At 51.4% G+C, this 59,169-nt stretch overlaps 6 protein-coding genes, 1 long non-coding RNA gene and 1 other non-coding gene across 10 annotated transcripts; 6 read left to right on the plus strand and 2 right to left on the minus strand.

Annotated features, from left to right (window-relative positions):
* The first annotated feature begins 19,253 nt into the window (after positions 1 to 19,253).
* LOC112896417 (chlorophyllase-1-like) lies at positions 19,254 to 20,503 on the plus strand. Its single transcript, XM_025964376.1, has one exon. It carries the CDS (start codon positions 19,349 to 19,351, stop codon positions 20,321 to 20,323), a length of 975 nt encoding a protein of 324 aa, XP_025820161.1. The 5' UTR covers positions 19,254 to 19,348; the 3' UTR covers positions 20,324 to 20,503.
* A 297-nt stretch (positions 20,504 to 20,800) lies between these two features.
* On the minus strand, positions 20,801 to 21,989 carry LOC112896418. The gene is made up of 3 exons (XR_003229447.1): positions 21,771 to 21,989; positions 20,903 to 21,064; positions 20,801 to 20,815 (listed from the first exon to the last, which is right to left on the minus strand). It is a non-coding gene; the product is annotated as an uncharacterized LOC112896418 (long non-coding RNA).
* Positions 21,990 to 22,067: 78 nt separating this feature from the next.
* On the plus strand, positions 22,068 to 22,141 carry TRNAV-CAC. Its single transcript has one exon. It is a non-coding gene; the product is annotated as a tRNA-Val (tRNA).
* Positions 22,142 to 22,466: 325 nt separating this feature from the next.
* On the plus strand, positions 22,467 to 24,270 carry LOC112897273. The gene is made up of 2 exons (XM_025965542.1): positions 22,467 to 23,587; positions 23,723 to 24,270. The coding sequence occupies exons 1-2, from the start codon at positions 22,495 to 22,497 to the stop codon at positions 23,767 to 23,769; spliced, it is 1,140 nt and encodes a 379-aa protein (XP_025821327.1). The 5' UTR covers positions 22,467 to 22,494; the 3' UTR covers positions 23,770 to 24,270.
* Positions 24,271 to 24,955: 685 nt separating this feature from the next.
* Positions 24,956 to 27,689, minus strand: LOC112897272 (signal peptide peptidase-like 1). 2 transcript variants are annotated; one of them, XM_025965539.1, is made up of 4 exons: positions 27,529 to 27,689; positions 26,480 to 27,345; positions 25,448 to 25,648; positions 24,956 to 25,366 (listed from the first exon to the last, which is right to left on the minus strand). In XM_025965539.1, the coding sequence occupies exons 2-4, from the start codon at positions 27,275 to 27,277 to the stop codon at positions 25,154 to 25,156; spliced, it is 1,212 nt and encodes a 403-aa protein (XP_025821324.1). In that variant the 5' UTR covers positions 27,278 to 27,345; positions 27,529 to 27,689; the 3' UTR covers positions 24,956 to 25,153. The 2 variants fall into 2 exon arrangements, with proteins under 2 accessions (XP_025821324.1, XP_025821325.1); XM_025965540.1 differs by having other exon boundaries at positions 24,956 to 25,270; positions 27,529 to 27,688.
* A 1,197-nt stretch (positions 27,690 to 28,886) lies between these two features.
* On the plus strand, positions 28,887 to 33,495 carry LOC112896182 (dihydroxy-acid dehydratase, chloroplastic). The gene is made up of 14 exons (XM_025964102.1): positions 28,887 to 29,483; positions 29,925 to 29,996; positions 30,328 to 30,375; positions 30,462 to 30,616; positions 30,749 to 30,943; positions 31,019 to 31,130; positions 31,377 to 31,446; positions 31,531 to 31,589; positions 31,679 to 31,802; positions 31,884 to 31,954; positions 32,091 to 32,192; positions 32,604 to 32,684; positions 32,855 to 33,013; positions 33,105 to 33,495. The coding sequence occupies exons 1-14, from the start codon at positions 29,004 to 29,006 to the stop codon at positions 33,153 to 33,155; spliced, it is 1,779 nt and encodes a 592-aa protein (XP_025819887.1). The 5' UTR covers positions 28,887 to 29,003; the 3' UTR covers positions 33,156 to 33,495.
* Positions 33,496 to 33,863: 368 nt separating this feature from the next.
* LOC112897424 lies at positions 33,864 to 35,147 on the plus strand. Its single transcript, XM_025965714.1, has 3 exons — positions 33,864 to 34,046; positions 34,514 to 34,593; positions 34,665 to 35,147. Exons 1-3 carry the CDS (start codon positions 33,966 to 33,968, stop codon positions 34,915 to 34,917), a joined length of 414 nt encoding a protein of 137 aa, XP_025821499.1. The 5' UTR covers positions 33,864 to 33,965; the 3' UTR covers positions 34,918 to 35,147.
* A 17,163-nt stretch (positions 35,148 to 52,310) lies between these two features.
* LOC112897644 (protein HESO1-like) lies at positions 52,311 to 57,937 on the plus strand. 2 transcript variants are annotated; one of them, XM_025965996.1, is made up of 10 exons: positions 52,311 to 52,451; positions 52,749 to 52,780; positions 53,442 to 53,627; positions 54,191 to 54,370; positions 55,117 to 55,301; positions 55,408 to 55,503; positions 55,705 to 55,750; positions 55,864 to 55,970; positions 56,475 to 56,576; positions 56,662 to 57,937. In XM_025965996.1, the coding sequence occupies exons 1-10, from the start codon at positions 52,381 to 52,383 to the stop codon at positions 57,748 to 57,750; spliced, it is 2,094 nt and encodes a 697-aa protein (XP_025821781.1). In that variant the 5' UTR covers positions 52,311 to 52,380; the 3' UTR covers positions 57,751 to 57,937. The 2 variants fall into 2 exon arrangements, with proteins under 2 accessions (XP_025821781.1, XP_025821782.1); XM_025965997.1 differs by lacking the exon at positions 52,749 to 52,780 and having other exon boundaries at positions 52,314 to 52,451.
* The last annotated feature ends 1,232 nt before the right edge of the window (positions 57,938 to 59,169 follow it).

Consider the following 59,169-nt stretch of genomic DNA (forward strand, 5'->3'; position numbering starts at 1 on the left):
GCTTACACCGTGCGGGACCCCGACAGGTGGGCCCGGCCAATAGGAGCTGTTCTACGAGAGATATAGAGGTCATCCCCTCGAGCTCCTCTCCGTAGTCCTCTCGATCGAGAAGTTGATGTGCGTATCTACAGCCAGGATATGGCCGTGTACGGCCTTGTCTTGTACAGTGTTCGGCGTCAGCGTTACCCAACAGTGAAGCCGTGCTGTCACTGTTGGGATGGGACCTTCGGTCAGAGGGCGAGAAGGAGCTGTCCCGTGGCGCGCGCACTGTTACAGCGCACGCCTTGGCTCGCCTATTACAGGCCATCATCACGCGCGCAGCACCGTGACGGGACTGCACACAGTCCGCGTACTGTGCGCGGTGATACGACGCGCCGCCTTGGAAACAGACGGTCTTACCGTGGTGTCAGCTTACCTGCCCGTGTGTCAGTGGCTGGCCGCACTTTTTGACTTTGGCGCGCCCGACTCAGCTACCGCATTGAATGCGGGTAGGTGAGGAGGCGACCCGTAAGGGGCCTCAGGCCGCAGGCACGCGGCGGGGCCAGCCCCGCTCCTCCCGCTGGGCAACACGTGGTGGCGCCGGACCCCTAATCAGGGAAAGGGGGGCCCGGGGCCGCCGAGACCGGTTGGAACGGGCTGGTCTGTGATGGTCCGGCCATCACACGTGGCGGCCCCGGACCTCCCAGGGGAGGCCGGGTCCGCAGGGGCTACCCGTGAGCTCTCCCCCTCACCTGGGTGTGCAGAGGCCCCGGGCCTCATGGAGCTCGGGGGAGGGTCCGGAGGCCGCGGCCCCAGCTGTCAGGCCCGGAGGCCGTATGCCACGTGGCCCAGAGGCGAGAGGGAGTATGGATTATGGGAATCCAAAGGCCTGGACACCCTAGCGGGAGGTACCCCTATCTGTATGTACCAACAGAGGCCCCCGGGCCCACCTTGGGAGAGGGATGAACCCGCAGGTGGGGCCAAATCCCAGCATCGCGCCGGGTGGACAGCTCGATCCCGCCGGGCAAGGGCATAGGTGTCCTTTCGCCCGTAGCGGGATCCCCGAGGGGCCCGCCCTCCGCGCGCACCGCGCGCATCAGACGGTTCAGATTCTTGTCTTATTCGAGCCCGTCGCGCGGCTCGGGCGGTTCAGATTCTGCCCTTCCCACGATCCTCCAGCACCCACGCCAATGACTGGTGGGCCCGAGCCCACTGGTCATAGAGTGTGAGGGAAGGGGAAGGCGGCGCTGGCGACCATTCGACTTCTCCTCGGTCGCCGCGGGACGCTAAGGGGGGAGCAGCCTTTTGCTTAAAAGGTAAGCACCGAAGGGAACGGCTACCTTTTCGCTCTTGCCAACAACAGACGCCGTAGCGCCCCTTCGTCTTCGCATCCCTTCTCGCGATCGGCTTCCTTGTGCTCAGCCCCCTTTCTTCCTTGTTCCTTTGCAATCCTTGCCCAACAATCTCCATGGCTTCACTTCCTTTCCCGCGCCGCTTCCAGACCCGGGAACAGATGGACGCGGTGCGGCGCCTTCTGGGGTGGACCGCGCCGGCAAACGCCGGGAAGGTTAGGGCCGGCGAGATTCCCCTCCGTGACCTTGCCGCGGGGGAATTCGTCCTTTTCAATTCGTACATTATGTGCGGGTTGGTTCCTCCGATCTCCTCCTTCTTCCTCCTACTCCTGGAGGAGTTCGGCCTCCAACTTCATCATCTCACCCCCCACTCCGTCCTCCTTGCGGCGGTCTTCGCCCACTTCATGGAGATGTTCGTGGGGGTGCGTCCCTGCACCACCATCTTCAAACATTTCTACTCCCTGGTTGGGACCGGGAAGAAACGCGGCGAGATTGGCGCTTACTACTTCCAGCTCCAGCACGGGATGGCGGGCTCCTACATCACCGCTTTCTCCAGCTCCAAGTGGGAGGAGTGGCGTGAAGGCTGGGTCATCGTGGCTGACGAGCCTCATGACCGCCTGGAGCTGCCAACGGAGGGCCCCCAGAGCGACCGGAGCACCTGGAAGGCCAGGCCGACAATATCAGCGGAACTCGACCCGGTACTGTACTGGATCAAGAAGCTGGCGAGGAGCGGCCTGACTTCCATGATGGTGCTGGGCGACTTCCTGAAGCGGCGCATCGCCCCCCTGCAGCAGCGGTCCCGGATGGCCTATGTGTACACGGGGCTAAACGACTGCTGCAGGATCGCGCGCGGGCCCGGCGGCGACTTCACCAGGGCAGAGCTGGAGGCGGCGGTCCGGGCGATGACCGGCGAGGCGTTCATCCCGGAGTCCCTGGTCCTCCCGAGCGGGGTCAAGGCCCTGTGCGAGGACCAGGCATTACGTTCGTCTGTCCTGGCGTCGATGCCGACCCTGGACGAGGGTGGCCTGGCGGTCCGGCAGCTGGGAGGAGACCCCAACCGCGGGCTCCGGATCCCAGGCGCCTCTCCGGACCGCCAGCAACGCCCCAGCGAAGGTGCCGGGGAGCCGGGACCCAGAGGCCCGGCCCCCGGCGGAAAGGGAAAGGAGAAAGCGCCGGCACCAGAGCACCGGCAGAAAGACAGTGCGGGTGCTGCCCCGGCCCAAAGGAGCGACGAGGCTCAGGGGGCGGCACCTGAGCGGCGCAGTCAAGCCGAAGGGAGCAAGTCCCGGAGGCTCCAGCGCGGCGACGGTTCCTTGGTCGGGGAACCGGCGCCGAAACGCCAGAGGACGGCGGGGGCAGAGGAGCAGAGCAGAGCTCCACCACCCGCGCCACAACGTCAGCAGCCGGAGAGGGGTCCGGAGGAGTCACGTCAGCCTCCTCCGCCACCGCCACCAGAACGGCGTCCAGCGATGCCACCACCACCGCCCGAGGCCAATCCACTGCCCCCATCACCGCCACCAGAAACTCCGATGGCCAGGGACACCCACCAAGGGTCCGGGGGGTCCTCAGCTGGGAGGAAGGTCCCCCCCGCAGCCCGGGGCAGATGGGAGTGGTACGACTTCCCGTAAGTGGTTTTGTCAAGGTTTTTCATTTTCTCTCCTGGCCTCTGGTCCTCAACTATTCAGGTGATACGACAGGCCGCAGCCTTCGGATGCTCCCACTGGGGGGTCCGGCCCCCAGCCAGCGCCGGGAGGCCCGACGCCGACCCCAGCAGGCCCTCCACCAGAGACAGCTCTAGGAAGCTCCGGACCTGTGGCCCCAGAGCCAGAAGTCGCCTCAGCGCCACAACCTGAGGCCGCCCCCCGGGAGGAGGACACCAGGTCCACCGCAACGACCGAGGCGCCGGCAACAGCGTCGGGTGTCGAAGTCGGGCCCTCTCCTGCTGAGGCAGCAGCAGAGGGGGCTGCTGCCACGGTGGAGGCTGCAGCGCCAGAGGCAGCGGAGGCGGTGGAGGCCGCGGCACCGGAGGTGGCCGCACCGGAGGCGACAGAGGCGACGGCACCGGAGGCAACAGAGGCGGCGGCACCGGAGGTGGCCGAAGTTGCCAGCAGCGCCGCCGCACCGGCAGAGGAGGAGGAACCGGAGTTAGTGCTGGGTAGGTGCCTCCTCCCGAGCACAGCAGAGGTCCCTCTTCCCCGGCTCATAGCCAGATGCTAGCAAGCTCAACAGGAGCTAGAGGCTGGCATGCGCCGGGAGTGGGAGAAGCTGGAGGCGGAGCGCCAGCGGCTCTTCGACTGGGAGGTCCGCCTGGGGGGCCGCATCAACTCTGTCTCCGCCCGCTACGCCGAGGAGCGCGCCAAACTCGTGGCGGGGCGCGAGCTCCTGCGGGAGGAGCTGGAGCAGGCGCGCGACCGGGAGGAAGCAGCGCGCCAGCGGGAGTTGGCGGCCACACGGCGGGAAGCAGAGGCTCTCCAGGGGCTGATTGCCGTGGAGAGGCAGAAAGAGGCGGCGGCGGAGACGGAGCGGGCCGCCCGGGAGCTGATAGCCGCGGCGAGGGAGGTGTTTGCCACGGCCGAGGCGCATCAGGCCGCCCTCGCGGATCGGGCGGCGGCGGCAGCGAAGAAAGAAGAAGAGCTGGCCGCCCGAGAAGCAGAGGAGGTGGTCCGGCTGCAGGAGCTCCAGAAGCGGGAAGAGGCCGTGGGGGAGGAGCTGGCAGCCGGGAACCGGAGGCTCCAGGAGCGCGAGGCAGCGCTCCAGGAGAGGGAGGCCAAGGTGGAGGAGCTCTTGGCAGAGCGGGGCGCCAGCGCGGACCGGTTAACAAGATGGGTCGGCGCGGTGAATCCTCTGCTGGAAGCACTCGGAGCCAACCCCGTCTGGGTACCGGAGGCTCCTTCACCACTCGGCGCCGCACTCCAGCTGTTGGACTCCGCCGCCAGACGGCTACAGGACGTGGAGGCCGGCATACAGGACCTCCTGGAGACAGAGGGACGGGCAGTTGCTCGGGGGGTGGCGGAGTACATCCTCACCAGCTTCCGGAGCCATGATCCTGCCGTCCAGCTGACTCCCGTCCTGGTCGGACCCCTCCGGGCGACAGCGGCCGCCGCGCGAGAAGGGGTCCAGGAGGCGGTGGACATGGTCGCGGCCCGCCTCCGGCGACGTCCCGAACCTACAGAGAGTGGAAGTGCCTCCGGACCACCAGAGCAGTAGTGCTAGTATCTTTTTGTTATTTCTTTTGTAATATAACTTTTGTTATTGTAAGATAACCTTATGATATTGCGCAAAAATTTAGCTGTTTTCCTGTTGTCGGTTTGTAAGGTGTTCTTGTGCATACCGAGGTCCCGTGTGGCCCCCTGGGAGGTAGTCGCGATAGGACGGGACTAGCTGCCATATAACCGAGGTCCTGCACATGACTTAGATCAACGCTTAGTAGACGTCCCCACGAGGTACCGGTCCGGCCAGCAAAAGCCTACTGCGTTGCGTAACGAGTCAGAGCACCGGAGCCATAGTTCGGGAATCTAAGGGGTCCCGGCCCCCGGGTCCATTGTTCAAGGTACAACGATACCCGTCCTAGGGGGCAGGGCGTGTAGGCTTAGGGTACGGAACCAGGCTAAGCGGCTACACAGCCCTGGACCCCAGCAAAGAACGAGCACGCCTCCCTGAAGCCAGTTCCCGGGTGCCCAGTTCCTTTTCTTCCGCGAGACAGGGGTCCCGGGCAGAGACATAGTGTAGCAACCTAAGTAGGACCTTCGACACGACACAGACGCGAAAAACCACGTGGGGGGTTAGCGTAATAAGAAGCGAAAAACCCTTAGAATCGCATAGAGTTCAAGGACGCGTTTGAGAACAAATTTCCCCTTAAATGAATTGGTACAGAAGAGTTGTGCGATGTACGCCAGGGGCCGGGTTTACGAGGGCGGACCTCTACCGCCCTGGTCCGCACGGCAATGCTACCAATTACAAAGGAAAAATTTCCTCCCAACCAGGTCCTAGGGATAGAACTTACGGAGGTGCTCAATGTTCCATGGATTGGGTAGTTGCATTCCATCCTCCGCAGCCAGGCGAACAGATCCGGGTCGGCACACCTTGGTCACCTTGAAGGGCCCCTCCCAGCTGGGGGAGAGCTTATGCATACCCTCCCGGTTCAAGATTCGCCTTAGGACTAGGTCCCCGACCCGGAGCTCCCTACTTCGCACGAACCGTTGGTGGTAGCGCCGGAGCGCTTGGTTGTACCGTGCGTTGCGGACTGCTGCTCGCCATCTACGCTCGTCTACGAGGTCCACGTCTTGGCGACGCTCCTGCTCCTGCATCTCCTCATCAAAAGATCGGACTCGCAGAGAGCCCATGGTGATCTCCGGGGGAAGGCACGCTTCGGCCCCGTAGACCAGAAAGAAAGGGGTTTCCCCTGTTGCGCGGCTGGGTGTGGTCCGATTCCCCCATAACACACTCGGAAGTTCTTCAATCCACTTTGCGCCATGCTTCTCAAGGTCACAGTAGGTTCGGATCTTGAGCCCTCTGAGGATTTCGGCATTGGCCCGCTCAACTTGGCCATTGCTCCTGGGATGTGCCACTGAGGCGAAACAGAGCTGGATGCCCATATCCTCACAGTACTCCTGGAAGTACTGGCTCGTGAACTGGGTTCCATTGTCGGTGATGACACGATTCGGGACCCCGAACCGGCACACAATTGACCTGAGGAAAGCAGTTGCTGATGCCTTGGTAATGTTGACCACTGGGGTTGCCTCTGGCCACTTGGTAAACTTGTCAATGGCGACATAGAGGTACCGGTACCCGCCGACGGCCCTAGGGAAAGGTCCCAAGATATCCAACCCCCATACCGCAAAGGGCCAAGAGGGAGGAATCATCTGCAGTGCCTGAGCTGGAGTGTGTATCTGCTTTGCGTGGAACTGGCACGCTTTACGGGTCCTTACCAACTCAGCTGCATCCTGGAGTGTTGTAGGCCAGTAAAAACCATGCCGAAAGGCTTTACCAACCAGCGTGCGGGATGAAGAGTGACTTCCGCACTCGCCTCCATGGATCTCCGCAAGCAAGTCGCGGCCCTCTTCCTGGGTGATGCACCGCATGAGGACACCGCTGGCGCCACGGCGATAAAGATCCCCTTCTACCACCGTGTATCGCTTAGCCATCCGGACAATGCGCTCAGCAGATGCTTGATCTTCAGGAAGGTAGTTATCCTTCAGGTAGTCCCGGACCTTAGAGATCCATGCATCGGGACCTTCCTGAGAAACTGGGCGTGGCTCCCTGAGGTCTTCGGGACCCTCAAGGGTGCACACGGCCCTTGGCGGGTACCACGGATGGAGCACCGCCGGGATCGCTAGCTTCGAGGTGCTAGTCCGACCCCCCTCGCCCAGATCGGCAGGCTGGGCGGAAGGCTTCAGCAGACGCCTCTGGAAGACGCCCTCAGGCACGGGCGCCTGAGTCGATGCGCTCGCGGAGAGGGCATCAGCTGCTGAATTGCCTTCGCGTGGAACGTGTTGCAGTTCCAGCACATCGAAGTCCTTCTCCAGCCTCTTCACATGGATGAGGTAGGCTGCGAGCTGGGGGTTATTGCAGCAACACTCCCCCCGGACTTGCCTGATGATGAGTTGGGAGTCCCCTTTGACCAGGAGCTCCCGGACCCCCAGGGACAGAGCCGCCGTGAGCCCAAAGATTAAGGCTTCATACTCCGCCATGTTGTTGGTGGCCTCAAAATCGAGGTGCACCATGTACTTCAATTGCTCGCCTCGTGGGTCGATGAGGACCACACCAGCCCCGGCCCTCTTGCTGCGGGCGGACCCGTCAAAGAAGAGGGTCCAGTGTGGTCCGGTGAACACCGGGGCGCTGGGCTCCGGACGTGGGGGGTCCGTCCCACGGTCCGGACCCCCGGAGGCGCCTGGTGATGGTGTCCATTCCGCCACGAAGTCAGCTAGGACCTGACCCTTGACGGCGTGGCGCAGCTGGAAGTCAAGTTGGAATCCTGCAAGCTCAGCCGCCCACTTGGCGATATTGCCTGTGGCGTTGGAGTTGTGGAGGATGGCCCTGAAAGGGTAGGAGGTTACCACCACAATCTTGTGGGCTTGAAAATAATGACGGAGTTTCCTGGACGCAACGAGTATGGCATAAAGAAGCTTATGCGTCTCGGGATATCTGGCCTTTGCCTCGTGAAGGACTTCGCTGACGTAGTAGACCGGCTTTTGGATGGTCCTGACTCTGCCAGGTGGATTAGACCCCTCGGCTTCAGCTGGGTTCCTGCCGGCCCCCAGGCTGTTTAGTGCTTGTCCGGGTGGGGACCCGGCCGGACCCTCCGAAGCAGGGCCGGTTTCCGGAGCGGTGGAGGCCAGACCTCCTTCTCCTGCAGGGGGGTCCGTGGGGGCCCCCTGCGGAAGAGGCTCGGACCTCTCGGCGACCAGCACCATGCTGATCACTTCGGTCGTAGCTGCAAGATAAAGAAACAGTGTCTCACCTGGGTCCGGTGCGACCAGGACCGGCAAGGAGGTAAGGTACTGCTTCATCTCTTGGAAGGCACACTCTGCCTCTTCGGTCCATGAGAATGGGCCGGACCCCCTCATCAACTTGAAGAAGGGAAGTGCCCTCTCCGCCAGCCTCGAAATGAAGCGGCTGAGAGCTGCCAGAGACCCCGTCAACCTTTGTACGTCCTTGAGGCGCGCAGGGGGTCTCATTGCCTCGATTGCCCGGACCTTATCCGGGTTGGCCTCGATCCCCCGGTGGGAGACCAGGAATCCAAGGAGCTTCCCCGCCGATACGCCGAAGACGCACTTCTCGGGATTAAGCTTGGTGGAGGTCGCCCGTAACTTGTCAAAGACTCGAGCTAAATTTTCTAATAGAGAACACGACTCTCTAGTCTTGACGACGATGTCATCGACATACACCTCTACAATATCTCTAACCAAATCACCTAGAGTGATGTTCATTGCACGAGCAAAGGTGGGTAGAGCATTGAGCAATCCATAAGGCATCACTATATAACAATAAAGACCATCCACTGTTACAAAAGTTGTATGCTTCCTATCATCTCTAGCCATTTTGATTTGATGAAAACCAGAATAGGCATCTATGAAGGACAGCAAATCACACCCGGAGGTGGAATCTACAATCTGATCTATACGCGGGAGTGGATAAGGGTCTTTTGGACATGCCTTATTAAGATTGGTGTAGTCGATGCACATCCGAAGCTTCCCGTTGGCCTTTGGGACCACCACCGGGTTGGCCAACCATACAGGATGGTAGACCTCCTCGATGAAGCCAGCCCGCAGCAGCTTGCGGACCTCTTCACGGATGAAGTTCTGCCGCTCAATGGACTGCTTGCGTGGCTTCTGCCGGACCGGCCTGGCGTCTGGGTGGATCTTCAGATGATGCTCAATCACCTCCCTGGGGATCCCGGGCATTTGTGATGGCTCCCAGGCGAACACATCAACATTTGTCCGGAGGAAGGCGATGAGCGCGCTTTCCTATTTCTCTCCCAGGTTGCCACCGATACGGGTGGTCTGGGAGGCCTCCGCTCCGACCTGGATGGTCTTCACGGGAACGTTGTCCGTGTCGGACGGACAGACCCTCGGCGCCTTGGTCGGAACCTTGGCACGCGAGGTTGAGGGGTCGGACCCCTAGGCGCCTGCTACAGGGGCGAGTCCTGTGGCCAGCGCATGGAGCTTTTCGACCGCCACAACGGCAGCGGCCCGATCACTCTGGATGGTGAGGACGCCTGACGGAGAAGGCATCTTCAGGACCAGGTACCCGTAGTGGGCAACGGCCATGAACCGGTACAGAGCCGGTCTGCCGATGATGGCGTTGAAGGGGAGGTTAACTTCCGCAACTTCGAACTGCACGTTCTCGGTGCGGAAGTTGTCCTCTGTCCCGAATGTAACCGGTAGGGTGATGGTCCCTACCGGGTATACGGGATCCGGGCCCACTCCTGAGAATGGACGCGATGGAGCCAACTTGGACTCCGGGATCTGCAGGTGCTTGAACGCTGCATAGCTGATGACGCTGAGGCCGGCGCCTCCGTCGATCAGCACATGGTGAAGGCGAACATTGGCGATGGTGGGTGCCGTGATGAGCGGCAGCACCCCCGCGCCCGCCATGTTCTCTGGGCAATCGGATGGCCCGAAGGAGACGGTGGTGCCTTTCCACCGCTGATGGGGCGCCGCCTTCGGCACCCCTGGCTTCACCGAGAGGACCTCCCGGCGAAGGGCCTTGACGTCCCACCGGGAGACGAGCTCCGAACTGCCGCCGTACATAACGTACAGCTTCTTGCAGCGCTCGTCCCCGCCGGACTCAGAATCGGACTGCTGGAAAAGTCCCTTGAGGTCTTTGTTGGGGGCTTGATACCCCAACTCTCTCTCCGTCGCGGCTGCGTCGGCATCGGAGGCTTTCTCCTTACCGGACCGGCGCGGCGGGGAGGAGCCTTCCTTGGAGGCTTGATCTCGCCTCTTGCTGAGGCGCTCCGCGAGCTTCTGGATTTCGCGGCACTCGGTGGCGCTGTGACGAGCCCCCGGATGAACAGGGCACGACCCGGGGTCGGTGCGCTGTTGTCGCGGGCGCTTGCCTCGGGAGTTCTGGCCCCCGGTCGTTGCAGCTGCAACGGCCGGACCCCCAATCCATGACTTGTCGAAGCCACGGACCTTCTTGTTCTTTTTCTTGCCGCTGCCGGGGGCGGCGACGCTGGGTCCACTCGTCTGAGCGGGACCTGCCTGGGTTGCAGAGTGCCATGCACGACCTTCTGCAGCCCGGGCACATTTGTCCGCCAGAGCGAACAAGGTGGTGACGGCTTCCACCTGGTGGGTCGCCAGCTTCTCTAGCATCTTCTCGTCTCGGACCCCCTGTCGGAAGGCCGTGATAATAGACGCATCGGAGATACGTGGGATAGTTCCGCGTACCTTGGTGAAGCGGGAGATGAAGGTCCGGAGGGTTTCCCCGGGTTGCTGCCTCACGGCGTGGAGGTGGGCCTCCACGCCATGCTGCTGGTACGCGCTGGCGAAGTTCGCAGTGAACTGCGCGCAGAGCTCACCCCAGGACTGGATGGTTCCTGGGGTAAGATTCATGAGCCAGGTCCGGGCTGACGGGTTGGAGGACCCGTCATATTTTTCCGGCAGGTGAGGTCGGAACTTGGATGGCCAGGCGACTGCGCGGAGGTGGTCTGCGAGCGCGGCGCAGCCCACACCCGACACCGGCGCCTGGGGGAGTCCCTGCGACCTGGCCGCAGCCGCATCGAGCTCGGGCCCAAGGTTCCGACCCTCAATATTGAGTCGTCGGTTGCGCGCCCGCTCGATGGAGACCCTGGCGTCCTCTCCCGCATGCCTACGGTTGAGCTCCGCCCGGAGGTCTTCGGTCCGTGCACTCCTCACGGATGGTGAGTGCACAGAACCGGATGCACCGCCCTGGCGACGGCGCTGCCTGGAAACAGACCCCCCCGCAGAGCCTGGGGAAGCCTGTGCCAGGTTGAGGAGACGGTCGACATCGTCACGCCACTGTCTATGCGCGTCTGGCGACGCTGCCTCGCCCGGGGGGTTGCGGAGCAACTCCCTGGCTGCCATGAGGGGCCCGCTCGGTGGGAGCACCGATTGGGCCGCAGAGGCCCGCTCCGCTGCACACGGCGGAGCAGCACGCGGGGCCACTCTGGAGGCGGGATGGCGCGAGGCGTGTGGCGCCGTTGACGCCACTTCTTCACCGACCAGGAGGTCATGGTGGCCATTTTCCTGCGCCATTGAGGTGGCGAAGGTCGACCGAGCGCAAACCAAACCTAACCCCCTACCTGGCGCGCCAAATGTCGGAGGAATTCTCCAGCCGGGTGGCGGAAAGCACCCGCCTAATCCTAGTTAAGGATGGGTTTGGAGGAGGCTTAGGAGCGCTCGATCGGTGGACAGATGAACGCAGGAAGGACACGAAGATTTAGAGTGGTTCGGGCTGCCGGAGCGTAATACCCTACGTCCACTTTGGTGTTGTATTGGCTGCGTGAGCCTGTATGGAAAGCAGCATAAGCTTGTGTGTGTGCCACCTTGGATGTTCGATATGTTCTAACGAGTACACTCTCCCTTTTATAGTGCAAGGGGAGTGCTTACACCGTGCGGGACCCCGACAGGTGGGCCCGGCCAATAGGAGCTGTTCTACGAGAGATATAGAGGTCATCCCCTCGAGCTCCTCTCCGTAGTCCTCTCGATCGAGAAGTTGATGTGCGTATCTACAGCCAGGATATGGCCGTGTACGGCCTTGTCTTGTACAGTGTTCGGCGTCAGCGTTACCCAACAGTGAAGCCGTGCTGTCACTGTTGGGATGGGACCTTCGGTCAGAGGGAGAGAAGGAGCTGTCCCGTGGCACGCGCACTGTTACAGCGCACGCCTTGGCTCGCCTATTACAGGCCATCATCACGCGCGCAGCGCCGTGACGGGACTGCACACAGTCCGCGTACTGTGCGCGGTGATACGACGCGCCGCCTTGGAAACAGACGGTCTTACCGTGGTGTCAGCTTACCTGCCCCGTGTGTCAGTGGCTGGCCGCACTTTTTGACTTTGGCGCGCCCGACTCAGCTACCGCATTGAATGCGGGTAGGTGAGGAGGCGACCCGTAAGGGGCCTCAGGCCGCAGGCACGCGGCGGGGCCAGCCCCACTCCTCCTGCTGGGCAACACGTGGTGGCGCCGGACCCCTAATCAGGGAAAGGGGGGCCCGGGGCCGCCGAGACCGGTTGGAACGGGCTGGTCTGTGATGGTCCGGCCATCACACGTGGCGGCCCCGGACCTCCCAGGGGAGGCCGGGTCCGCAGGGGCTACCCGTGAGCTCTCCCCCTCACCTGGGTGTGCAGAGGCCCCGGGCCTCATGGAGCTCGGGGGAGGGTCCGGAGGCCGCGGCCCCAGCTGTCAGGCCCGGAGGCCGTATGCCACGTGGCCCAGAGGCGAGGGGGAGTATGGATTATGGGAATCCAAAGGCCTGGACACCCTAGCAGGAGGTACCGCTATCTGTATGTACCGACACTTATAAAAATAGTTTGGACTCAATATGTTGATTAACTGTATAGAACTATATTTCATGCGACCAAGTGATGTAAAGTATATAATATTATAATTTTGCATGCCCAAAATATTATATATTTGCATTTTTGTGCCTTTAGTTAATTTATCACAAATTAAAAACATCTAAAACACCTATAAAAGAAAATATGATTGATGGGGGCAAATATCACGAGTACCCCAAAGTAAGGCCCTTAGGGAGCTAAGCGCAGATTATCTTCTCCCAACTGTGCAGCTCGGCCTAACTAGGCCATTGCGCGGCCACGAAGTGCCCGCTGGCATAAGGCATATCGACGGCCCAACATCAAGCCAAGATGTAGGGGACGAGCCACTTTGTCCGACCCCCGCGGGGGAACTCTACCTCGCCTGACCCCCAAGGGCACGGGGTCGGGACCGCCCGACCCCCGCGGGGAAAACTACGCCTTGCCCGACCCCGAGGGCACGGGGTCGGGATCATCTGACCCTTGTGGGGGAGCTCCGCTTCGCCCGACCCTAAGGGTCGGACCTGGCCGTTCCTAGGGACTTGGGCCCCCCGAAGCCCTGTGGGAGTGAGGCGACGTGACAGAGGTCAAACCTCTAATGTGTGAGCAGGCGTGGGCACGCCCCGTGTCACGACCTCCGGAGGTGACAGGCCATGATGGTAGGCGCCCGTCGTACACCACGCCGGGGGTCAAACCGGGTAACACGCCGGTTAGTCACGCCGTCCGTCACATCAGAGCGCGCGTATCACCCGCCATTCCATGAGCCCATGCCATTCGGCGCTCCGGGGAGCTCCCGTCGCTTGACTCGTCGGGGCGCACGTCGCCCTCCATAACAGGGGATGCGTAGGGATGCCCCCATCATCATCTATAGGGCCGGTGGGGCCCACGTGGAAGGAAGAAGAAGTAGCGGGATCCGGGGATTTCCCTCTACCTGCTCCCCTCTCTACCTGCTCCTTTGACTCCTTTGACTCTCTCTCTCCCCCCTCTCCCTTTCTCGTGTATCCGACCCATTCCTCGTGACTTAGAAAACGAAAAGGGGGACCGATCTCATGCACATGCACATACTCACACGCATTTCACCAGAGACTTGGGAGCCCGGTCCCTCTCTCGCCCGTTTGTAACCTCTACTGCAAACTTAGTGCAGGAGCACGAGCTGCTCGAACTGGACATAGGGACATTCTGCCCGAACCAGTATAAACCCTTGTGTCTTTCTTGCGCATCATCCGGGCCGGACACGCAAACATTGATTTACTAGCTGGTGATCCGAAACACCGACAATGATAGAAATAGGAATTTTGCTGTTTAGTACCAGGCCTAGGCTTTGCCTGGTACTAAACTACCTCCACCAAAATTTTATGCCAGTGGAGGCAGTTTAGTACTGGGCCAAGTCTTTGCCCCGTAATAAACTACGCAGTTTAGTACCGGGTCGTAGCTGTGCCCGATACTAAACTGCGTAGGAGCCAGTTTAGTACCGAGCGGACATACGGCCCGTTACTAACCGTGCCAGCCAATATAAGGGCCAACACTTAGCGTCGCTCGGCATTTCGATCTCCCGCTCGTCCCTGTCGCTGGCCGCCATCTCTCCTCCTCCCCGACCCTCCGCCTCCCGCTGGCCACACTGCAACAGCGTCACCGCCTCCCACCCACCACGCCGCCACACGCTGTCGCTCCACCTTAGCGCCGACAAGCCGCGGCCCGCACGCCGCTTGTTGTCGTTGTAGTCCCCGGCGGCACTTCGGCCCAGCGCCACCGCGCCCCGACCACAACCTACCCGGCCGGCCCCGCGTTGTTGTCCACCGGTGCCGCGCCCTCGCCGGCCGCCACGCCGTGTTGACCTTGCCTCCCGGCCTGTTGGCCGCCGCTCCGCTCGGACCCGGCCACAGCACTCATCCCTGACCGCCGCGCCGCGACCTCCTCCCCGGCCACTGTGCCAGCCCCTCCTCGCCCACCGCCGCCTCCCCTCGCTGGGTTCCAGCGTAGCCGGCACGCACCCACCTCGGCCTTCCTCGGCCCCCGCACGCCTGCCCCGCCGCGTCTGACATAAGCCCCAGCGCTAACGTCAGCACTACTACGTGCTGACATCAGCTTTTTTATTTTTTTAATTTTTGTAAATATGGTAGAAAAATTGTAGATAATTTAGAAAAATGTAGGGAAATTTGTAGATTTGTAGACAACTTTAAAAAATGTAGAAACTTTGTTGAAATTGTAGGGAATAGTAGAAAATTGTATAAATATATGTGATGTACAAATTCATGTATTTATTGTAGAAATTGAAGCAAATTGTATATGGTTTGATTAATTTCAGTATTGTTATTATATTCCTAGAAAATATATTTTGTTCTCACAGGAATCGAAATGAAACCTAGTGATGATGACGAGGAGTTCCTTCACAATATAATTCGTGAAGGTACCAATCACCCACCCTCCCTAGAAGATGATGCACACGAGGATGAGGGCAGCCAATATGTCAACGATACTGGCGATGGTGATGAGGAGCAGCTAGAAATTGCTCAGGAAGAGGTTCAAGCCGGGGTGTATGGAATTCATGCAGATATAAACTAACATGATATGCGTGTATTAATAGATATTTTTCCAGGCATCTGGATCGAGGAAGCCAAAACGGAAATGAGGCTCGAAGAAAAAGATGGAGGAGCGTACAAACATCACCTTATTAAAAAGAGAATGGTGAACCAATGGCTCCCAAGGGTGTTGACAGGACATTGGTCAATCAATATGGATATTTTATCCGGGAAAATATCCCCATTAGCTTCAAACTATGGAAAAAAATAAAGTCACCGATAATGATGCAGATATCGTCCCTGACATGGAGAAGAAAATGTTATGGAGAGAGATGAAACTGCACTTTAATTTTCTAGAGGACAAAGAGGAAGTCTTGAAGGATTAGGTCATGAAGAAATGGCTATTGCTTTCCGGACGTTTAAGAAAAGCTTGAACAAAGACTGCATCAAAAAGGGCCTCATGCCAGACTTTGAGAATAACTACAAGAAGCTACGCCCTTTTTGGGATGAATTTGTGCAGTACAAGTTGTCCGAGAAGGAGCGAACAAGACGGAACAAAGACAATACAAGCAAGAAGAAGCCTTCCATCATTTTGGCCAAGGAGGTAATTCTTCGGTGATTCTGAAATGGTAGAAGATGAAATAAGACCTAATGGCAAGAGGAATCATACCGGCAACTTTCAATTGGCCATTGCGAGCAAAGTATTTCTTCTATGTTTATGGAGGCACACTAAAACATGGAAGATGGATCGTTCATGACTACCGATCGAATAAGAGAAGCGGTCGACAGGCTCGATACGGCACTAAAGGCCATTGCCGAAGGCACTTTGAAGCCTGACAGAGAGAAAGACGAGTTTACATACTCTCTTGGGACACCAGAACACACAGGACGTGTCTGAGGCATGGGCGTAGTTCCATGGAAGCATGGTTTTAGTGCAGCTATCGACACTTATCGAAGCTGATGCAAAAGGAAGGCTGAACAGGAAGAGAACATGCAAGCCCTAGAAGAATGAGTAGCTTTGATTGAAGGTGCAATGGCAGAAAGCCGATGACTACAAGAAGCTCCTTCAGCTCCTAATATGGAGAGCAGCCCCGGCTCTCAACGCCATAGCAGCGTCACTTCCACGGAGCTACCGGTCGGTGGAGACTGAACTGAAATGGTTGCGGACAACCAACAATGTTACCCCATGGATGACATCACCATGAGGAGCCCCTACGAGCTTCTTTATCAGCAGAGGAAAAAGGTCAAATTAGTGGCTCATGGTATTGCTGAAGTACCTGTCCAAGGCGGGACAATTCATGGCGTGCCGATTCCTGAAGGATATGCTAGAGTCATGGTTGACCGGGTCAAGAAAGGACAGGAAAACCTCGACCTCGAGGATCCCTAGAGGTGATGGAGAAGAGGAACTACAACACGCACTCCACACTTGGATCTGTTGGAACAAGCGCTACAAAAGATTTCCGCAAGGAGCCACAGATCCTGCAGCATCGACTCAAAGCCCAAGATCAAGATCGCCAACACCTAGCATGGGTCCGCCGTCACCACACGCACAAAGGGATCCCAGCATGGGTCCGCTGTCACCACCCGCACAAAGGGACCCTAGCATGGATCCGTAGTAACCACCCACTCCAAGGGACCCCAGCATGAGTCTGCGGCCACCTCCTAAGGCGAAGAAGAACGCAGAGGCTTGGGTCCCGCCACCGCCACCTCCTAAGGTGAAGAAGAACCCAGTTAAGAAGAAAGAGAAGCCTCCATCTTCAAAGTTAGCACACGAAATGACTAACGAGGAATTGAATGCACATGTGAGAAAGCATGTTGCCGATCACTTTGCGCTAAAGAAGCCTAAGCCGAAGGAACCAGTGGAAGTTGCCGATCACTTCTACTAACCAGTAGAAGTTCTTTGTAACCATGCGCCAACCAAGGGAGAAAGAAACATTGTTGGACTATGACCGCTCAATCACAAAGTCTTATTATTAGAAGAAAAGTAATCGTCGAGGCAAAAATACTCCCCAGCTCGGAGAACAATCCCAATAATCGATACCTCCATTCCAAGTGCTTTCAAAAGAGGATGAAGCTACAGCTGAATTTGTGGTGGAAACAAAACTCACAAAAGCTCAACTTCGAGGGGAGGATCCAATCCCGATTCACCCAGGGGCAGGAAGAAAACCATTTGTATGCGTGAGTTGCATGAATGGTACATAAGGACCTCTGCAGATGGTGGTGTAATGTTCACAGCTCGGGTTAAAGATAGCGATTTACATCGGGGGCTAGCTGACGTATGGATCAAGTTTGAGTCTTTGGTTTCTATGCTATCAAGATGCCCTAGACAAGTCTCTCGTCAGTGTATTTCTTATGTAAGTGTTTCCACTCATTTCTATTCTAGCTCAACTATTTCTGTGCTTTCTCACAACCTCTTTTATTTTGTATCACATGTAGGATGAAGGTGAAAGAATGCCGAAGAAGGAGGTACTATTACATCGGCTTCATGGACCCGGATATTATAAACGAGAATAGTGTAATCAAATGGCCAAATCGAACCGAGAACAATGTATTCAGGGCCTTGCATGGATAGAATACTTGTACATTCATTCTGTTACCGTATAACTTCGAGTGAGTACTTCGACTCTTTTTTCATCCCTTCAATTTGATAATAAGTATATCCAACATTTAATCTTTATACGTGTATCAACAGTTTTCACTGGATCTTGCTCTGTGTCGAGATTGATCGAGCCTAAGTTGTGGTGTTCGACTCTAAGAGGACGCCACAAACAAAATATCAAAACTTCGTAAACATCCTCCAGAAGGCATGGACTCATTTCATCTAAAAGCACGTAGGAGTCGTAAACAAGGATTGTGATCTTTATATCAAGACAGACTTTCCGGTATGAATACAATTCGCACACCTAGTATCATTTCTTTAAATACCATGAATATTTCATGACCCATCTATATATAGTGTATGAGACAGGCGGAAGGAAACAACTTATGTAGCTATTATGTATGTGAGTTCATCCACGACTTTACCGGTTCAAAGAAAATGTGTACCTATCAAATTAATAACAATTTTTTGCATTTAATTACAGACATGTATGATTTTAAAATAATTGTGTCTGTACGTGACAGCTTTGGAAAATGAAAGAAGACCTCATCAAATCGAAAAGACTAAGGGCAATTCAAGAATTACTCTGTGGATTCCTGCTGGATGAGGTGATAAATCCTGCCGGTAAATTTTATGCCGATTATAGGATAAGCGTGGGTCAATTGGATGAAAACAAGGAATACGATGAACAAGAGTAATATTTAAAATACTTGTAATGAAAACTTATGTGGCTACTTGTAATATTTGATCCCAAGTGTAATATTTGAAGTGTATATAAACTGTATATATATATACAATTAATATATATAGAGAGCAAAATACGAATACGAATATGAATGCTAACTATACGCAGACTGAAAAGGAAAAGGAAAGGAAAATAAGCAAACCATAAAAGATGAATACTGCCGCCCCAACTATCCTGCGTGGCGAGCAATTTAGTACCGGGCATTAGATCCGGTACTAAATGCATGCCACTTTAGTACCGTCCAGGTGTACCGGACGTTGAACCAGTACTAATTCCTGCCCGGTACTAATGCTCGGATCCGTAGCAGTGATCGGTGCAAGCATCTCCTGTTCATGTTATTCGGTGCTGCCAACCTGGATATATTGAAGATCGTGTATAATAGAGTGCATGCTTCCAAGGCTGAACCATCAATAGTGAAAGAATGTGTTAAAGTTGAGTGCTAAACTTTACCACCTATTAGCACCTATATTTTTGCTAAAGTTTTTAAATCTTGGCTAAAGTTTAGCCCACCCCATTAGCACTCATGTTTGGATACACTGATACTAAAGATTGGCACTTTAGAGCATTAGCACTTAAATTCGAACATATGCTCTAATAAACCTACATATATCATAGATATCGACGTTGTTTGTAACAGATCTAGTGCATGCATGCAGCATGCTTCCAAGTAAGGCCGAACCATCAATTGTGAAAGACGTGCGTGTCGTCTCTTCCTAGGTGTGCTTCACGCGGTTGCTAGTGCTAGCTAGCAGAGTTGAGGTCCCACTCCCATCTGCACACAGAGACAATGCTCCTTGGATCGTCCTAGGAATACAGATAATATAATTACCAGCCACTGGCATTTTGCTACAGTACCAACAACAATGCAGACAGCTTATTACATTTCATCCTCCCGTGTCACTTGTCATGCATTGCCACCACTCATCATCGATCTAGTACTAGTGCTGGTTGGCTAGTGTGTGTGTGATTCACGTTGTAGTTTGTCGTTTCTGCTACTGTACCTACCTAGCTAGTGCCGTTCAATTCTTGTACGTGTATAAATTGATCTATACTATATGGCTAGATAGGTAGTAGCTACGTACTCCTCGGTTGTCCCTCATCGTCCTCCTATCCTAGCATCCTGTGAGCAAGCAAGAAGAAGAAGAGAAGAAGAAGCCATGGCGGCGGTGTTCGAGGATGGGCCTCTCCAGGTGGTGGTACAATGCGTCCGCAAGTGTGAGGCCAAGGATCTGCCCAAGCCCCTGGTGGTTGCCACCCCCACGAACGCCAGCACCTACCCCGTCGTCGTCTTCCTGCACGGCTGGAACATGTGTACCTGGTGGTACAGGTGCCTCCTCAAGCACGTCGCCTCCCATGGCTTCATAGTCGTCGCGCCGCAGCTCCACGAGTTCCTCAACTTCAGCATCAGCGACGCCGACGACATCGAGGCCACCAAGGCAGTAACCAACTGGCTCGCTACTAACAAGGAGGAGGAGCAGCACGCGGGGGCGGGGCTCCTCCACGTCCTCAGAGACATCCTCAAGGTGGAGGGCGTGAAGCCCGACCTCTCCAGGGTGGCCCTGGCCGGCCACAGCCGCGGCGGCGACACCGCCTTCGCGGTGGCCCTGGGGCTCAAGGGCAGGCACGTCCGCCACCCCATCTCGCTGGACGTCAACTTCTCCGCCCTCGTCGGCGTCGACCCTGTGGGCGGGGTAGCGGTAGAATTAGGCTGGCTTCCTCCGTTACAATGGACGGTGGAGCCCAGTGTCCTGACCGGTCCTTTCGACCCGCGGATGCCGGTGCTGGTCGTCGGCACCGGCCTTGGACCCGAGGGCTTGGTTCCCTGCGCGCCGGCCGGCATGAACCACGTCGAGTTCTACAAGCTGTGCCAGCACTCGCCGCGCTACCACTTCGCCGTCAAGGATTACGGGCACGTGGACATGCTGGACGACGACGAACCCCCATTCCCGCTCCGCTGGTGCCCGGGGAACGATGACCACACCGGCAGGGAGCTTTGCAGGAAGACCATGGGGGGACTCATGGTGGCCTTCTTGTGGGACAAGCTGGAGGAGGGCAAGGGCCAGGATCTCCAGGCCGTGCTCCAGAACCCCGGCATCGCGCCGGCTCTTCTCGACCAAGTCGAGCAAGCATGATCGATCGATTTGCCTTCCTTATTGGCACTATTGCAGCGTATATGTATATATATATATATATAAACTGGCAGGTATATATAATGTAATGAATAATGCATGCAATGCTGTATGCCTACTACTACATGTACCTCAGTACTACCATGCATCTTTTAAATAAATTAATAATGCGTGCCAACACAACACGAGCAAGTTGAGATGTTTATTCAGTTGCTAGCTACCCGAAGCAAAAGGAAATATAAAGCTTTTCTTTTTCCTTGCTTCCGAGTTCCCTTGCAACCATTAATTCATCAGCACGTGCGCACTTTATCACGATCGCGATCAATAATTAGCACTCAAGTAAGTTTCTAAATTGATGTTGATATCGAATGCACTGTGCACGCCTGCTGCCCTGCTCACTTTGATTATCTTCAGTATCTCCTGGCAGAGCAGAGCAAACAAAAAAGAACCCAGCCTGCCTCACGTTTCGATTCTTGCATTGGGTTCCTCTCCTAGCTAGAAACAACACATCAACAGAATGAATTGAATGTAGCAGGCAAAGGTTATTACTGAAACTGTTCACGATAGCACATGGATACATACATGAATATGCATGGACATGGAAACAAGGAAACAAGGGGAAACTGATATGCACCGATACTACTTTCCATCTGGCTTCGAATTAGTATCAGCTTGTTGAGCCTGGTGGACACCACTCCTGTCTGGTTCGGAGAAGAGCGCCAACGATTCCATGCGCTTCCTTATCTGCAAATGAATTTGCAACTCAGATCATGGCTAGCATCGAATATGCTAGCAAATTGATGCGCATCGATCTACCAGCTAGCTGTAACATCATTATATAAACACATTCAAGATGGTAATAAAGTGAAGCAGTGTACAAACATCTAAAATTGGGAACCCCTCTTGCATTGTACGCACGCACTCGCCTAAACTGAAGCACTCTGTTCGTTCTCCCTTTCAGGTGCCGCACCGTTTCGGATGATGCAGGCCAAAGGAACTCCATCAGCATGAAGAATGCAATAGTAAAGCAAAAAGAATGAACTCACCTGCAGTCTGCACGACTAACATCTAGCTGGTCTATTCGGGAGACATTCGCGGGAACTGTAGTTACTGAACTTTTGTGCAATTATCATCTAGCACTAGCTCAACGAATAAGCCCGGCCCAGCTCCGGCGTCCAATTCAGTGCAAAGCAATCACATATGCATACTGCTGAACTTGATTACTACATGATGGTCGTCCATGGATCATTGCAAGACTACAAATCCCCAGAAAGTTAACTTGTTCAGCCCAATAATACTATAATAATTATTAATTGTTGTATCACAAGCAAAGAGTTTGTCTTGCCAAGGTAATCTAAGCTAGTAATCGCATTAGACCAACAAAGGCATATATACAATACACCACCTAAGAATACGCGCACGGAAGCTAAGGCAGGATGGTAGAACATACGGGGTTGGGGTAGTTGGGGCCGTAGTCGGCGGTGAGGAGCAAGTAGGCGGCGGTGGCGGCGCCGACCATCGCCGTCCGGCGAACTATCCTGTCGGATCTCGAGACCACCGGCGGCATCGCTGCCTGCAAATCAATCTGTGGGTTGTCTGGGTCGGTGTGGGCGGTCGGCGAGTCTGTCACTGAATCTGTCTGGGGGGTGGAATGGAAACCGGCGGAAGCGAGGAGATGACACTAGAAGCAGCCCACGTTGCGTCGGAATGGGTCTGCCCCCTAGTTGCATGATCTATCGGCAAGCTCGTCTGGGTGGTGTAGTTGGTCATCACGTTAGTCTCACACACTAAAGGTCCCCAGTTCGAACCTGGGCTCAGACAGTTGTTTTTCTTTTTTGTTTCTTTTCCGTACGTACCCATGAGGCAATGACAGAGTTTCTCCATAGTTATCCCATTTTGCATTGCTGAGATCTGCATGGTTGTCGTATAGAATCAGAATCAAATGCTGTAGCTGGAAGATCCCCGCAGTTTCAGCTCTGACTCGAGTGTCTGCTTGTTTCCAAGCTGGGAAGAGTGTTGGGTGGACATGGTCATGGGTGTTGGTGTCTCATGTCATTTGGATCTGGCTGCGTCATGCGTGACGTCACTCGGCAGCCGTTCTTGATTCTACCACGATGACGATCAAGTCAACCTGGAGAAGCTCGCACTTGGCTTCTCTGCAACTCTGACTGACCATGGAGCCGCCGCCGCCGCCGATGACACGCGCTCCGCCGGCGCTAGCGGACGAGCTCGTGGAGGAGATCCTCCTCCGCTCCCCGCAGGACGACCCCGCGCGCCTCGTCCGCGCCGCGCTCGTCTGCAAGCGCTGGTGCCGCCTCGTCACGGGCCCCGCCTTCCGCCGCCGCTTCCGCGGCCTCCACCGCCGCCCCGCCCCGATGCTGGGCTTCCTCTGCAACGAAGTGCCACGCGCCGGCGCTGATGACGCCTGCTCCGCCCGCTTCGTCCGCACCGCGGCCTCGTGCCCGCCCATCGCCGCCCGCTGCGGCTGGCACGCGCTCGACGCCCGCGCCGGCCGCGTCCTCCTCCACCGAGCCGCCGCCGCGGCTCCCGCGCAGGCGGCGGTCCGACTCGCCGTCTGGGACCCGCTCGCCGCCGGCGACCGCGGCCACATCGAGCTGCCCGCCCCCGCGCTGCCGCGGCGCCTGCGGAGCTGGAACGCCGCGCTGCTCTGCGAGGACGACCCGGACGGGCCCTTCCGCGTCGTCCTCGTGGGCACGGACGCCCAGGGGACCTTCGCCTGCGTCTACTCGTCGCTCGAGCCCGCTGCGTGGAGCGAGCCGGCGGCCTACGCGCGTGGAGCGAGCCGGCTTACGAGCGGGGTTGGCGGCGACCACGTCGACGCGGTGCGCGGCGCCCTCGTCGGGGACGCGCTCTACTTCGTCTGCCAGAGGAGGACCAGGGTCCTCAGGTACGACCTCGGCACGCGCGCCATGTCCGTGGTGCACCTGCCTCCGGCGCCCCATAACCAGCGCATCGCCCTCACCACGACGGAGGACGGCGGCCTGGGGTTCGCGAGGATGGAGGGCTACAGGCTCTGCCTCTGGTCCGTGGAGGCTAACCTGGAATGGACACGAGGCAGAGTGATTGACCTCAGGACGCTGCTCCCCGTCATCGATTTGCTTGGATTCGCCCATGGGCTGGGCATCATCTTGGTGGGGACGGTGGATGGCTTCTTCTCCGTGGATCGGAAGTCTGGCCGGATCAACAAGGTGGGAGACGGCCCTGGCTTCTACAATGTTGTTCCCTACGTGAGCTTCTACACTCCAGGTACATACAGATTGCTTAGTTAATGCTTCCTTCACTTGGCAACACGATCTCCGGCCTAGTGTTGACTGTAGTATGTATGCTTCAATTGCCAACAACAAATGATGCTGATGCTGTTTTCTTTTGTTGTTTCTGCAGCACTGCGAACGGCATCTAGAGATGAGGGATCAAGTGCGAATGCATGAAAAGGAAGGGAATGGTCTCTCGCTCCTAGATCAACAAGGAGCGGAGCGCTCTCTACTTGGTCTTCTTCCAGAGGACTGGTCCGGGCCTCCGGCACCTCCATTAACCATTAGGCACAGGCTACCGTCATCGACAGTGGAGGCGTCCTACAATTACAATGGACACAGAGCACACCCTGCCATTGACCCCAAGACGCTGCTCCTCTCCTCTGCAATGTAATGCATGCAGCCGTCTTGGTCTGCTGGCTACTCCATCGTAGATGCTTCATTGATCATAAGTTACAAGTACTAGCTTGCCTTGCCTGTAAGATTAAGATTGTAATCCAAGCAGGTCCGAGAAGCGTATCCTATCCTACTCTCCGTTTGGTTGGGAATGGACACAGCTCCCTTCTGTCTTATTAAGCAGTGTAGGAAAATGAGCATGTCAAAGCAAAAGGCACTGCAATTTCCTTCCTACACCCTATATATAATATATGGCGGTACTCCAACAGCTCGTTGGTTCAACTTCTTGTGGTTTTCGAGTAGCAATTCAAACTTATTTCCGAGGAAATCTGCTCCATCATATTCTGAGGTATCACTTGTCCCAGGTCACAGACCCTAGTTCTACAACTGGACCAAGATTATTCGTTGGTGGCCATCCTCTCCAGGCCACCTAACGGCCAATGTTCTTCAGTTTCATCAAGGCTCAGAAAATTCAGATATAGAATCAATCTGCTTCTGTTCCAGTTATACCCGAACTACTGTCTGTCTTGCTTGCAGGTGACCAAGTTACAATTTTGCCGCTGGTTGTCAGTCCGCTGGCCATGGCTGTACCTGAATCTACTGAGACGTTGCAGTGTGAATCGATGAGCATGTGATGGCCTCGTAATCCTGTAAAGGCAAACGCTTGCTGAGTCATGCTCCACATTTCTCCAGTGGAGCAAGCAAATAATTATCTGCGAATGCTTACCATCTACTACTCTTCTGCTAATGCTGTGGAAACCCCACTATTGCATTTTTTTTCTAATCAATTCGACCAAACACCAGTTCTGACTGGTGGCTGGTTTATTTATAGCTAGCGTACCAACAGAGTAACACAGCTCTGTACAGCATCATATCAAAACCATCTTGCAAAATACGAGTGGCACTTGATCACTGATGGCAACAGCCACGGCACTACCTCACACCATTCAAGCAGTCGCTCAAGAGCAAATCCAAGGGTAAAAGCTGAAATGCATTGAACCTTTCTATTACAAGCAGTTAGGTGATACATATGTGCTTCCTCTTGCGAGGAAAGCAGCAGCGACCATTCTAGCTTATAAATACTCTCCTCGGTATGAGGAGCTGAAGTAATGTTAAATTAGATTACATCTTGGCGGGAGCCGATTTTTTATGGTCCCCTTGGATCTTAGACCTCCAACAAACGAGCTTTCTCGTTTAGAATCGGCCCAGATCCTTCCCACAGCTCCCACAGCTCGTTCCTTAACCATGACAAGTACATGACAGGCCCCAGTGTCGATGGCACCTGAAAGCCACAACCTCTGTCAGAAACTACATCAAGTGTGCTATAAGAGTGTGGCACTGTAGCTTGTAAGGCCATGACTGCTGTGATGGGCGCGACCTAAGTCAGAGAAGCAGAATTCAACAGAACAAAAATGGTAATGATTTCTCAAACCTGACTGTTTAACCAGGCAACACTTACCAGGTAGAGTAAGGCAGGCTGGGGAGATTGAGACAATACCCCAGCAGCTAATGCAGCTACCAAGCCTACACCATACCCTGTTAGGGCATACCAAACATAGTTTCGCCGCTTCGAGGGAGACATGTCTGATGGAATATTCGCATCTTTGTGCTTCCGGTTGTCGAAGAAGTGTACAAGGGCTAGAAGCATCCCTGGAATAGCCTACAGATGTCACAGCAAACACGCACACAACTGATTAAATCTAGGTCATCACGAATATGGATAGGAGATAATTCGAGGCATGAGAAAGACTAGTAATCATGATGCTTTATCTGAAGAATTCTTCAACATGAATACACAAATAATTGGTAAACAGTGCCAGAGCAGTCAAACTGTCTCACCGACTAAACAATCATGAAACTACATGAAAGTAGCTATAAGAGCCATTCCAAATTTTTAGGCCCAAAACTAGAACAGACATGTTTTAGCTAATTACAACATGGCACCTGTTACCCAGCCTGCTTCTATCTCTTAAGTCTGAAGTGAAAACTTTAGAGCAGAACAAGCAAATATGTAGGGTGGAAACGCTTTGCTCAATTAGCTACAGAATTTGTACGGCAGTACACTACATCCTTGTACACCAAAATTCATTTTTTTTTTAAATCAAGGAGCGTGTGTAGCTTGGTGCCACAATAACCTAATTGCCAAAGAGGACAATGAACAAATTCTAGCATTTCTATAGCCTTAAGTGTTAACACTCACAAGTTTCTTCCCATCTCTTCTTTACATGTGATGTGATTTTCATCCAGCATAAACATTTTTTACTAGCATAAACATTTTTTACTAAGTTACGAATGGCCATATATTTTGGTGATTAACTTATTCTGGAATGTAACATACACATACGCAAGACAGATACTGTGTAGGTCAGCATAAGTTTTGATGTAGTGAATACTGATAGCATAATCATCAAGGCAACTTATCCTATGATGGGCTTGAAGATGAAAGTTGAATCACAGAACTAACTGGAAAATCGAGATATAAATAACTTACCATGTCTCCAAGGCCAAGCATCATGTAATCACCAGGACTGCTTCCTGGAACAATCCCACCCAACAAATTTCTGGGAAAAACAAGCTTGACTGGAAGCTCCAGCTTCTTTGTAATTAACTGCAACCCAGGCAGACTAAGCTTGTTTGCTACTGTGTGAACAGGATTAGATGCCTTCTGCGTGGCAACAGAGACCATAACATTTGCTCCAAAGAACCTCTCTGAGAAGAAGACCCAGAAAATATCGTACACAAACAAGCATACCAGAAGCAATGCACAAATCTTTATGTTGGGAAGCCTCACATGGCTGACAAATGCTATACATATGGAAATCCCCAGAACGTTGTTTAGCAACCAATGCCCTGAAACCAGCCAGGCTAACACTGTGGCTATGCAGAAGAGCATGAGCAAACCTTGCAACCGGGTAAACGACTTTGAACAACACCTGGACACGAACGGATCCATTAGATTGAGTTGCGTCTTGAGGTAGGTAACGTATGGAGACAGGCAAAAGAAGAGTGCCATCGCTGAGGCCACAGTGGTAAAAGCAGTCACGAGATGTGAGACAGATGAGAACAGGTAGAACATGAGCAACAGACTGCATGAGCTTGCAAGGGGAATCATTAGAGCCTGCGACCGGTCCAATGTAATGGAAGCCTCTGAAAAATCCAAGTTCCTCTCCATCTCCTTGCCATAGTCCAGAGCACGTGATGCTGATGCATAGGCCACCGAAATGGCTGTGGCAATGAGAGCAAGTGATGCAGGCTCGAGCAAGTAGGTCAGCTTCCACAAGGATTCCATCCTATGGAAAATCAACTTCAAAATCCACCCCCTTGGTCTATGCTCTGACTAACCCAAGTATCTTCCACCTGCCAATATCAGGGGCGGACCCAGAATAGGACATGGGTGTATACCCGATAATTTTTGCAAACGAAATCGAAGTTAGTAGGTAATATACTGTAACTGGATTCAGATCCGAATACAAATAGTTTTGCTAGGGTTTGGGGTGCTCCGTCTCGCACAGCACAAGGAAAGAGAAGGGGCGGGCATACCTGGAGGATGCGCTCGTCGCCGGCAAAGCGCTCGCCCAGTCGTCGCCGCCAGGGAAGGGAGAGCAAAGGTGGGGGAGGGCTGTCAATGAGCCGAGCTCCACCGAGCCTGCCAGCCACCTCGGTCTCATGGAGTTCGGTGGCATCCCGAGGCCGAGCCGAGGTCGATCTGAGCCTCACATTCACCGTGCGGCCCAAAGCCCAGCTACATCGGCAGGCCCATCATGTCTCTCCAACTAGGAGGGCGGCCGCTTTCGAATAAAAAGAAAAGAAAACTAGGGCCGTTTCTTTCTGGAAGGTCAGCAAGAGAGGAGTGACGACGCTCATTCGATCTGTCTTTGTCGAGTTGAATTGAGATTTGCAATTATACGCATGGTTCGGTATCGTCATCAGTAGATTCTGATGAGCAGAAGGCCGATGCCGGTGACGATGATCATGGCCGGGAAGCTGAACTGGAGGTGGCTGAAGAAGGGCAGCGTGTAGCCATAGTGCTGTTTGGTAGGATTAGGGGTGGCAACAGGTAGGAAATACCCGCGTACCCGCGGATACCATACCCAGTGGGCGCGGATACGGGTCTGGTTCTGTGACCGCGGGTACGGACGCGGGTACAACTCTAAATCTATGGGTATGAAAAAATGATACCCGAACCCGCAAGACCTGCTGACATGTAGGTCCGAGTACCCTTTTATATATATACAAATTTAGCGTTTCGCTTCCCAGCGCCCAGCCGCCCAAGCCCCAAGCCGCCAGCCGCCAGCCCCCGGCCCCTGTCACCAAGCTATCCGCCGGCCGCCCCCATCCTCCGCCCGCCCCTCCGCCGGCCATCCGCCCGCCCCTCTCCTCCTCCTCCAGCCTATGCGCCGCCGCCCCTCTCCCTTCCCCTCCTCCTTGTGCCGTCGCCGCCCCTCTCCCTTCCCCCTTCCCCCCTCCTCCCTGTGCCATCCGCCGCCTGCCGCCCCTCTCCTCCGTGGATAAATGGATATATCCGCGGATATCCGTTACCCGCGGGTAACGGATGTGATGTGGGTACGTTTTGCTATCCATTGCGGATAATAGGTATGGATTCGGGTATGGTTTCTAGGTCGTGGGTATGGATATCCGGAATCGATATCCGCGGATTGTTTATCCGTTGCCATCCTAGGTAGGATGATTAGACGACATGCTGCCATAGCCACGGAGAAGAAGAAGCCGGATTTTGATTTTCTCCGCAATTTGGACAAAAAGGACCTCGGTTTTCTAAAAATCGACGAGTAATTATATGCGATCGAGGCAAAAAACATGGGCGCCACCCTGCCCCGGCTGCGCGCTGCTCGTCGCCTTCCTCCCCTCCTCCCGCCGCCAACCGCCGCACGCCCGCCCGCCCGCCCGCCTCTCCACTTGTCCCTATCCATCCACCCATCCCCCGTCACCTACCTCACTCATCACCACCCAAAACCCTAAACCCCATTCCGTACCTCGCCGCCGCCGCCGCCGCCGCGATGCAGTCCCTGGCGCTCACCTCCCCCTCCCTCCCGGCGGCCGGCCCGGTCCCCGGCCGCCGCCGCCTCCAGCGCGTCCGCGCCACCGCCGTCTCCGACGAGCCCAAGCTCAACAAGTACAGCGCGCGCATCACCGAGCCCAAGTCGCAGGGCGCCTCGCAGGCCGTGCTCTACGGCGTCGGCCTCACCGACGCCGACCTCCGCAAGCCGCAGGTCGGGGTCTCCTCCGTGTGGTACGAGGGGAACACCTGCAACATGCACCTGCTCCGCCTCGCCGAGGCCGTCCGCGACGGCGTCCGCGAGGCCGGCATGGTCGGGTTCCGATTCAACACCGTCGGGGTCAGCGACGCCATCTCCATGGGCACCCGGGGCATGTGCTACAGCCTCCAGTCGCGCGACCTCATCGCAGACAGCATCGAGACCGTCATGGGCGCGCAGCACTACGACGCCAACATCTCCATCCCCGGATGCGACAAGAACGTGAGCTCCTCTGTTCTTCTAGGATTGCACACTATCGCATCTGAATTCAGCGATATGTGTTCTGATGACTGAAATGTGCTCATACTTTAGATAGTTTAGTAGTAGGAGTGTAGAAGTAGAGATAAAAAATGGCAGTTTTTATCATCCCTCTACTGAAGCTTTGAAGTGTTTAGAGTACATGATGCCGGATCTTCATCAGCTTTACATTTTTGATTTTGGTGTGTGTTAGCTTTTGTGCTGGAGATAAGGCTGGCGACAGGTTGGTGATGCATGTTTAGGTTACTGCTAGAAAGAGGGAGAAAAATTTGCAATAACAAACTGGACCTTTCTTCTTTGCACAGTCCCCTTAGTAGAAAAATTTGCATGTTTAGGAAAGTTTTAAGCTTTCTACCAAACGAGTAATGGTTATTTAGCTGGATTTAATGGTTATTGGCATTGCAGATGCCAGGTACGATAATGGCGATGGGACGGCTTAATCGGCCTAGTATCATGATATATGGCGGAACTATTAAGGTAACACTCTCTAGTTGTATTTGTGTACTTATTCAGAAATGCTTTGTTGTTCTATGGAATCTTTGGTTGGTTTGAATATCTGAATGACTGAATGGCAATTTTCATGGACCGAACCACTTTCCGGAACCTAGAATCGTGCTATGCACCATTATAACTTATTAACTGATAGTTGCGTGTGGGGTTATTTATACTAGAAATCTAGGTTAATGTGGCTGGCACCATCTTTGTTTTGGATCCTTAACCAGTGACACAATAATCTGTTAGATATATTTGAGTCTTTGAATTGTTCTTATACTGTCAATTTTCTGACGAAATTTATTTTTCAATGCAGCCTGGTCACTTTCAGGGCAATTCTTATGACATAGTATCTGCTTTCCAGGTATGTTTATCACCTTTTATCTGTTCAGCAACTCAGGTTCTTATATACATGTACTTAATCTATCTTTTAGTTTAATTTTTATGCAGTGCTACGGAGAATATGTCAGTGGATCAATCAATGATGAGCAAAGAAAGAATGTGCTTCGCAATTCATGTCCAGGTGCAGGTGCATGTGGTGGTATGTACACAGCTAACACAATGGCATCGGCTATCGAGACCATGGGCATGAGCCTTCCATACAGGTGCAATTAATCTCTTAATCTTTAACCTGTTTGTTTGGAAGCAATGAATAATATTTTATTGCATCAGTTTGTGTCATTTACATAGATTAACTGTTCTTAATCAATATTTCTTTGTGCTTTATGTACCAAAAGTTCTTCGACTCCTGCTGAAGACCCTCTAAAGCTGGAGGAATGCCGCCTTGCTGGGAAGTATCTTTTAGAATTGCTAAAGATGGACTTGAAGCCTAGGGACATTATCACCGAGAAGTCATTGCGGAATGCAATGGTTATTGTCATGGCTCTTGGTGGGTCAACTAATGCTGTACTGCATTTGATTGCCATTGCTCGGTGGGTTATTGCCTTATTATATCACATGTGCTTATTTTCTTAGTAGACCAAAGCTCATTAGTTGTGTTCTTTCAGGTCTGTTGGTCTGCATTTGACTCTTGATGATTTTCAGAAGGTCAGTGACCAAGTTCCTTTCCTTGCGGACCTCAAGCCCAGTGGCAAATATGTCATGGAGGATTTGCATAAGGTAAATGCTTAATGCTACTAAGGTTTTGGTTTTGAGCATATGTTACCATCCACCTAAAGTTTCTGGTTTCTAGCTTATCTTTTCATTACTGTTACATTATGTTATATTTTCTATGTGCTGTGCATTTAAGCGATTTTCTTCACATAAGTTCTAAGTAAATGTAAGGGCTTAAACCAAAAATGCGAGAAAACCCCAGAACCAAAACTAATCAATGCAACGAGTTTAAAAATAAGCCACATGTTACAGATTGGTGGGACACCGGCAGTAATTCATTATCTTCTGGAGCAAGGTCTTCTTGACGGGGATTGCATGACTGGTGAGTACAGTAAATAATCATATGTCATGGAAAATAGGAGCAATTTTTTTGGTAGTGACATTGTATTTCTTTTTTCCCTGTCAGTCACTGGGAAAACTCTAGCTGAAAATGCTAAAATCTTCCCTCCTCTGTCTGAAGGGCAGGTAAAGCTCAATTCTACCCAATTTTGATATTTCAGATTTATTGTTTAACACCTTTCGTGATAATGTTTACATTTTCCGTTGACGCACAGCAAATTATTCGGCCGCTGGACAATCCTATCAAATCAACTGGCCATATACAAATACTTTATGGCAATCTTGCACCAGAAGGCTCTGTAGCAAAAATCACTGGCAAAGAGGGACTGTTTTTCTCAGGTGACTTATTCCTTCCAATATCGACCCTTAGAAGCCTCCATATTATGTGTGGAATTTAACTGTTGCTTGGTGAAATGTCAGGCCCAGCTTTAGTTTTTGAGGGTGAAGAAGCCATGATAACAGCTATCTCAGAAAACCCTGCAAACTTTAAGGTACCACTGTTTTATTCTTCTATTGAGGCGCTCCAAATTGCCCTTCTTCTCATTGCTCGTGGAATATTCTTAGTTCCTTGGAGCAACTCCGGTGTTCTTGTGACGAATTATTTTATTGCCATGATACTAACAACAGGGAAAAGTAGTAGTGATCCGTGGAGAAGGACCAAAAGGTGGGCCAGGGATGCCTGAAATGTTGACCCCAACAAGTGCAATAATGGGTGCTGGTCTTGGAAAGGTACAACATAGCTCAACCTGGCATTTGTGAGCCATTGTACTTGTGTTTTTATCTCTCACCTGGTTCAGCTCTACGCCTTTATGAATTGTGTATAATACTTGGTAATGTGGTGCATACAATAAGACAAATACTGCATCTTCCTGTCATATGCTGCATAATTCTGAAGTTCTTCTGTACAGCTGCCAAATTGTGTAAATTTCAAAGCAACAAAAATCCTTCATTGTTAATAAACACAATACTGGGGATCAAATTTCCTTACTCATAACAAATATGAGCTTTGACCTGTTCTTTGCATCTTTGATGCCTAGCCGCATGTGTGCCATGCGGATATTTTGCTTTCTTCAGATCAGTCATTCCTCGTGGCACTTTAATGTTGATCACATTTTATTTTTCTGTTCAACCTTCATTTAGGAGTGCGCCCTGCTGACGGATGGTAGATTTTCTGGAGGGTCACATGGATTTGTTGTTGGCCACATATGCCCCGAAGCACAGGTACTGTGTTGCAGTAGTAAACCAATGGCAGTAGTCCAATTGGTTCTGTGTAATTCACTACTAATTTCTCTTTAATAGCAGTTTGAGTTAATTTTCCTAGCAACAGTGAAAGATAGGGAAGAAATTAGCAGCAGAATGTTTTTGTTGTTTACGGAGGTGCTATTTTTCAGGAAGGTGGCCCGATTGGTCTTGTCCAGAACGGTGATGTGATAACCATTGATGTTGTTAAGAGGGTAATTGATGTCGACCTGGCCGAAGCCCAGCTGGAAGAAAGACGGAGAAAATGGAGCCCACCATCATACAAGGCCACCCGTGGAGCCCTTTGGAAGGTACTGTCTTGAGCATTGTCTGTCCTGTGTGGCATATAGAGTAATCTTTGGATCTATACTGATTATATGTTTCCTCTATCTCTTGTTTCAGTACATAAAGCTCGTGGCCCCGGCATCGAGAGGATGCGTCACCGATGAGTAGGGTGTGTTCCATGGTGGTTTTAGGTTGTGCACATCATGTGTTGCCAGGCAAAGACTGATTATGCCAGGAACAATATTCCTGTGAGTGATTCATGGTGGCTAGTGTGGTAGTCTTAACAATAAAACGTCAGTTTCCAAGAGGCTGGCAATGCTGCGGAAGCTGCTGAATAATGTGAGTGTTCTTGGTTTGTTGGAGGCAGCTAGTGGGTAATTTAGCTTCATATCCTTTCTGTACACTGTACTACCTTGTACACAGACACAGATACAACCATGTGGATTGTTCTTGTGTCAGCTACTTGAGCATCTGATGCACTGAAATACTGGCTGAGGCTCTCAAATCATCATGTATCTCATGTCACCCGGAAGCGGCTAAAATGTTCTTGGAATTTTGTACAGGTAGATGGCTTGCTAGTGCCGCCACAAATCTCGTAATCTTATAGTAGAGCCTAGTAAGATGAGCATCGTACATAATGGCTTGTGCTTGTCAGTTGGGTGATCTCTACTCTACCACATGCATGCGATACTTGAGAGAGAGAAATATTGTTCAAACCTCTCTTCTCTGTTCAAATCTATAAACAAGTTTGCACAAACAGTGAATTTATAAAAATATGATTTTGTATGGGCTGCACTGTTTACAGTTACACTTTCACGGCCAGACCGGCCCACAATTAGACGTAGCCCACAGCCCACTATACTTCTCCCCCTCCTACCTCCGGCTAGAGTCCACAGCGCAGCGCGTTCATCTCCTCACCGCCGCCGCCGCCGCCCTTCCCTCCTCCCCGACCGCTGCGTCAACCGTCAGCCTCTAGCGATGGCGACAGAGACTCCGCAGCCGGAGAAGAAGAAAGCGCCGCTCCCCAAGGTGGTCACGCTCAACAAGGCCCTCAAGCTGGTGAGCTCCGCCTTTTCCTTCCTTCTGGGGCGTGGTTTCCTCCTTCAGTGGTGTTCCATGGCTCGATGCAATGTTTGCCTTGTTCACTTTGCCGGCGTTAGGTTTTGTAGACGCTGCCACTAGCCTGTTGGACGCAATTGTAATAGGGGAAAAAAATTGAAATTACACCTCCACGATTGTTACTCACTGCCTCTTCCCATGTGCATCCTGTTTGTGCTTAGATAGTTAGATGCTTCATGCTGCATCAGGTTAGTGTTCAAGCTGCAGCCTCGCAGTTTCAATGTACAGAAGCAGGTATTGAAGCGTTTATACTGCATCAAGAGGTCTGCAAGGTCAATAATACTCAATTGGTTCCCATTTAGTCATAGTTGTGGGTGTAAAGCCAACTCTCTGATTGTCGCATGCCATTTGCACTCCCCATCGTGTTATTTCCCTCCCTACTAACCCATGCCATAAATCATTCTCAGGCTCAGACATGGGTGGACAAAATGACTGCATCGGAGCCAGATGAACCCAATGACAAGGATTTTGAGGGCAGGCCATCCAGGTATATAGATATTTTTTTCTTTCTTTTTTGCATTGCTGGATAACTTGTATGTAACTGCAAACGTTTTACAGGCTTGGTCTTGGTGCTAAACTGGCACCTGGTGTGAAGCGTGCGGCTCCCACTAACCCAGTTGAGAGGAAGTTGCTCGGGAAGGTGAATGCTCAGAAGAGAAAAGCCTTGGAGGATGAGAATAGAACTGCTAAGGAGGCAAATGAGTCCAGTGATGGTGATAGTGATGAGCCTGAAAGCAGAACCAGTGCCTTTAACAAGAAGAGGACATTGCCTTCAGTTACTTCTACATCTTTAGGGAAGAAGGCAAAGTGACAGGTTGTATTCATAGGCTATTGGGAGTGATATGCTTGTTCTGGTTGGAGGTTCTTACTAACTCCCAGATTGATGCTATTGCCATGGTCTTAGTATACCCTCTCATAGTGTAGTATGTGATTTCTGAACTGTAAAGGGATAGCTGTGCTGTTATTGTTAATTGCCAGTTCAGAAATTGACATATTGTCTGTTCGAAGCTAAATACACTGTGGTACTCTTTTGATTATTTTTCCCATCGATTCAAACGTCATGCCTGCTCAAAGCTTTTAGCTTTTCGTCTACCAAGCTGGTTCATACGTTGCGTTCTGTAATAAATGATGGATGGATCTGCACCATCTTGATGCACAAGAGCCACAGCGGGTGATGAAAGAGAATCAACAGGAGTATATGCGGAAAATGGCATTTCTATGACTACCAATGCAAGGTTCCTTATGCTTGTGTTGTAATCAGTGAGCAGATGGGTGAATGAGGAAGTGAGAAACCCATGCTGTGCTAATTGCACCGGCCAAACCCAGTCATCATCACTCGAGTATTTTTCTTGTCACCGGGCAAATTACACGGTATGTAAACATGTCCATTTTCTTTTCGCTGCATTTTTCTCTATAGTTGATGTGAGAGAGGTGGAGGTTGGATGATTGTCATGATGCTATAGCTAGAAAAGCTATAGACCTGATGTCAAGATCACTTGGACTTGGTACAGAATACCTTAGACATATGCAATTGCGTTTACACAAAAACCATTATTGCAAAATGAGTGGGGGAGAAAGTGCCTAGAGTAGATGTTTTCAAGAACAGTTACTTTCAGGTTGAGCTAAACAAAGAGAGAGTCGATGTATTGTTCAGTAAAAGGCGAAAGAATAGTCGGCTCTGCTGTGTGCTATCCACCCACCCACCCGAGGGGAGTTTTTTAAAAAAGGGATAAAAAAATTAAATTTGGAAAAGGGGTACCGTTTTGAAAATTTTTGAAAAATGGGCGGGAGTCGTGGGGCCGGCGAATTCCTGCCCATCCAACGGGCGGGAGGTCCGAAAATTTTTCCCAGGCCCCTCCCGAGGGTCTCTTCGCGAATAAGAAAAATTTTTTATTCGCGAACAGTCTCCTGAGGCATCCCGCCCATCCGACGGGCGGGAGGCATCCCGCCCGCCTGTTGGGCGGGAAGTTCCCATTTTCTCATTTTTCTTATTTTCTATTCGAATTCTTGTTTTACATACTATTTTAAATTCATACTTTTTTCAAATACAAAATTTATTCGCCATACTCTTTTGTATACATATTAAATTTTAATTCAATTTTACGAAGAAAATTATTGTATCTAAAACTCGTATGAAGATGGTTAAACGATAACGTTTTGCAACGTAGAATCCAAATATTACGATAGTACGATACATCAACACATTAAAAATAAAATAGTATCATACAGAAACAGTTTAAATATATAGAGTCCACCGAATCAGGAGTATCTACCCCGCCTATCCCGGACCTCACGCTCTATTCGTCCTCCCCCCTAGTCCTACGCCGTCGGCGTATGTGGCCCTCTGAGTACGTGAATGCATCTGGAGCACGGTGAGGACGAGGCGGAGGAGGTGCTGGCGTGAACGGGTCATCCTGGGACTGTGCAGCTGGAGCGTCATACGTCTGCGAGGGACCAATGATGTCAGGCCCGGCGCCGCCGCCCACCAACTCCGACCAAGGGACGGAGCCGCCCTCCCAGTCGTCCCAGTCCGGCACACCGAATAGACCACCGTGTGCAGAAGCTCCCATCGACCATGCATGCTGAGTATAGCCCTGAGAGTATGGAGCAGCTGGCGTCGAACCCGACGGGAAAGACGTTCCTGGAGCATAGGCGCCAAACGTCTGAGGCTCCATTCTTGCAGGAGGAGGTCCCATTGCCGTCAAGTGCATGACTATAAAAACAAACGAAATTAGTCGTGTAAATCAAAGTTGATCGAAATGGCAATTATAAACTACTTACAGCTGGAACTAGCGGCAGTACCGCTGGACGCTGCGTGCGGTGCTGTAGAGGTCGACGGGCCAGCTGTGTACACGTGGGCGGACGCATGAGATGAACTGGAGGCCCCCACGTCGTCTCTGCCGCGACACGTCAGTGCACGTAACGCTCGCGTCAAGTTGTCTTGAATCTTACGAAAGCTGTCTTTGTACTGTGCGTCCGGTACACGTACTCCACGTTCAAGCAACGTGATCTGAGATGTAGCTTCAACCTCCGCACAGTTGATCAGATCGATCTGCATACGTAATGAGAAGCAGAGTAATATTGTTATCGATTTTTTATAAAAAAGGATTTAATAATTGAAGTTGCGAAAGACGTACCGCGCCACGCTGGGCCTGATCACGGTACAAGGGATACGTGCCCGAAATGGTTGGCTGGTGCTGATGCTCCGCGTCATCAATACGTGAAAGAGTAACGTACGGACGCGTGCGAGTGAGGTACCAGCAGAGGTATGCGCCGTAAGACGCCTCCGTGTGTGGCTGCGGCTCATCCCACACGTCGTCAGGTGCGTCTAACCACCCTCCTACGTACTCCTGCAGCTTGACAACCTAGTTAACCTCATTGGCATGGTATCCCCTGCGTGAATATCTGTAGCAAATATTTGAAAGACAACATTATTTCATGGTAACGATTATATAATTAATATAAAACGAGTTATCACAAACTTACTTGTGTACGCTGCGTGGCACGGCCTGGAACGCTCAAGGTAGGAGAGGAAAGTGCTGTCGTCGCCCGAACTGCCTCATCACTAGCTCAACGCAGTACTGGATGAGAACCTTGTCCACATAATTGCCACTAGAGTAGCAGAAAAGAGTCTAGCCGAACAACCACAACAGATATGCCTCCAGGCAGCGCGACACCTCGTACTGCCCAGCCAGAGGGTGGAGATCCTGAGTCTGAAATATATTTCTTCAATACTTAGAGGTAGTCACATATGATTCAATTAAATTAATTAAAAATAATTGTACGTACCCTATATTGTATTACCCAACCCTTGGCGGGGCTGGGCGCGTCAGGTACGTCCAAAAAATATGGCGGGTTTACTAGACCAAACCGCTCCTAAAGCTCCGCCCTCCAGGTAGGTGGTACGGCAACCGGGCCAACAGCTTCACCTGCAATGGGAAGCCCGAGCAGGTACGACACGTCCTGCAACGTGGGGGCCATCTCCCCGCACGGCAAGTGGAACGTGTGTGTCTCCGGACACCACCTGTCCGCCAACGCCACCTGTCCGCCAACGCCGCAAGTATCACCTGTGAAGCGTCCCCCCATCAGGGAAGACTTAAAAGTGTTACTTTATCAGTCCCAGGAGGCTGATAACACTTTTATTACATCAGATGGTACATCACCGTACAACTCTACGCGGTAATGGGCAGTGAAGCGCCACTATCGCGAGGATTACAACCAGAACCCACACAACTACACTAGCTACGAACAAAGGATCATCAGAGTCTTGCGCCATGCGGAATCCAACGGTGGCCTCAACCACAGGCAAGACTGGGTGCAGGACGAAACCCTACTCGTTGTCTTCGGGGATGTAGTCTGGGTCTTCCACTGTAAAAGTAAGAGAGGGGTGAGTACAAACGTACTCAGCAAGTCCAATCACACCCACGGAGGGGGTATAACAGTAATCATATGCACAGGATAATCCAAGGATAGGTTATGGTTCATTTGTGAAAAACTCAACTGTATGCAAAGGTCCGTTTAAAAACGATTTCCAAAACGAGTTTTCTAATACCAAGGAGCACACGATTTTGATCCATACAGGATCCAAGTTTTAAACTGCTACCGGACTCCCCGTCCGCCGTAGCACACGGCACAACTGCCGGACACTTTCCAAACAACTCACGCCAGCCCGTTCATTCCCAGAGAGAATCACTAGTTATGTGACCACACCATAACTTGCCCAATACCGTGAGCACGGCTATTCGAATAGGTTTTAACTCTGCAGAGGTGTGCAACTTTACCCACAGGTGGGGTACCACAGCACGAACACCTTAGTGCCGGTGCAGATCCCAACAAAGCCATTACCCACCTTAGCTAGACCTGACTAGCCACCACGGGATCCATCAAGGGGTCATTCGACCTATCACCGAGGTTTAACCGGGGCATAAGTCACACAGAGCTTATCCCGTCTCCTTGATCACCCGTTGCTCTCAGCTCTCCTGATGGCTATCAGGCTAACTAGTGGGATTTATGCTAAGCCGTTGCCCATACAACGGTCAAGTGGTTCGCACGACAAGAAGCTAGGTGAGATGTCACATCAACTCGGTCCTTAGGGGTGACAGGATGGATATCTCCCTTCCTCGCTCAACCACACAGGTACGAGCACACCAACGGCAATTCACACAGAAATGCCATCCATCCCGTCCGACTCGTTTCTCAAATCCACACTTTACCCTTTCCCACACACACGCATTTTTCTTTATAAAATCAGGTATTCAAGGTATGGCTATCACGGCAAGGGTGGCTATCCTACCATGTTTTCAACACGCAAAACAATGCAATTTTATAAAACAGGCCACTGGGTTGTGTTTATAAAAACTAGGACAGGAACATGCATCAAAGGGCGGAATTGAACTTGCCATCGTCAAACCCTTGCGGGAAGTCCTGATCGGAGCACTGTCCTTCGGGTTCAGGGTCGCAGTACTGGTCCTCAGTTGCTTGGTCGCGGCCGGGAACCTCGTCGTTCACTCCGTGTCCTACGACGCAAACAGACTCACAATCAAGCGAAAGAACTAAAAGCTTTTACCGATAGGCTTGAATCGGAAATAATTTGGTTACGGAGTTAGGGGCAATATCTCTGGGTGGTTTCTTAATGGCATGGCTAAAACTATACTAGGAAGGGCGTGGTAAAGTTTCGGGTCAATCGGGGGTCGTTTCGCACATAAAATGACGCGCTAAAGGTGGTTTCAGGGCTTAAACGGGGGTCCAGGGGCTTGCTCGTAAACTTTCTAGAAACAGAAGGGCCTTTTTGTAAATCTTGGAAATATAGGAGGCATAACAAAAAGTGCGAGGGATCTACTTGAAATTAAATTTATATCACGGGGGGGTCTAGTTTTGGAAATAGCAAAAGGAATAGGTTCTTTTCGCAAAGGTGTCAAAGGGTGGAGGGGCTTTTAACTAAATAGAGGAGAAGGGAGGGGGTTTTGGGCAAAACTGCCCTTCCTCTTCCTCCCCTCACCACGTGAAACAGAGGAGGGATGGGGAGGCTCGGCCGGCCCCAAATCCGGCGGCCCTAGGGCCTAATTGGCTCGGGCGCATGGGGGAAAAGGGAGAGGGGAGCGAGGGGATCCCGTTCCTACCCTCTCCTTGGGCGGGGGCGGCGCGTAGCGGCGGGCCGGCGTGGGGCAGGCGGCGGCGGCCGTGCGGCTCGGGTGGCGGCGGTCTGGGCGCGGGAGAGGAGGCAGGCAGGGGCGGCGCAGCTTGTGGAGGGGCGGGGCTGCGGCCGGGCCTATTTATAGGCGGCCGGCGGTAGGGGGAAGGCGGTGGCCGGCGGGCGGCTCCTCGGGCGGCCATTAATGGCGTCCGGGGCTCAGTCGTGCACGTGGGGGGGGGCCGGGCGGCGGTGTGCGGCACAGAGGGGGGGGGGCGCGAGCGGCGAGGCGGCACAGGGGAGGCGCGGGCGGCAAGGCGGGGCGCGGCAGCGGCACAGCGGCGGGGGGGCGCGGCGAGGCCGGGGCGCCAGCGGCGGTGGCGTGCGCGAGTGCGCGTGCGCGTGGAGCGCATGCGCGCGCGGTCCGGCGGCGCGGCCGTGTACGGCGGCGTGCGCGCACAGGAGCAGGTGGCGTGCGTGCGGTGGCGTGCAGGTGGCCGGTGCGGCAGTGGGGCTCGGGAGCAGGGGAACAGGGAGGAAGAAAGGAGAAGGGAGGAGGAAAGGAAAAAGGAAAAGGGAAAAGGAAAAAGAAGAAAAGAATAGGAAAAGAGAGAAAGAGGGAGAGAAAAAGAATGGGGAGAAAAGAAAGGGAAAGACGCGCGCGCCGGCGGAATTCACGGCGGCGACCGCGCGGCGGAACTCGCGGCGGTGACCGCGGCCGGTCGGCCATGCGCGCGCGGCGCTTGCGCGCGGAACGAGGAAAAGATGGCGTGACTGCGGTTGGATTCGGTTGCCGGTTTCGGGTCTCGGGAAGGTTAGGGTTTCGGGGGGTTAAGGATTTCGGCGAAACGAAGAATTTAGCGTGAAAACTTCGGGCGAAAATTTTCAGGGTGTTACAAACCTACCCCACTTAGATGAATCTCGTCCTCGAGATTCGGCTGGCTCCTAAATAGATGGGGAAATTCTTTCTTTAGAGCCTCTTCGCGTTCCCAGGTGGCTTCCTCTTCTCCGTGTCTGCTCCATTGAACTTTACATATCCGTACCTCGGAGTTTCGTGTCCTCCTTGTGACAGTGTCCAGGATTTTGACCGGTACTTCCTGGTATCGCAGATCCGGCTGTAGATCGATCGTTTCCGCAGGCACATGTTCTCCCTCGGGTACTCTTAAACACCTCCTTAATTGCGAGACATGAAATACTGGGTGTATATCTGACATTTCTTCTGGTAATTGCAATCGATATGCTACGGCTCCGACTTTCTTTAGGACTTGATACGGCCCTATGTATCGAGGGGCCAATTTTCCTTGCACTTGAAATCTTCGTGTCCCCCGAATGGGTGAGACTTTGAGATAAACAAATTCTCCCGGGTTGAAACTTATTTCTCGCCTTCTCTTATCTGCGTAGCTCTTTTGTCGGGATTGAGCTGCTTTCAATTTCTCGCGGACCTCCGCTACTTTTTCTTCTGCCTCTTTTATAAAGTCGGGTCCTTCTAGTGTACGTTCTCCAACTTCCGACCACATCAAGGGAGTTTTGCACTTCCTCCCATAGAGGGCCTCGAATGGCGACATGCCCAGGCTAGCTTGGTGACTATTGTTGTACGAGAATTCTGCATAGGGCAGACTCTGTTCCCAATCATTTCCATAGGTCCGGACACATGCTCTCAGCATATCCTCCATGATCTGATTTACCCTTTCGGTTTGACCATCTGTCTGTGGGTGGTATGCGGAGCTAAAGTCTAGCTTAGTACCCATAGCTTTATGCAAGCTTTTCCAAAACCTGGACGTAAATTGGGTCCCTCTATCAGAGACAATTCTGCTAGGCACTCCATGTAACTTTACTATGTTCTCCACATAAAGCTTTGCCAGCTTTTCTCCACCGTAATTGGTTCGTACAGGTATGAAATGAGCCGACTTAGTGAGTCTGTCCACTATTACCCATATGGAATCGTGTCCCTTTTGTGTTCTAGGCAGACCCACTACGAAGTCCATTCCTATCTCATCCCATTTCCAAACTGGGATAGGCAATGGTTGCAATAGTCCTGCCGGCTTTTGGTGTTCGGCCTTGATCCTTTGGCAGGTATCACAATGTGCCACAAATCGCGCAATATCCACTTTCATCCCATTCCACCAATATTTTTGCTTTATGTCCATATACATCTTGGTAGATCCTGGGTGGATAGAGTAGGCCGAGTTATGGGCTTCGTCCATGATCAATTGCCGGAAATCTCCGTTCTGGGGTACACAAATTCTATCCTCGTACCATAATGTCCCCTTATCGTCCACTCTGAAACCTGGCGCTTTGTTTTCTCCAGTTTGCTTGCAGATCTTTACTAACTCCTGATCCGAGCTTTGAGCCTCTCTAATTCTATCCTCTAGGGTTGATTGGACGCTTAACACATGGCTGGCACCTCGAGGAACAATGTGCACATTTAATCGTGCCATTTCCTCGCGTAGGCGGTCATCCTTGGGTCCATAGGTTTTTCGGCTTAAGGCATCGGCTACCACGTTCGCCTTTCCGGGGTGATACTGAATTTCCAAATTATAGTCCTTGACCAACTCCAACCATCTTCTCTGCCTTAAATTTAAATCCGGCTGGGTGAAGATGTACTTCAGACTCTTGTGGTCGGTGTAAACCTCACACTTATTCCCGATCAGGTAATGTCTCCAAATCTTAAGGGCATGCACTACGGCTGCTAGTTCCAAATCATGGGTCGGATAGTTCTGCTCATGAGTCTTGAGTTGGCGGGAGGCATATGCAACGACTTTCCCGTCTTGCATCAGTACGCACCCTAATCCTTGTCGGGATGCATCACAATAAATGACAAAATCCCGATGAATGTCCGGTAGGGTTAACACTGGGGCGGTTGTCAACCTTTGCTTTAGTTCCTGAAAGCTTCTCTCACAAGATTCCGTCCAAGCGAACTTCTTCTCCTTTTTAAGGAGTTCTGTCATGGGTCGAGCTATCTTAGAGAATCCCTCGATAAATCTCCGATAGTACCCGGCTAACCCAAGGAAGCTCCTGATTTCACTGACGTTAGTTGGTCGCTGCCAATTGGAAACGGCTTCGACCTTCTCTGGGTCCACTGCTACGCCTTCCGCAGTCAGAATGTGACCAAGAAAAGCTACTCTCTCCAGCCAGAATTCGCACTTGCTGAACTTGGCATATAACCTATGTGCCCTTAGCTTTTCCAATACTACCCGCAGATGTTGCTCATGTTCCTGAATACTCTTAGAGTAGATAAGTATGTCGTCGATAAAGACTACGACAAACTTATCCAGCTCGTCCATAAACACTTTGTTCATGAGGTTCATAAAATAAGCAGGGGCATTGGTTAGTCCAAAGGACATTACGGTGAACTCAAACTGCCCGTAGCGGGTGACGAAAGCTGTCTTAGGGATGTCACTTTCCTTAATCTTAAGTTGAAAATATCCTGACCTTAGATCGATCTTGGAAAAGTACTTGGCTCCTTTTAGCTGATCGAAAAGGTCATCAATCCTGGGGAGGGGGTACTTGTTCTTGATGGTAACCTCGTTCAGTGCTCGGTAGTCCACGCACAACCTCATACTCCCATCTTTTTTCTTGACAAACAACACTGGGGCTCCCCATGGCGACGAGCTTGGTCTGACGAAGCCAATCCTCTGCAGTTCTTCTAGTTGCTTCTTTGATTCTGTCAATTCAGAGGCCGCCATTCTATAGGGTCTCTTGGCTATGGGGGATGTTCCGGGGATAAGGTCTATGACGAATTCTATATCCCTATCTGGCGGCATACCGGGAAGCTCTTCGGGGAATACATCTGGGTATTCGCTTACTACCGGGACTCCTTCTAAAGGCTTGGCTTCCATGCTAAATACCATTGGATCAAACTTACTATCTCGGGTTCGGCAGATCACTTGTACTCCTTCGTGGTTTGTTAGGTGTACCACTTTGTCGGTGCAGCCTATGAGACCATTGTGTCGGCTTAACCAATCCATCCCAAGGATTACATCTATTCCCCCAGGCTTAAGTACTACCAAATCTGCTAGGAAGTCTACCCCACTTAAATTGATTCTTACCCGGGAACAACTTAATTGGCAATTGATGTCGCCTCCAGGCGTCCGGGTTAATAGGGGTGTTTTTAGTAGTACTGTAGGTATTTTGTGCTTCTCCACATAGCTCGAGGATATAAACGAGTGTGATGCTCCGGAATCAAATAATACTGTCGCCAGAGCTGAGTTGACTAGATACTCACCGAGCACTACGCCCTGAGCTTCTTGAGCCTCCTGCGCGTCGATGTGATTGACGCGGGCTCGTCCAAATGATTGCTGCTTCACCTGCTGGCTGTTGTCGTTGTTGCGGACGGGTACTCGGTTGGCACCGGTCAGGGCTGGTCTGGGCCCATTCACTGTGTTGGAGAAGGTCGACGTTGCCGGCTTATTCTTGGCGTAGGGGCAATTGGCGATGAAGTGCCCTGTCTCTCGGCAGTTGAAACAAGCCCTAATATTGTTGTTGTCGGGGGTGGCCTGACTTGCATTGCTTTGCGGGGCCCTCGAGGTATTCTGGCTTCTAGGCGGGGCCTGTGATCCTGTCACCTGGGACTGAGTTCTATACTGCATTGGGGCCTGAGTTCCTGGTGCAGTATAGCTGGAATTTCTCGGCTTCTGAAAACGGTCTTGTTGGCGAGCCTTACTTTCCAAGAACTTGCGCTTGTTGTCCTTTCTTTCTTCGGCCTTGGCCCTTTCCGTGAGGATGGCCTTGTTCATTAGGGTGTTGAAGTCCGGATAGATCTGGGGAGTAAGCAAGGTCCGTAGCTCCGGGCTTAACCCCTTCTTGAACATGTCCTGCTTCTTATCGTCGTCATTCACTTCTTCCGGCGCGTACCGGGCCAATTCTATGAACCGGTGGGTGTATTCTTCCACCGACATGCTTCCTTGTTGTAGTGCGCGGAATTCATCCGCCTTGCGCTTCATAGTGGCCGAAGGGATATGGTAGCGGCGGAACTCCCTTACGAATTCTCCCCAGGTGATGGTAGAGGCGTCTTCGGCTGCAGCACAATAGTTTTCCCACCAGGATAATGCCGTTCCGGTGAGCTGATGGGCCGCCAGAAGGACTTTATCCCGGTCCTGGCATTCGAATGGTTCGAGCTTCCTCTGAATTACTCGCAACCAGTCGTCAGCATCCAACGGGTTGCAGGATCCGGCGAAGGTTGGTGGCTTGGTCCTTAGAAAGGCCGTCAGCTTGTCGTTCATATTCTGCCCTCGCGGCTGCCGGTTAATGAGGGCATTCGCCAGGGTTTCCAGTATGAGGGTTTGGTTATGGATGATCTGCGCCAGGTCTCCGAGGGGTGGAGGTGGCGGTAGTTGTTCTCCTTCTTGACTTCCCCTTCGGTTCTGGCTTACTTCTTGCTCTTCTTGGGGAAGATCTTGTTCAACGGGATGTGCTCCGACGCTAGCGGCTACGGGGTTCCGGCCACGGGAGGCCCTCGCAACGTTCCGGGGGGTCACCTGTTGATTGGGCAAATCGGGGTTACGATTTTGTGGTGTTTAAGTTATTTAATTCGTATATGTAAGGCAGAATCTACCTTCTGCCGGTATCCATATAAACAAGTAGCACACGACAAACCAACATACAATCACCACAAACAACAAGCATCAACCATTTTATTAAGCACAGGGGGGGTACAACTTAGGGGTACGACTAAGCCTCGTGCTATTCGGCCAGGGTCTTGCAAAAGGGCACGTCTTAAACAGAAAGGATGGGGCATCACTGGGATGGCGTCGACCATTCTACTTGCGTGGTGCGTCTTCTTCCGGGGCGGACAGGGTGAGAGGTTCTCGCTCGCCGTCTTCTGGGTTTCCATCGGTCAGGGGTTGCATTGCCGCATCCCCTTCGTCGGCGGCAGCAAAACTTTCAGGATTCTCGGGTGGGGCTCGTGTGCTCCCAAAGAGTGATCCCCACCCTATGACGGGTGTCCCGAGCAAAACATGGTCTTCCCCTATCGCCGGGACTGGTGTTCCACTTTGGGTCCAATCTTGCATACGCCGGTCTCGGGCCTGCCTGAGGCTCTCTTGGGCGACTGCTTCGCTACTGACCGCGGCTGCGGCTCTCGCCTCGGCGTGGGCGGCTCGGATCTGCTGTATCCTCACCGCGAGCTCTGCTTGCTCGGCTCGATGGGTCTGCTCCCTTAGAAGGTTGGCTTGCTCATCAAAGAGTTGGTCCAGGGCGGCTAGGTAAGTAGCCACTTGGTACAGGGGGCCTTCTTCGTGGCGTCGTCGCTCCAAGTTTCTCATGCGGGCTTCCCAGACTGGGGTTCTGATGGCCGGCGGGAAGAACTTCGCTGGCGTGGGGGCGAGGTGTTCTTCAAAGATCCGGCACAAATAACGGAGCGCTTTCCTGACGGCCAAGGGGTAGGTGTCTTGGTGTCTAAACCCTGTGGCGGTCGCCCGCCAGGGCTGGATGTCGGGGTAGCGGTTGCTCCTAGCGATGACCAGGATCACCCTGCAGCGGAGGGTACCATGGTGCTCGTACTCTCGGCTGTAGTACCTTGAGCGCTCTGTAACGCCAAGGTCCTCCAGGGTGTTGATCAAGAGGCTGGGGAATCCAGGCGCAGCTTGGCAATCGCCCTGGGTCCATCCTTCCTCAGCCATCTGAAACAGAAGTAGGGTAAACAACCTGGTACAGGTGCAAAAGCGAGTAGATGATATTTATTATTACAACAAAGGTGGTACAGTTTTCATGGATACGTGGTCACTAGGGTAGGGTTTTTGCTAGGGGTGCTAATCCTATCATGGGGATTCTTCCTCGGTCCTGATAGAGCGCTTCTTTATTGGAAGGAACCGATCCATCTCGTTTTCGGTCTGTGTACCCTTATCCCAATGGGTCTCCATGGGTTCTTCTTCTTCTTCTTCGATCCATCCACCTATCCCGTTGCGGTTCTCGTATTCTTGCATCTGGGCTTGGAGGGCGGCTAAGGAATACTCGGCGGTTGCAGCTCTTGTCCGTTGTTCCTCCAGCTCCTGGGTTATCTTTTCAATCCCCTGGATTAGCTTCTTCAGTTGTGCCGACTGTTCGCGGCAGAGTGCATCCAAGCCAGTGAGGTAGATGGACAGGTGGGAAACCGTATCTTCGAGATCCTCTTCTTCTCGTCCAAGGCCCCTCATTCGGGCAATCCAAGTGCGTCCTCGTCCCTCAGCGGGTGGGAAAAACCCCATAGTAGTCCGCTGAAGATGGTGCCTGTAGAGCACACGCAGCCGTCGCAGGGCTTTGCGGGCGGCCTTTCGATAGGTGTCGGGGAAGCGAAAGCCAGTGGTGGAGATGAACCAAGGGTCCACTTCAGGGTAGCGGGTGCTTTTCTCCACAAAAACCATTATGTCGCACCGAAGGGTGCCACCGGAGATGTATTCTCGGTAGGCGTACTCCGGCGTTTCCATAACCCCAACGCGTTCCAGGCTGAGCAACAATAACTTAGGAAGGCCAGGCTCTGCGTAGCAGACTCCGTTGACCCATCCATTGTCAGCCATCTGGAACAGGGTAAAAACCAGTGGTGAGTGCTTGTGTGAGAAAAGAGCTAAGCCAGCGCAAATCTTAGGGCTTGAAAAGGGTTTCGCTCCTAGGGTCACATCCTACGGCCAGCCTACGGCTCTGATACCACCTGAAGCGTCCCCCCATCAGGGAAGACTTAAAAGTGTTACTTTATCAGTCCCAGGAGGCTGATAACACTTTTATTACATCAGATGGTACATCACCGTACAACTCTACGCGGTAATGGGCAGTGAAGCGCCACTATCGCGAGGATTACAACCAGAACCCACACAACTACACTAGCTACGAACAAAGGATCATCAGAGTCTTGCGCCATGCGGAATCCAACGGTGGCCTCAACCACAGGCAAGACTGGGTGCAGGACGAAACCCTACTCGTTGTCTTCGGGGATGTAGTCTGGGTCTTCCACTGTAAAAGTAAGAGAGGGGTGAGTACAAACGTACTCAGCAAGTCCAATCACACCCACGGAGGGGGTATAACAGTAATCATATGCACAGGATAATCCAAGGATAGGTTATGGTTCATTTGTGAAAAACTCAACTGTATGCAAAGGTCCGTTTAAAAACGATTTCCAAAACGAGTTTTCTAATACCAAGGAGCACACGATTTTGATCCATACAGGATCCAAGTTTTAAACTGCTACCGGACTCCCCGTCCGCCGTAGCACACGGCACAACTGCCGGACACTTTCCAAACAACTCACGCCAGCCCGTTCATTCCCAGAGAGAATCACTAGTTATGTGACCACACCATAACTTGCCCAATACCGTGAGCACGGCTATTCGAATAGGTTTTAACTCTGCAGAGGTGTGCAACTTTACCCACAGGTGGGGTACCACAGCACGAACACCTTAGTGCCGGTGCAGATCCCAACAAAGCCATTACCCACCTTAGCTAGACCTGACTAGCCACCACGGGATCCATCAAGGGGTCATTCGACCTATCACCGAGGTTTAACCGGGGCATAAGTCACACAGAGCTTATCCCGTCTCCTTGATCACCCGTTGCTCTCAGCTCTCCTGATGGCTATCAGGCTAACTAGTGGGATTTATGCTAAGCCGTTGCCCATACAACGGTCAAGTGGTTCGCACGACAAGAAGCTAGGTGAGATGTCACATCAACTCGGTCCTTAGGGGTGACAGGATGGATATCTCCCTTCCTCGCTCAACCACACAGGTACGAGCACACCAACGGCAATTCACACAGAAATGCCATCCATCCCGTCCGACTCGTTTCTCAAATCCACACTTTACCCTTTCCCACACACACGCATTTTTCTTTATAAAATCAGGTATTCAAGGTATGGCTATCACGGCAAGGGTGGCTATCCTACCATGTTTTCAACACGCAAAACAATGCAATTTTATAAAACAGGCCACTGGGTTGTGTTTATAAAAACTAGGACAGGAACATGCATCAAAGGGCGGAATTGAACTTGCCATCGTCAAACCCTTGCGGGAAGTCCTGATCGGAGCACTGTCCTTCGGGTTCAGGGTCGCAGTACTGGTCCTCAGTTGCTTGGTCGCGGCCGGGAACCTCGTCGTTCACTCCGTGTCCTACGACGCAAACAGACTCACAATCAAGCGAAAGAACTAAAAGCTTTTACCGATAGGCTTGAATCGGAAATAATTTGGTTACGGAGTTAGGGGCAATATCTCTGGGTGGTTTCTTAATGGCATGGCTAAAACTATACTAGGAAGGGCGTGGTAAAGTTTCGGGTCAATCGGGGGTCGTTTCGCACATAAAATGACGCGCTAAAGGTGGTTTCAGGGCTTAAACGGGGGTCCAGGGGCTTGCTCGTAAACTTTCTAGAAACAGAAGGGCCTTTTTGTAAATCTTGGAAATATAGGAGGCATAACAAAAAGTGCGAGGGATCTACTTGAAATTAAATTTATATCACGGGGGGGGTCTAGTTTTGGAAATAGCAAAAGGAATAGGTTCTTTTCGCAAAGGTGTCAAAGGGTGGAGGGGCTTTTAACTAAATAGAGGAGAAGGGAGGGGGTTTTGGGCAAAACTGCCCTTCCTCTTCCTCCCCTCACCACGTGAAACAGAGGAGGGATGGGGAGGCTCGGCCGGCCCCAAATCCGGCGGCCCTAGGGCCTAATTGGCTCGGGCGCATGGGGGAAAAGGGAGAGGGGAGCGAGGGGATCCCGTTCCTACCCTCTCCTTGGGCGGGGGCGGCGCGTAGCGGCGGGCCGGCGTGGGGCAGGCGGCGGCGGCCGTGCGGCTCGGGTGGCGGCGGTCTGGGCGCGGGAGAGGAGGCAGGCAGGGGCGGCGCAGCTTGTGGAGGGGCGGGGCTGCGGCCGGGCCTATTTATAGGCGGCCGGCGGTAGGGGGAAGGCGGTGGCCGGCGGGCGGCTCCTCGGGCGGCCATTAATGGCGTCCGGGGCTCAGTCGTGCACGTGGGGGGGGCCGGGCGGCGGTGTGCGGCACAGAGGGGGGGGGCGCGAGCGGCGAGGCGGCACAGGGGAGGCGCGGGCGGCAAGGCGGGGCGCGGCAGCGGCACAGCGGCGGGGGGGGCGCGGCGAGGCCGGGGCGCCAGCGGCGGTGGCGTGCGCGAGTGCGCGTGCGCGTGGAGCGCATGCGCGCGCGGTCCGGCGGCGCGGCCGTGTACGGCGGCGTGCGCGCACAGGAGCAGGTGGCGTGCGTGCGGTGGCGTGCAGGTGGCCGGTGCGGCAGTGGGGCTCGGGAGCAGGGGAACAGGGAGGAAGAAAGGAGAAGGGAGGAGGAAAGGAAAAAGGAAAAGGGAAAAGGAAAAAGAAGAAAAGAATAGGAAAAGAGAGAAAGAGGGAGAGAAAAAGAATGGGGAGAAAAGAAAGGGAAAGACGCGCGCGCCGGCGGAATTCACGGCGGCGACCGCGCGGCGGAACTCGCGGCGGTGACCGCGGCCGGTCGGCCATGCGCGCGCGGCGCTTGCGCGCGGAACGAGGAAAAGATGGCGTGACTGCGGTTGGATTCGGTTGCCGGTTTCGGGTCTCGGGAAGGTTAGGGTTTTGGGGGGTTAAGGATTTCGGCGAAACGAAGAATTTAGCGTGAAAACTTCGGGCGAAAATTTTCAGGGTGTTACAACCTGTCAAGCCAGCGGTCGTCCAGGTGCAACAACTTCTTTGCTACACGAGGGCGCAACTCGTGAAGCTGCTGCCCCTTCACCGCTGCCGGGTACGACCTGTGCCGTTCGTCGGTGTTCGCGTCAAGAAGCTCCGGTGTCTGCGCCATATCTGCATGAAAAATATAACTACCCTAAGATATATTCCTACAAATAATTGAAAATACTAAAAACTATTCAAAATATAACTACCCTAAGAAATATTTCAAAAAACTATTGAAAATACTAAAAACTATTAAAAATATAACTACCCTAAGAAATATTTTAAAAACTATTGAAAATACTAAAAACTATTCAAAATATAACTACTCTAAAAAATATTCCTAAAAACTATTGAAATACTACCAACTATTCAAAATATAACTACCCTAAGAAATATATCTAAAAACTATTTAAAATACTAAAAACTATTCAAAATATAACTACCCTAAGAAATATTTCTAACAACTATTGAAAATACAAAAAACTTCTCAAAATATAACTACCCTAAGAAATATTCCTAAAAACTATTAAAAATACTAAAAACTCCTCAAAATATAACTACCTAAGAAATATTCCTAAAAACTATTAAAAGTACTAAAAACTATTCAAAATATAACTACCCTAAGAAATATATCTAAAAACTATTGAAATTACTAAAAACTATTTAAAATATAACTACCCTAAGAAATATATCTAAAAACTATTGAAAATACTAAAAACTATTCAAAATAGAACTATCCTAACAAATATTTCTAAAAGCTATTGAAAATACTGAAAACTATTCAAAATATAACTACCCTAACAAATATTCCTAAAAATAATTGATAATTATACGACTAGAATGAGAATATACCTCCAAACCGACGTGTGAACAGAGCTTCGCCGCTTCCCTCCTCTCTTCTTCTCCTCCCTTTCTTTTTTTCTTGATTTTTGCTGAATAATATGAGAATTTGGGGGTGGGTGGGGGCTTAAATAGTGGGGGGGGATGCCCCTCGGAGGACCTCCCGCCCGTTGGACGGACGGGATGCCGCGTCAAGGGTCTCTTCGCGAATAAAAAAAAATTTATTCGTGAAAAGACCCTCGGGAGGGGACTGGAAAATATTTTTGGACCTCCCGCCCGTTGGATGGGCGGGGGGTCTCCGGCCCCACGCCTCCCGCCCGTTGATCGGGCGGGAGGCACCCATTTTTTGAATATTTTCAAAACGTCACCTTTTTTCGAATTTAATTTTTTAAAACCTTTTTTTAAAAAAGTCCCCGAGGTGGGACTAATCGCCTGCCGCTTCAGCCCCTTGCTCACTAGGTCACGAGCTGGCTGGGCTCGCCATTCATTCATGGGCCTCTTTTCCGTCAGGCGAAGCGAAAAGGCAGGCCCAGAGCGTTTCCCACCCGGCTGCGGGGCCCACCGCCGTCGAGTCGGCCGCTGACATATACAGTTGGGACAAGTCTGGCTGGCTTCTTCGCCCCTTCCGGCATTTCCACACCCTCGCCCGACCGCCGGGCCGTCGTCGCCGATCTCGACGCCGCCGCCCGCCGGCGACTGCATGGCCGCCGCCGCTTCGCCTCCGGTTCCTTTAGGACCCGAGGCATCCTCTCTCTCAAGCCTCCTCCCCAGGTTCCTTCCTCGCCTTACCCCAGTCTCTCTCTCTTTCCCCTTACCCAAGTTACTGTTCGGTTGCTTGTCTTCCTCTCTGCTGAAATTGGAGGCGCGGAGGCACGATTCTAGACGCCCATTCTTATCATATATAAAACTAAAAGCTTGTATTTTCTAGTTTACCGCGTTAGGATTTTCATTTTCTTCCCCCCTGCGACAGACCGCCGCGACGCCCTTGCTCTGTGCATCGTGCTAAGCATGGATTTCCTCCTTCGGCTTCTCATGTGTTTCAAATTTGCTTTCTTTGCCATCCTGCAGGCCCCACATCGCAATCTCATGGGATTCCCAAGGTACATATCTGTATCTGCTTATCTGCGGCCTGCACTTGTGATGCTGCACTACCTGAAGCTTACTGCTCCCCACTGACCTGCTGTATATGGAGTAGTCAGGGTAGAGTAGAACGGAGAAGCTGAATGTGAAGGTGTTAATGCCACGGGAAATTATTACATGGACCTGTGTTGTTTCCTGTCGCGTGGTCTGAAAAAGAACCTTCCTCATCCAAGGAAGAAAGAAATAACCACCTTCCTTTCACTACACTTCCTTCCTCGTGCAACTTAGGAAGCTTAGATTTTGTCCGGTACTTGTCGTGCTATCTCAAGTCCTGATTGGATGGCCGAATACAGCCAAACACCGTGTTCTGCCATTTGCATCAGGAAAGTGGATCCGGTTGCATACACGTGTACCTCACGACGTTTAGGAGGATCTTTCATTTAGTAGCCACTAGTTTAGTATCACCTTAGTTGCTTTCAATATTACAAGTGTATGTAGCTCTTTCCTTTTTGAAAAAAAAAAGCATCATCTCTCTTGCGCATGCAAAATGCCAATATGTTTGTAACATTATTTCTTACCTTACTTACCACCTAGAATTCAGCCAGCATCCGCAATTCATGATCTTACTTCCAAGCACGTTGTAAATAATTTTATCTGATCTGAATTTTGTATTACATGCAGCACTACGCAGCCATGCAGAAAGAAGCGAGATGGAGTCCAAGGCATGCGTTATTGATCTTGCTCTGCTTCCAACTCTAGAGGGTTTACTGCTGGAAACGTATGCATCATTGCAACCAAAGCCAGTCGACTATGAGAACCGACAGGTTATGATCAATGTCTTCAACAAAATAGCGGAACAGATTTTTGGTAAGAAATCTTTCGTATCGAATCTTGGGATCAAGGATTTGTATTCTTGCAATGTGCTTTTGCGATCATTGCTAATGATTGTGCGTGATGTTTATTGTACATGTAAAATTGTATAGACATATACACAGCTTAATATTAGCCTACCCAAACTTGCTTGGGACTAAAGGTTTTTCTTCTTCTCTTTCTTGTATATACATCATGAAAATACCACAATCTTGAATGGTTGTGGAACGCCTATTAACTTATTCTCTTGTAAACTATAGGTGCATGTACAATCAGCCATGCTATTGAATCATGCACAAGTGTTTTGCCGTACACATCTTTTACGGATATCTTATGAGCTTGTTGCCTTAGAAAATGTTTGTGCTTCAATTAGTAGAAGAAATATACAAAGAAAATATTCTACATGATAGAGAATCAAGGGGAAAAAAAGTCCAGCATGTGTTCTGCACTTCTGCAAAATTGCATATCTACCACTTCTATTAGGAAGTCTTTGTTTTCCATCTGGACATTTTGAATTTGCATGATGGTGTGACGTGCTGTTGGTTGGTGCTTCTTTTCAGGTAAAAAGAACGGGCTTCCAGTTGTGGAAGCATTTGGATCATTCACAATGGATCTATTTACTCCTGAAAGTGACCTTGACCTCTCGGTCAACTTTAATACTGATACCAAGGATCTTTATCCTCGCAAGGACAAGATTAATGCTATTAGGAAGCTTACAAAAATCTTATATTCTCATCAGAGTAATTATTGTTCTAAGCAGATTTCTTCACATCTTTCCTAGCATTTGGTTGCCTGTTCATCTTAAAATGTACACTAGATTTGTTACATATGCATTCTTAATCTGTTATTTGAATTACTTGAGCCATCAAGGATTAAAACTAATAGAATACAGACCCAGCAACTTCATTATTATGTGCAAAGTAATCTTGAAGTGGTTCATCTGAGAAAACATTAACTGGAGAAGTAGTGATCAGAGAAGCTGGTTTTGTAGTTTCTACTACCTAGCTTGCATATATGTGCAACAGTAATGGAATATATGATCCAATAAGACACTGCGAAATTTTTATTTTTTCCAAAATTCTGACACAGTGACACCTCCATGTGTGTATTAAAACTGTTTTGAAGGAAAAGTGAAATGTGTACACTCCGCCTGTTGTGATCTGTGACATTTTAACCACATTAAACTAGGATTGTGATGTTGACTTGGCAGCAGCCAGCAGCTGTGTATTAGTTTATTCTTTTGGCAGTTGTCTGATTGGATTCTTTTTTTTTTTGGACAAGGTTGTAGGATAGGATTGATATAGGAGGGGTGTAATGAAGGAAAAAGTGAGAATAATGTAGCCAACAATTTCTCCTTCCGATGCATGTTGTTAGGTGCCAGTGAAATTCACATTCCTGGACATGTGACAAGGCAAACATTTGAATGCCAGTTTTAAGTGTGTTGTCTTTTTCTTGTCTAATGTATCTCCTGTATTACCAATTTCAGGGCATGGTCGTTGTTATGGGGTTTTACCTATTTCAACTGCTAGAGTTCCTGTATTGAAGGTTACTGATCAGGGAACTGGTGTAGAGTGTGATATTTCAATAGAAAACAAAGATGGCATGTCAAGATCAATGATAATTAAATTTATCTCATCAATTGATGAAAGATTCCGGATACTTTGTTATCTGGTATTGCAATTCTCTGTCTTGCTATCTTGGTTTTGATTGAGATGCTAAGTGACATGAAACTTCCCATATACACGATATGACAAAACCTGTAATATTTATTATACAGATGAAGTTCTGGGCCAAGGCACATGATGTTAACTGCCCCAAAGATCAAACAATGAGCTCAATGTCAATTATTTCTTTAGTTGCTTTCCATTTACAGGTACACTGACACTGTTACTTTTGTTTGATTTTCTGTCATTCTGCATGATCATGAGTAGAAAGTAGTTTCACTGCTCATATGGAATTTCCATAACAGATTTGTGGCCTGAATGTATATGATGGTTTTTTAGTAGCAACTCTCTTTTATATTTGAACACTGAATAAATGAATGCACTCGATAATTGTACAATGTGGATTGCAGACTCGGCGCCCTCCAATATTGCCTGCATTTTCTGCCATATTGAAAGGTACTCCCTTAGATGGAGCACATGTCATTCTCCTGTAACCGCATTTTCTGGGTTCATCATCATGCTATCATCCAGCTATAGATACTAATATGATAGCTTCTATCCTCTTGCAGATGGTTCAGATTATGCAAGGATTGAGAAGAATGTCTCACTATTCAAAGGTTTTGGGAGCAGCAATAAAGAATCTATTGCTGAACTTTTTGTATCAATGATGATTAAAGTGAGTTGTTCACCTGTTATTTATGTTTGTCGCATATCAATATTTTATTTTTGGACCTATAGAAGTAGCTTTGATTATTTTCTATCTATGTTTTTGGGTATAATCAGTGCACTCCTTTTGGTGATTTTATGCTGACTAACAGAAAGACCTAAACATGGCTGAACTCCAGTGCACTTCTAAACTCAGAACTCAGTCTTACCCTGTGGGAACTGGAGGCCTGCTCAAGTACTTGAGCTATGGCACTGTTACTCTAATTCTCATAAAAAAATATCCTGTTTTTCTCAAAGGACTGAGTTATCACACCCCTTGAAGTTAATTCTTTAACTCTTCTGTTCCTTTTTGGCATTGTGGCTTCATATACAACACTTGTGAAAACTGTGCACTTTTTGACAAATAGGCACCTTTTGACTAAGCTTACATGTTAATTTGGTTCCTCAAAGGTCCATCTTTAGTTGTTAGGTCATTCTGCTCACTTGCATATACTGTTGGCCTTGTCTCGTGCAGCTACTATCAGTGGAGGGTTTATGGGAGCAAGGGCTCTGTGCCAGCAATTTTGAAGGATCATGGATATCAAAGACCTGGGGAAAAGGTGTTGGCAACTTGAGTGTAAGTCTCCTATGGTTTTTCGTTTTAACATTGTATTGGACAGTGCATGCAAAGCATTGTTTATGTACCCCAACAATTCATGCAGGTTGAGGACTTCTTGGACCAGTCTCAGAATTTCGCCAGATGTGTAGGAATGGGACAGATGCGGACAATTTGCGAATGCCTAAGGGCTACTGTTTCTGATTTGAGCAAGTTCTTTATGGGTAAAATTGCTGCTCCCAAGCTAAAGGCCCTTTTATTTGGGCCTTTGAACCAGGTTAAGCCAGTCACTGACCCCATTCAGAAAACTGTTAAGAGGAAGCGTCTTAATCCAAACAAGACAAGCGCTAGCCCTAGTCAGAGAAATGCTAAGAAGAAGAAGCCCCTTGTGCAGAATAAGCCTGTCATTTCTCCCGGTCAGCGAGATGTTAAGAAGCCCCTTGATCAGAAGCCAGTCAGTTCTCTCATTCAGAAAGATGCTAATAGGAACAAGCCCCTTGGTCAGGATAAGCCAGTCGTTTCTGCTGGCCAGAAAGATGACAAGATGGGGAAGCCCCTTGAGCAGGATAAGGCAGCCATTTACCCCGGTCAGAAAGATGCTAAGAAGAACAAGCCCCTTGGTCAGGATAAGCCAACCATTTCTCCTGGCCAGAAAGATGATAACAAGCCCTTTGATCAGGATAAGCTGGTTATTTCTCCCGTTCAGAAAGTTGCTAAGAAGAAGTGCAGCAACGTGGGACGTGACTCAGGAAGCAGTCAAGTGCAACAAAAGAAAGCAAAGGTTACTGTATACACTTCTGGTTCACGACCTCCTAGTGTTATCCCTCCTCAAAGAATGCATCGACCAGTACTCACCCAGCCAATTATTAATCAGTTTGCACATATACCTCAGCATCCGATCACCCCTCCTGCTTTTGGTTATGGGTTGCCACCACCGCATTTACATTCAGCTTATCATCACCCTCATCAGGGATTGGTAGGTCAATCACAGGGTGATTTCCTTCATTTGTATCCTGGGATTCAGCTGCAGCATCAAGGCCAGGCTATGTTTGCCCCCCCTCCTCCAGCAGCCCACCATCCGGTGCTCCACGGGCTTCACCCGTATGGTAGCATTGGTGCTCAGCAGATGCAGCATACCGTCAATAGGCTGGTGCAGAGGCCACCGTACGGAATGAGACAAGGTTTCTGGAGATGACTGCTACGGTTTGGGAAAGTAGATATGTAGGTAGTTGGCGGGCTTTTGAGGCGAAAGCTTAAAGATTGTTGTTATGTAACTAGCTGGTGCCATTGTGTTTGTAACTGTTGTGAAAAGAAAGTTGTAAGGTGAGAATGGAAAGCTGTAAGATCATTTGGTCTTAGTTTAAGCTGTTGATTCTGTCGAAGCGTGTTGTCATTGTGCGAGGTTTATCCAAGATGTGAGACCGAGTTGTCGAAAATCTGCTGGACAGCCTTACTGGTATTTATGGACCAGGCAGGCAGAGTCTGTGTGGCTGGGTTGCAAATCATAACCATCTCAAACTGGAAACCAATGCCATAAGTGATGAATACATGGAGAGCTCATCCCCTTGGCTCTGAGGTGTGGTTGCTGCTGATTGGAACCAACTGTATGCTCTGTTGTTGGCTATCTGGAATGGCAACAAGCAGGCGGCCATGAACCGTTGCTTGTGCTGTCCGAAACAGAGGCTTGCGACATGACACCTTGCTTGGCGCCCATGGCAATTGCTAATTCTGGGGGTGGGCGACCTCCTGCTGCTGTGTTCATCAGCTAGCAACCGGCGACACTGAACCTGGAAGGTGAGAGCTGATGCATCTCACGTAGACGGGAGCATGGCGCTGTCGCCGGCCACATCACGCTTGCCGTGCTGCCTGTGGCTGATGTGATGCAGCGGCGTCGTAGGATAGCTTTTGGCTGAAAGAGATGGGTCGGCTGGCTTCCTTGTGCTTCGTTCTGGGCTGGAGAGAGTTTCTCGAACAACTTGTGCTGGTGGAAGAACTATCTCGATGTTTTGCCGTCATGGGCAGAGCATGAGAAACGCATGCCAAATTGCAAGGAGGACAACCGATCGAGGAGAATCTGTTACGGATGTCAGCCTAGCCTGCTTGGTTGGTTTTCAAAATGTGCCCGGCCAAAGTCTAAGCAAACCCGTAAATTTTGGCACTCGTTTAGTTGGAATTAAAAAAGTAGTCTATCTAATCAAGTGGTGTTCTAAATTCTTGCCAAAAATCTGGTAAAAAAAGTTTAGCGTGCCAACATTTTAGATTACCCTAATTTTGGTATGTTAAATTTTGGTATCCAATCAAACGGACCCGTAATTTCTACCTAGAATCTTGACCAGACAGACACAACACGTATGTAAAACCATCTAAGAGGAGATAGATAGATAGATAGATATTTACATGTGTGTCTGAGTCATCCACCAGTACGTCATGTAGTTTCAGACACACGTTTGTAACCAGGGCACAGTGTGATCCAGTAGTCACCAATATAATCAAGTGATTTTTAGCTCAACATATATGATCACATCAAGTGATTTGCCTAATCTGATAGAGCTATACATGACTATATATAGGTGTGGCATGCAGTGCATCTGCAGCAAAAGACAAACAGCACGCA

The sequence above is a fragment of the Panicum hallii genome, chromosome 6, assembly GCF_002211085.1.
Source record: "Panicum hallii strain FIL2 chromosome 6, PHallii_v3.1, whole genome shotgun sequence".
In the NCBI taxonomy this organism is placed as follows: domain Eukaryota; kingdom Viridiplantae; phylum Streptophyta; class Magnoliopsida; order Poales; family Poaceae; genus Panicum; species Panicum hallii.

Coding starts and splice junctions, on each gene's coding strand:
- LOC112896417 (XM_025964376.1), top strand. CDS start 19,349: ATGGCGGCGGTGTTCGAGGATGGGCCTCTCCAGGTGGTGGTACAATGC.
- LOC112896182 (XM_025964102.1), top strand. CDS start 29,004: ATGCAGTCCCTGGCGCTCACCTCCCCCTCCCTCCCGGCGGCCGGCCCG. Junction 31,955..32,090: donor AAAACCCTGCAAACTTTAAG/GTACCACTGTTT, acceptor TACTAACAACAG/GGAAAAGTAGTAGTGATCCG. Junction 33,014..33,104: donor CCCGTGGAGCCCTTTGGAAG/GTACTGTCTTGA, acceptor CTCTTGTTTCAG/TACATAAAGCTCGTGGCCCC.
- LOC112897644 (XM_025965996.1), top strand. CDS start 52,381: ATGGCCGCCGCCGCTTCGCCTCCGGTTCCTTTAGGACCCGAGGCATCC. Junction 52,781..53,441: donor AATCTCATGGGATTCCCAAG/GTACATATCTGT, acceptor TATTACATGCAG/CACTACGCAGCCATGCAGAA. Junction 55,971..56,474: donor TTGTATCAATGATGATTAAA/GTGAGTTGTTCA, acceptor TGTCTCGTGCAG/CTACTATCAGTGGAGGGTTT.
- LOC112897424 (XM_025965714.1), top strand. CDS start 33,966: ATGGCGACAGAGACTCCGCAGCCGGAGAAGAAGAAAGCGCCGCTCCCC. Junction 34,047..34,513: donor TCAACAAGGCCCTCAAGCTG/GTGAGCTCCGCC, acceptor AATCATTCTCAG/GCTCAGACATGGGTGGACAA. Junction 34,594..34,664: donor TTTGAGGGCAGGCCATCCAG/GTATATAGATAT, acceptor AACGTTTTACAG/GCTTGGTCTTGGTGCTAAAC.
- LOC112897272 (XM_025965539.1), bottom strand. CDS start 27,277: ATGGAATCCTTGTGGAAGCTGACCTACTTGCTCGAGCCTGCATCACTT. Junction 25,649..26,479: donor TGCTTGGCCTTGGAGACATG/GTAAGTTATTTA, acceptor TGACATCTGTAG/GCTATTCCAGGGATGCTTCT. Junction 25,367..25,447: donor AGCCTGCCTTACTCTACCTG/GTAAGTGTTGCC, acceptor TCTCTGACTTAG/GTCGCGCCCATCACAGCAGT.
- LOC112897273 (XM_025965542.1), top strand. CDS start 22,495: ATGGAGCCGCCGCCGCCGCCGATGACACGCGCTCCGCCGGCGCTAGCG. Junction 23,588..23,722: donor CGTGAGCTTCTACACTCCAG/GTACATACAGAT, acceptor TTGTTTCTGCAG/CACTGCGAACGGCATCTAGA.